We start from the raw sequence: 72,089 nt of genomic DNA, 5'->3' as shown, positions 1-72,089 counted from the left end.
TAACGGTTCTATAAAGCCTATATCTAAAGCTCCTAAAGGAGCAGATGGCTACCTTTTGAATATATGATGTGGAACCACTCACCATCATACATATTTCATTTTGAAGCAGCTAGTGTATTCTCCCTTGAAGATATGCTCATATTCAACTCCTAAGAAACTTAGAGTGCCAAAGCTCGAAATCGTCATGTATGTATTTCACATGCTCTGAATGCGGTTTCTGGCAAATGGGCTTACTCCTGATAGAGTATCGTCCCACCATCAAACCTTTTCCTTTCGGATGAAATTTGAGTGTTGACTTTCAAGAAATGCACAGTTTGAAAAACTTTGTTTCTGAATGCGGGAAAAGGTAACGGTTTTATAAAGCCTATATCTAAAGCTCCTAAAGGAGCAGATGGCTACCTTTTGAATATATGATATGGAACCACTCACCATAATACATATTTCATTTGAAAGCAGCTAGTCTATTCTCTCTTGAAGATATGCTCATATTCAACTCCTAAGAAACTTAGAGTGCCAAAGCTCGAAATCGTCATATATCTATTTCACAGGTTCTGAATGCGGTTTCTGGCAAATGGGCTTACTCCTGATAGAGTATCGGCCCACCATCAAACCTTTTCCTTTCGGATGAAATTTGAGTGTTGACTTTCAAGAAACGCACAGTTTGAAAAACTTTGTTTCTGAATGCGGGAAAGGGTAAAGGTTTTATAAAGCCTATATCTAAAGCTCCTAAAGGAGCAGATGGCTACCTTTTGAATATATGATATGGAACCACTCACCATCATAAATATTTCATTTGGAAGCAGCTAGTGTATGCTCTGAATGCGGTTTCTGGCAAATGGGCTTACTCCTGATAGAGTATCGTCCCACCATCAAACCTTTTCCTTTCGGATGAAATTTGATTGTTGACTTTCAAGAAATGCACAGTTTGAAAAACTTTGTTTCTGAATGGGGGAAAAGTTATAGGTTTTATAAAGCTTATATCTAAAGCTCCTAAAAGAGCAGATGGCTACCTTTTGAATATGTGATATGGAACCACTCACCATCATACATATTTCATTTTGAAGCAGCTAGTGTATTCTCTTTTCAAGATATGCTCATTTTCAACTCCTAAGAAACTTAGAGTTCCAAAGCTTGAAATCGTCATATATCTATTTCACAGGTTCTGAATGCGGTTTCTGGCAAATGGGCTTACTCCTGATAGAGTATCGGCCCACCATCAAACCTTTTCCTTTTTGATGAAATTTGAGTGTTGACTTTCAAGAAACGCACAGTTTGAAAAACTTTGTTTCTGAATGCGGGAAAAGGTAACGGTTTTATAAAGCCTATATCTAAAGCTCCTAAAGGAGCAGATGGCTACCTTTTGAATATATGATGTGGAACCACTCACCATCATACATATTTCATTTTGAAGCAGCTAGTGTATTCTCCCTTGAAAATATGCTCATATTCAACTCCTAAGAAACTTAGAGTGCCAAAGCTCGAAATCGTCATATATCTATTTCACAGGTTCTGAATGCGGTTTCTGGCAAATGGGCTTACTCCTGATAGAGTATCGTCCCACCATCAAACCTTTTCCTTTCGGATGAAATTTGAGTGTTGACTTTCAAGAAATGCACAGTTTGAAAAACTTTGTTTCAGAATGCGGGAAAAGTTATAGGTTTTATAAAGCCTATATCTAAAGCTCCTAATGGAGCAGATGGCTACCTTTTGAATATATGATATGGAACCACTCACCATCATACATATTTCATTTTGAAGCAGCTAGTGTATTCTCTTTTCAAGATATGCTCATTTTCATCTCCTAAGAAACTTAGAGTTCCAAAGCTTGAAATCGTCATATATCAATTTCACAGGTTCTGAATGCGGTTTCTGGCAAATGGGCTTACTCCTGATAGAGTATCGGCCCACCATCAAACCTTTTCCTTTCGGATGAAATTTGAGTGTTGACTTTCAAGAAAGGCACAGTTTGAAAAACTTTGTTTCTGAATGCGGGAAAAGGTAACGGTTTTATAAAGCCTATATCTAATGCTCCTAAAGGAGCAGATGGCTACCTTTTGAATATATGATATGGAACCACTCACCATCATACATATTTCATTTGGAAGCAGCTAGTGTATTCTCCCTTGAAGATATGCTCACATTCAACTCCTAAGAAACTTAGAGTGCCAAAGCTCGAAATCGTCATGTATGTATTTCACATGCTCTGAATGCGGTTTCTGGCAAATGGGCTTACTCCTGATAGAGTATCGTCCCACCATCAAACCTTTTCCTTTCGGATGAAATTTGAGTGTTGACTTTCAAGAAATGCACAGTTTGAAAAACTTTGTTTCTGAATGGGGGAAAAGTTATAGGTTTTATAAAGCTTATATCTAAAGCTCCTAAAGGAGCAGATGGCTACCTTTTGAATATGTGATATGGAACCACTCACCATCATACATATTTCATTTTGAAACAGCTAGTGTATTCTCTTTTCACGATATGCTCATTTTCAACTCCTAAGAAACTTAGAGTTCCAAAGCTTGAAATCGTCATATATCTATTTCACAGGTTCTGAATGCGGTTTCTGGCAAATGGGCTTACTCCTGATAGAGTATCGGCCCACCATCAAACCTTTTCCTTTTTGATGAAATTTGAGTGTTGACTTTCAAGAAACGCACAGTTTGAAAAACTTTGTTTCTGAATGCGGGAAAAGGTAACGGTTTTATAAAGCCTATATCTAAAGCTCCTAAAGGAGCAGATGGCTACCTTTTGAATATATGATATGGAACCACTCACCATCATACATATTTCATTTTAAAGCAGCTAGTGTATTCTCCCTTGAAGATATGCTCATATTCAACTCCTAAGAAACTTAGAGTTCCAAAGCTTGAAATCGTCATATATCTATTTCACAGGTTCTGAATGCGGTTTCTGGTAAATGGGCTTACTCCTGATAGAGTATCGGCCCACCATCAAACCTTTTCCTTTCGGATGAAATTTGAGTGTTGACTTTCAAGAAACGCACAGTTTGAAAAACTTTGTTTCTGAATGCGGGAAAAGGTAAAGGTTTTATAAAGCCTATATCTAAAGCTCCTAAAGGAGCAGATGGCTACCTTTTGAATATATGATATGGAACCACTCACCATCATACATATTTCATTTTGAAGCAGCTAGTGTCTTCTCTTTTCAAGATATGCTCATTTTCAACTCCTAAGAAACTTAGAGTTCCAAAGCTTGAAATCGTCATATATCAATTTCACAAGCTCTGAATGCGGTTTCTGGCAAATGGGCATACCCCTGATAGAGAATTGGCCCCCCATCACACCTTTTCCTTTTGGATGAAATTTGATTGTTGACTTTCAAGAAATGCACAGTTTGAAAAACTTTGTTTCTGAATGGGGAAAAAGTTAAATGTTTTATAAAGCCTATATCTAAAGCTCCTAAGGAGCAGATGGCTACCTTTTGAATATGTGATATGGAACCACTCACCATCATACATATTTCATTTTGAAGCAGCTAGTGTATTCTCTTTTCAAGATATGCTCATTTTCAACTCCTAAGAAACTTAGAGTTCCAAAGCTTGAAATCGTCATATATCTATTTCACAGGTTCTGAATGCGGTTTCTGGTAAATGGGCTTACTCCTGATAGAGTATCGGCCCACCATCAAACCTTTTCCTTTCGGATGAAATTTGAGTGTTGACTTTCAAGAAACGCACAGTTTGAAAAACTTTGTTTCTGAATGCGGGAAAAGGTAAAGGTTTTATAAAGCCTATATCTAAAGCTCCTAAAGGAGCAGATGGCTACCTTTTGAATATATGATATGGAACCACTCACCATCATACATATTTCATTTTGAAGCAGCTAGTGTATTCTCTTTTCAAGATATGCTCATTTTCAACTCCTAAGAAACTTAGAGTTCCAAAGCTTGAAATCGTCATATATCAATTTCACAAGCTCTGAATGCGGTTTCTGGCAAATGGGCATACCCCTGATAGAGTATTGGCCCCCCATCACACCTTTTCCTTTTGGATGAAATTTGAGTGTTGACTTTCAAGAAACGCACAGTTTGAAAAACTTTGTTTCAGAATGCGGGAAAAGTTATAGGTTTTATAAAGCCTATATCTAAAGCTCCTAAAGGAGCAGATGGCTACCTTTTGAATATGTGATATGGAACCACTCACCATCATACATATTTCATTTGGAAGCAGCTAGTGTATTCTCCCTTGAAGATATGCTCATATTCAACTCCTAAGAAACTTAGAGTGCCAAAGCTCGAAATCGTCATATATCTATTTCACAGGTTCTGAATGCGGTTTCTGGCAAATGGGCTTACTCCTGATAGAGTATCGGCCCACCATCTAACCTTTTCCTTTTTGATGAAATTTGAGTGTTGACTTTCAAGAAACGCACAGTTTGAAAAACTTTGTTTCAGAATGCGGGAAAAGTTATAGGTTTTATAAAGCCTATATCTAAAGCTCCTAAAGGAGCAGATGGCTACCTTTTGAATATGTGATATGGAACCACTCACCATCATACATATTTCATTTTGAAGCAGCTAGTGTATTCTCTTTTCAAGATATGCTCATTTTCAACTCCTAAGAAACTTAGAGTTCCAAAGCTTGAAATCGTCATATATCTATTTCACAGGTTCTGAATGCGGTTTCTGGTAAATGGGCTTACTCCTGATAGAGTATCGGCCCACCATCAAACCTTTTCCTTTCGGATGAAATTTGAGTGTTGACTTTCAAGAAACGCACAGTTTGAAAAACTTTGTTTCTGAATGCGGGAAAAGGTAAAGGTTTTATAAAGCCTATATCTAAAGCTCCTAAAGGAGCAGATGGCTACCTTTTGAATATATGATATGGAACCACTCACCATCATACATATTTCATTTTGAAGCAGCTAGTGTATTCTCTTTTCAAGATATGCTCATTTTCAACTCCTAAGAAACTTAGAGTTCCAAAGCTTGAAATCGTCATATATCAATTTCACAAGCTCTGAATGCGGTTTCTGGCAAATGGGCATACCCCTGATAGAGTATTGGCCCCCCATCACACCTTTTCCTTTTGGATGAAATTTGAGTGTTGACTTTCAAGAAACGCACAGTTTGAAAAACTTTGTTTCAGAATGCGGGAAAAGTTATAGGTTTTATAAAGCCTATATCTAAAGCTCCTAAAGGAGCAGATGGCTACCTTTTGAATATGTGATATGGAACCACTCACCATCATACATATTTCATTTTGAAGCAGCTAGTGTATTCTCTTTTCAAGATATGCTCATTTTCAACTCCTAAGAAACTTAGAGTTCCAAAGCTTGAAATCGTCATATATCTATTTCACAGGTTCTGAATGCGGTTTCTGGTAAATGGGCTTACTCCTGATAGAGTATCGGCCCACCATCAAACCTTTTCCTTTCGGATGAAATTTGAGTGTTGACTTTCAAGAAACGCACAGTTTGAAAAACTTTGTTTCTGAATGCGGGAAAAGGTAAAGGTTTTATAAAGCCTATATCTAAAGCTCCTAAAGGAGCAGATGGCTACCTTTTGAATATATGATATGGAACCACTCACCATCATACATATTTCATTTTGAAGCAGCTAGTGTATTCTCTTTTCAAGATATGCTCATTTTCAACTCCTAAGAAACTTAGAGTTCCAAAGCTTGAAATCGTCATATATCAATTTCACAAGCTCTGAATGCGGTTTCTGGCAAATGGGCATACCCCTGATAGAGTATTGGCCCCCCATCACACCTTTTCCTTTTGGATGAAATTTGAGTGTTGACTTTCAAGAAACGCACAGTTTGAAAAACTTTGTTTCAGAATGCGGGAAAAGTTATAGGTTTTATAAAGCTTATATCTAAAGCTCCTAAAGGAGCAGATGGCTACCTTTTGAATATGTGATATGGAACCACTCACCATCATACATATTTCATTTGGAAGCAGCTAGTGTATTCTCCCTTGAAGATATGCTCATATTCAACTCCTAAGAAACTTAGAGTGCCAAAGCTCGAAATCGTCATGTATGTATTTCACATGCTCTGAATGCGGTTTCTGGCAAATGGGCTTACTCCTGATAGAGTATCGTCCCACCATCAAACCTTTTCCTTTCGGATGAAATTTGAGTGTTGACTTTCAAGAAATGCACAGTTTGAAAAACTTTGTTTCTGAATGGGGGAAAAGTTATAGGTTTTATAAAGCTTATATCTAAAGCTCCTAAAGGAGCAGATGGCTACCTTTTGAATATGTGATATGGAACCACTCACCATCATCCATATTTCATTTTGAAGCAGCTAGTGTATTCTCTTTTCAAGATATGCTCATTTTCAACTCCTAAAAAACTTAGAGTGCCAAAGCTCGAAATCGTCATATATCTATTTCACAGGTTCTGAATGCGGTTTCTGGCAAATGGGCTTACTCCTGATAGAATATCGGCCCACCATCTAACCTTTTCCTTTTTGATGAAATTTGAGTGTTGACTTTCAAGAAACGCACAGTTTGAAAAACTTTGTTTCAGAATGCGGGAAAAGTTATAGGTTTTATAAAGCCTATATCTAAAGCTCCTAAAGGAGCAGATGGCTACCTTTTGAATATGTGATATGGAACCACTCACCATCATACATATTTCATTTTGAAGCAGCTAGTGTATTCTCTTTTCAAGATATGCTCATTTTCAATTCCTAAGAAACTTAGAGTTCCAAAGCTTGAAATCGTCATATATCTATTTCACAGGTTCTGAATGCGGTTTCTGGTAAATGCGCTTACTCCTGATAGAGTATCGGCCCACCATCAAACCTTTTCCTTTCGGATGAAATTTGAGTGTTGACTTTCAAGAAACGCACAGTTTGAAAAACTTTGTTTCTGAATGCGGGAAAAGGTAAAGGTTTTATAAAGCCTATATCTAAAGCTCCTAAAGGAGCAGATGGCTACCTTTTGAATATATGATATGGAACCACTCACCATCATACATATTTCATTTTGAAGCAGCTAGTGTATTCTCTTTTCAAGATATGCTCATTTTCAACTCCTAAGAAACTTAGAGTTCCAAAGCTTGAAATCGTCATATATCAATTTCACAAGCTCTGAATGCGGTTTCTGGCAAATGGGCATACCCCTGATAGAGTATTGGCCCCCCATCACACCTTTTCCTTTTGGATGAAATTTGAGTGTTGACTTTCAAGAAACGCACAGTTTGAAAAACTTTGTTTCAGAATGCGGGAAAAGTTATAGGTTTTATAAAGCCTATATCTAAAGCTCCTAAAGGAGCAGATGGCTACCTTTTGAATATGTGATATGGAACCACTCACCATCATACATATTTCATTTGGAAGCAGCTAGTGTATTCTCCCTTGAAGATATGCTCATATTCGACTCCTAAGAAACTTAGAGTGCCAAAGCTCGAAATCGTCATATATCTATTTCACAGGTTCTGAATGCGGTTTCTGGCAAATGGGCTTACTCCTGATAGAGTATCGGCCCACCATCAAACCTTTTCCTTTTTGATGAAATTTAAGTGTTGACTTTCAAGAAACGCACATTTAAAAAAATTTTGTTTCTGAATGCGGGAAAAGGTAAAGGTTTTATAAAGCCTATATCTAAAGCTCCTAAAAGAGCAGATGGCTACCTTTTGAATATATGATATGGAACCACTCACCATCATACATATTTCATTTTGAAGCAGCTAGTGTATTCTCTTTTCAAGATATGCTCATTTTCAACTCCTAAGAAACTTAGAGTTCCAAAGCTTGAAATCGTCATATATCAATTTCACAAGCTCTGAATGCGGTTTCTGGCAAATGGGCATACCCCTGATAGAGTATTGGCCCCCCATCACACCTTTTCCTTTTGGATGAAATTTGAGTGTTGACTTTCAAGAAACGCACAGTTTGAAAAACTTTGTTTCAGAATGCGGGAAAAGTTATAGGTTTTATAAAGCCTATATCTAAAGCTCCTAAAGGAGCAGATGGCTACCTTTTGAATATGTGATATGGAACCACTCACCATCATACATATTTCATTTGGAAGCAGCTAGTGTATTCTCCCTTGAAGATATGCTCATATTCAACTCCTAAGAAACTTAGAGTGCCAAAGCTCGAAATCGTCATGTATGTATTTCACATGCTCTGAATGCAGTTTCTGGCAAATGGGCTTACTCCTGATAGAGTATCGTCCCACCATCAAACCTTTTCCTTTCGGATGAAATTTGAGTGTTGACTTTCAAGAAATGCACAGTTTGAAAAACTTTGTTTCTGAATGGGGGAAAAGTTATAGGTTTTATAAAGCTTATATCTAAAGCTCCTAAAGGAGCAGATGGCTACCTTTTGAATATGTGATATGGAACCACTCACCATCATCCATATTTCATTTTGAAGCAGCTAGTGTATTCTCTTTTCAAGATATGCTCATTTTCAACTCCTAAAAAACTTAGAGTTCCAAAGCTTGAAATCGTCATATATCTATTTCACAGGTTCTGAATGCGGTTTCTGGCAAATGGGCTTTCTCCTGATAGAGTATCCGCCCACCATCAAACCTTTTCCTTTTTGATGAAATTTGAGTGTTGACTTTCAAGAAACGCACAGTTTGAAAAACTTTGTTTCTGAATGCGGGAAAAGGTAACGGTTTTATAAAGCCTATATCTAAAGCTCCTAAAGGAGCAGATGGCTACCTTTTGAATATATGATATGGAACCACTCACCATCATACATATTTCATTTTGAAGCAGCTAGTGTATTCTCCCTTGAAGATATGCTCATATTCAACTCCTAAGAAACTTAGAGTGCCAAAGCTCGAAATCGTCATGTTTGTATTTCACATGCTCTGAATGCGGTTTCTGGCAAATGGGCTTACTCCTGATAGAGTATCGTCCCACCATCAAACCTTTTCCTTTCGGATGAAATTTGAGTGTTGACTTTCAAGAAATGCACAGTTTGAAAAACTTTGTTTCTGAATGCGGGAAAATTAATAGGTTTTATAAAGCCTATATCTAAAGCTCCTAAAGGAGCAGATGGCTACCTTTTGAATATGTGATATGGAACCACTCACCATCATACATATTTCATTTGGAAGCAGCTAGTGTATTCTCCCTTGAAGATATGCTCATATTCAACTCCTAAGAAACTTAGAGTGCCAAAGCTCGAAATCGTCATATATCTATTTCACAGGTTCTGAATGCGGTTTCTGGCAAATGGGCTTACTCCTGATAGAATATCGGCCCACCATCTAACCTTTTCCTTTTTGATGAAATTTGAGTGTTGACTTTCAAGAAACGCACAGTTTGAAAAACTTTGTTTCAGAATGCGGGAAAAGTTATAGGTTTTATAAAGCCTATATCTAAAGCTCCTAAAGGAGCAGATGGCTACCTTTTGAATATATGATATGGAACCACTCACCATCATACATATTTCATTTTGAAGCAGCTAGTGTATTCTCTTTTCAAGATATGCTCATTTTCAACTCCTAAGAAACTTAGAGTTCCAAAGCTTGAAATCGTCATATATCAATTTCACAAGATCTGAATGCGGTTTCTGGCAAATGGGCATACCCCTGATAGAGTATTGGCCCCCCATCACACCTTTTCCTTTTGGATGAAATTTGAGTGTTGACTTTCAAGAAACGCACAGTTTGAAAAACTTTGTTTCAGAATGCGGGAAAAGTTATAGGTTTTATAAAGCCTATATCTAAAGCTCCTAAAGGAGCAGATGGCTACCTTTTGAATATGTGATATGGAACCACTCACCATCATACATATTTCATTTGGAAGCAGCTAGTGTATTCTCCCTTGAAGATATGCTCATATTCAACTCCTAAGAAACTTAGAGTGCCAAAGCTCGAAATCGTCATGTATGTATTTCACATGCTCTGAATGCGGTTTCTGGCAAATGGGCTTACTCCTGATAGAGTATCGTCCCACCATCAAACCTTTTCCTTTCGGATGAAATTCGAGTGTTGACTTTCAAGAAATGCACAGTTTGAAAAACTTTGTTTCTGAATGCGGGAAAATTAATAGGTTTTATAAAGCTTATATCTAAAGCTCCTAAAGGAGCAGATGGCTACCTTTTGAATATGTGATATGGATCCACTCACCATCATACATATTTCATTCTGAAGCAGCTAGTGTATTCTCTCTTGAAGATATGCTCATATTCAACTCCTAAGAAACTTAGAGTGCCAAAGCTCGAAATCGTCATATATCTATTTCACAGGTTCTGAATGCGGTTTCTGGCAAATGGGCTTACTCCTGATAGAGTATCGGCCCACCATCTAACCTTTTCCTTTTTGATGAAATTTGAGTGTTGACTTTCAAGAAACGCACAGTTTGAAAAACTTTGTTTCAGAATGCGGGAAAAGTTATAGGTTTTATAAAGCCTATATCTAAAGCTCCTAAAGGAGCAGATGGCTACCTTTTGAATATATGATATGGAACCACTCACCATCATACATATTTTATTTTGAAGCAGCTAGTGTATTCTCTTTTCAAGATATGCTCATTTTCATCTCCTAAGAAACTTAGAGTTCCAAAGCTTGAAATCGTCATATATCTATTTCACAGGTTCTGAATTCGGTTTCTGGCAAATGGGCTTACTCCTGATAGAGTATCGGCCCACCATCAAACCTTTTCCTTTTTGATGAAATTTGAGTGTAATTTCAAGAAACGCACAGTTTGAAAAACTTTGTTTCTGAATGCGGGAAAAGGTAACGGTTTTATAAAGCCTATATCTAAAGCTCCTAAAGGAGCAGATGGCTACCTTTTGAATATATGATATGGAACCACTCACCATCATACATATTTCATTTTGAAGCAGCTAGTGTATTCTCTTTTCAAGATATGCTCATTTTCAACTCCTAAGAAACTTAGAGTTCCAAAGCTTGAAATCGTCATATATCTATTTCACAGGTTCTGAATGCGGTTTCTGGCAAATGGGCTTACTCCTGATAGAGTATCGGCCCACCATAAAACCTTTTCCTTTCGGATGAAATTTGAGTGTTGACTTTCAAGAAACCACAGTTTGAAAAACTTTGTTTCTGAATGCGGGAAAAGGTAAAGGTTTTATAAAGCCTATATCTAAAGCTCCTAAAGGAGCAGATGGCTACCTTTTGAATATATGATATGGAACCACTCACCATCATACATATTTCATTTGGAAGCAGCTAGTGTATTCTCCCTTGAAGATATGCTCATATTCAACTCCTAAGAAACTTAGAGTGCCAAAGCTCGAAATCGTCATGTATGTATTTCACATGCTCTGAATGCGGTTTCTGGCAAATGGGCTTACTCCTGATAGAGTATCGTCCCACCATCAAACCTTTTCCTTTCGGATGAAATTTGAGTGTTGACTTTCAAGAAATGCACAGTTTGAAAAACTTTGTTTCTGAATGGGGGAAAAGTTATAGGTTTTATAAAGCCTATATCTAAAGCTCCTAAAGGAGCAGATGGCTACCTTTTGAATATGTGATATGGAACCACTCACCATCATACATATTTCATTTTGAAGCAGCTAGTGTATTCTCTTTTCAAGATATGCTCATTTTCAACTCCTAAGAAACTTAGAGTTCCAAAGCTTGAAATCGTCATATATCTATTTCACAGGTTCTGAATGCGGTTTCTGGCAAATGGGCTTACTCCTGATAGAGTATCGGCCCACCATCAAACCTTTTCCTTTTTGATGAAATTTGAGTGTTGACATTCAAGAAACGCACAGTTTGAAAAAATTTGTTTCTGAATGCGGGAAAATTAATAGGTTTTATAAAGCTTATATCTAAAGCTCCTAACGGAGCAGATGGCTACCTTTTGAATATGTGATATGGAACCACTCACCATCATACATATTTCATTTTGAAGCAGCTAGTGTATTCTCTCTTGAAGATATGCTCATATTCAACTCCTAAGAAACTTAGAGTGCCAAAGCTCGAAATCGTCATATATCTATTTCACAGGTTCTGAATGCGGTTTCTGGCAAATGGGCTTACTCCTGATAGAGTATCGGCCCACCATCAAACCTTTTCCTTTTTGATGAAATTTGAGTGTTGACTTTCAAGAAACGCACAGTTTGAAAAACTTTGTTTCAGAATGCGGGAAAAGTTATAGGTTTTATAAAGCCTATATCTAAAGCTCCTAAAGGAGCAGATGGCTACCTTTTGAATATATGATATGGAACCACTCACCATCATACATATTTTATTTTGAAGCAGCTAGTGTATTCTCTTTTCAAGATATGCTCATTTTCAACTCCTAAGAAACTTAGAGTTCCAAAGCTTGAAATCGTCATATATCTATTTCACAGGTTCTGAATGCGGTTTCTGGCAAATGGGCTTACTCCTGATAGAGTATCGGCCCACCATAAAACCTTTTCCTTTCGGATGAAATTTGAGTGTTGACTTTCAAGAAACGCACAGTTTGAAAAACTTTTTTTCTGAATGCGGGAAAAGGTAAAGGTTTTATAAAGCCTATATCTAAAGCTCCTAAAAAAGCAGATGGCTACCTTTTGAATATATGATATGGAACCACTCACCATCATACATATTTCATTTGGAAGCAGCTAGTGTATTCTCCCTTGAAGATATGCTCATATTCAACTCCTAAGAAACTTAGAGTGCCAAAGCTCGAAATCGTCATGTATGTATTTCACATGCTCTGAATGCGGTTTCTGGCAAATGGGCTTACTCCTGATAGAGTATCGTCCCACCATCAAACCTTTTCCTTTCGGATGAAATTTGAGTGTTGACTTTCAAGAAATGCACAGTTTGAAAAACTTTGTTTCTGAATGGGGGAAAAGTTATAGGTTTTATAAAGCTTATATCTAAAGCTCCTAAAGGAGCAGATGGCTACCTTTTGAATATGTGATATGGAACCACTCACCATCATACATATTTCATTTCGAAGCAGCTAGTGTATTCTCTTTTCAAGATATGCTCATTTTCAACTCCTAAGAAACTTAGAGTTCCAAAGCTTGAAATCGTCATATATCTATTTCACAGGTTCTGAATGCGGTTTCTGGCAAATGGGCTTACTCCTGATAGAGTATCGGCCCACCATCAAACCTTTTCCTTTTTGATGAAATTTGAGTGTTGACTTTCAAGAAACGCACAGTTTGAAAAAATTTGTTTCTGAATGCGGGAAAAGGTAACGGTTTTATAAAGCCTATATCTAAAGCTCCTAAAGGAGCAGATGGCTACCTTTTGAATATATGATGTGGAACCACTCACCATCATACATATTTCATTTGGAAGCAGCTAGTGTATTCTCTCTTGAAGATATGCTCATATTCAACTCCTAAGAAACTTAGAGTGCCAAAGCTCGAAATCGTCATATATCTATTTCACAGGTTCTGAATGCGGTTTCTGGCAAATGGGCTTACTCCTGATAGAGTATCGTCTCACCATCAAACCTTTTCCTTTCGGATGAAATTTGAGTGTTGACTTTCAAGAAACGCACAGTTTGAAAAACTTTGTTTCAGAATGCGAGAAAAGTTATAGGTTTTATAAAGCCTATATCTAAAGCTCCTAAAGGAGCAGATGGCTACCTTTTGAATATATGATATGGAACCACTCACCATCATACATATTTCATTTCGAAGCAGCTAGTGTATTCTCTTTTCAAGATATGCTCATTTTCAACTCCTAAGAAACTTAGAGTTCCAAAGCTTGAAATCGTCATATATCTATTTCACAGGTTCTGAATGCGGTTTCTGGCAAATGGGCTTACTCCTGATAGAGTATCGGCCCACCATCAAACCTTTTCCTTTTTGATGAAATTTGAGTGTTGACTTTCAAGAAACGCACAGTTTGAAAAAATTTGTTTCTGAATGCGGGAAAAGGTAACGGTTTTATAAAGCCTATATCTAAAGCTCCTAAAGGAGCAGATGGCTACCTTTTGAATATATGATGTGGAACCACTCACCATCATACATATTTCATTTTGAAGCAGCTAGTGTATTCTCCCTTGAAGATATGCTCATATTCAACTCCTAAGAAACTTAGAGTGCCAAAGCTCGAAATCGTCATATATCTATTTCACAGGTTCTGAATGCGGTTTCTGGCAAATGGGCTTACTCCTGATAGAGTATCGTCTCACCATCAAACCTTTTCCTTTCGGATGAAATTTGAGTGTTGACTTTCAAGAAATGCACAGTTTGAAAAACTTTGTTTCTGAATGGGGGAAAAGTTATAGGTTTTATAAAGCTTATATCTAAAGCTCCTAAAGGAGCAGATGGCTACCTTTTGAATATGTGATATGGAACCACTCACCATCATACATATTTCATTTGGAAGCAGCTAGTGTATTCTCTCTTGAAGATATGCTCATATTCAACTCCTAAGAAACTTAGAGTGCCAAAGCTCGAAATCGTCATATATCTATTTCACAGGTTCTGAATGCGGTTTCTGGCAAATGGGCTTACTCCTGATAGAGTATCGTCTCACCATCAAACCTTTTCCTTTCGGATGAAATTTGAGTGTTGACTTTCAAGAAATGCACAGTTTGAAAAACTTTGTTTCTGAATGGGGGAAAAGTTATAGGTTTTATAAAGCTTATATCTAAAGCTCCTAAAGGAGCACATGGCTACCTTTTGAATATGTGATATGGAACCACTCACCATCATACATATTTCATTTGGAAGCAGCTAGTGTATTCTCTCTTGAAGATATGCTCATATTCAACTCCTAAGAAACTTAGAGTGCCAATGCTCGAAATCGTCATATATCTATTTCACAGGTTCTGAATGCGGTTTCTGGCAAATGGGCTTACTCCTGATAGAGTATCGGCCCACCATCTAACCTTTTCCTTTTTGATGAAATTTGAGTGTTGACTTTCAAGAAACGCACAGTTTGAAAAACTTTGTTTCAGAATGCGAGAAAAGTTATAGGTTTTATAAAGCCTATATCTAAAGCTCCTAAAGGAGCAGATGGCTACCTTTTGAATATATGATATGGAACCACTCACCATCATACATATTTCATTTTGAAGCAGCTAGTGTATTCTCTTTTCAAGATATGCTCATTTTCAACTCCTAAGAAACTTAGAGTTCCAAAGCTTGAAATCGTCATATATCTATTTCACAGGTTCTGAATGCGGTTTCTGGCAAATGGGCTTACTCCTGATAGAGTATCGGCCCACCATCTAACCTTTTCCTTTTTGATGAAATTTGAGTGTTGACTTTCAAGAAACGCACAGTTTGAAAAACTTTGTTTCAGAATGCGGGAAAAGTTATAGGTTTTATAAAGCCTATATCTAAAGCTCCTAAAGGAGCAGATGGCTACCTTTTGAATATATGATATGGAACCACTCACCATCATACATATTTCATTTTGAAGCAGCTAGTGTATTCTCTTTTCAAGATATGCTCATTTTCATCTCCTAAGAAACTTAGAGTTCCAAAGCTTGAAATCGTCATATATCTATTTCACAGGTTCTGAATGCGGTTTCTGGCAAATGGGCTTACTCCTGATAGAGTATCGGCCCACCATCAAACCTTTTCCTTTTTGATGAAATTTGAGTGTTGACTTTCAAGAAACGCACAGTTTGAAAAACTTTGTTTCTGAATGCGGGAAAAGGTAACGGTTTTATAAAGCCTATATCTAAAGCTCCTAAAGGAGCAGATGGCTACCTTTTGAATATATGATATGGAACCACTCGCCATCATACATATTTCATTTTGAAGCAGCTAGTGTATTCTCTTTTCAAGATATGCTCATTTTCAACTCCTAAGAAACTTAGAGTTCCAAAGCTTGAAATCGTCATATATCTATTTCACAGGTTCTGACTGCGGTTTCTGGCAAATGGGCTTACTCCTGATAGAGTATCGGCCCACCATAAAACCTTTTCTTTTCGGATGAAATTTGAGTGTTGACTTTCAAGAAATGCACAGTTTGAAAAACTTTGTTTCTGAATGGGGGAAAAGTTATAGGTTTTATAAAGCCTATATCTAAAGCTCCTAAAGGAGCAGATGGCTACCTTTTGAATATATGATATGGAACCACTCACCATCATACATATTTCATTTTGAAGCAGCTAGTGTATTCTCTTTTCAAGATATGCTCATTTTCAACTCCTAAGAAACTTAGAGTTCCAAAGCTTGAAATCGTCATATATCTATTTCACAGGTTCTGAATGCGGTTTCTGGCAAATGGGCTTACTCCTGATAGAGTATCGGCCCACCATAAAACCTTTTCCTTTCGGATGAAATTTGAGTGTTGACTTTCAAGAAACGCACAGTTTGAAAAACTTTGTTTCTGAATGCGGGAAAAGGTAAAGGTTTTATAAAGCCTATATCTAAAGCTCCTAAAGGAGCAGATGGCTACCTTTTGAATATATGATGTGGAACCACTCACCATCATACATATTTCATTTTGAAGCAGCTAGTGTATTCTCCCTTGAAGATATGCTCATATTCAACTCCTAAGAAACTTAGAGTGCCAAAGCTCGAAATCGTCATGTATGTATTTCACATGCTCTGAATGCGGTTTCTGGCAAATGGGCTTACTCCTGATAGAGTATCGTCCCACCATCAAACCTTTTCCTTTCGGATGAAATTTGAGTGTTGACTTTCAAGAAATGCACAGTTTGAAAAACTTTGTTTCTGAATGCGGGAAAATTAATAGGTTTTATAAAGCTTATATCTAAAGCTCCTAAAGGAGCAGATGGCTACCTTTTGAATATGTGATATGGAACCACTCACCATCATACATATTTCATTTTGAAGCAGCTAGTGTATTCTCTCTTGAAGATATGCTCATATTCAACTCCTAAGAAACTTAGAGTGCCAAAGCTCGAAATCGTCATATATCTATTTCACAGGTTCTGAATGCGGTTTCTGGCAAATGGGCTTACTCCTGATAGAGTATCGGCCCACCATCTAACCTTTTCCTTTTTGATGAAATTTGAGTGTTGACTTTCAAGAAACGCACAGTTTGAAAAACTTTGTTTCAGAATGCGGGAAAAGTTATAGGTTTTATAAAGCCTATATCTAAAGCTCCTAAAGGAGCAGATGGCTACCTTTTGAATATATGATATGGAACCACTCACCATCATACATATTTTATTTTGAAACAGCTAGTGTATTCTCTTTTCAAGATATGCTCATTTTCATCTCCTAAGAAACTTAGAGTTCCAAAGCTTGAAATCGTCATATATCTATTTCACAGGTTCTGAATGCGGTTTCTGGCAAATGGGCTTACTCCTGATAGAGTATCGGCCCACCATCAAACCTTTTCCTTTTTGATGAAATTTGAGTGTTGACTTTCAAGAAACGCACAGTTTGAAAAACTTTGTTTCTGAATGCGGGAAAAGGTAACGGTTTTATAAAGCCTATATCTAAAGCTCCTAAAGGAGCAGATGGCTACCTTTTGAATATATGATATGGAACCACTCACCATCATACATATTTCATTTGGAAGCAGCTAGTGTATTCTCCCTTGAAGATATGCTCATATTCAACTCCTAAGAAACTTAGAGTGCCAAAGCTCGAAATCGTCATGTATGTATTTCACATGCTCTGAATGCGGTTTCTGGCAAATGGGCTTACTCCTGATAGAGTATCGTCCCACCATCAAACCTTTTCCTTTCGGATGAAATTTGAGTGTTGACTTTCAAGAAATGCACAGTTTGAAAAACTTTGTTTCTGAATGGGGGAAAAGTTATAGGTTTTATAAAGCTTATATCTAAAGCTCCTAAAGGAGCAGATGGCTACCTTTTGAATATGTGATATGGAACCACTCACCATCATACATATTTCATTTTGAAGCAGCTAGTGTATTCTCTTTTCAAGATATGCTCATTTTCAACTCCTAAGAAACTTAGAGTTCCAAAGCTTGAAATCGTCATATATCTATTTCACAGGTTCTGAATGCGGTTTCTGGCAAATGGGCTTACTCCTGATAGAGTATCGGCCCACCATCAAACCTTTTCCTTTTTGATGAAATTTGAGTGTTGACTTTCAAGAAACGCACAGTTTGAAAAAATTTGTTTCTGAATGCGGGAAAAGGTAACGGTTTTATAAAGCCTATATCTAAAGCTCCTAAAGGAGCAGATGGCTACCTTTTGAATATATGATGTGGAACCACTCACCATCATACATATTTCATTTTGAAGCAGCTAGTGTATTCTCCCTTGAAGATATGCTCATATTCAACTCCTAAGAAACTTAGAGTGCCAAAGCTCGAAATCGTCATATATCTATTTCACAGGTTCTGAATGCGGTTTCTGGCAAATGGGCTTACTCCTGATAGAGTATCGTCTCACCATCAAACCTTTTCCTTTCGGATGAAATTTGAGTGTTGACTTTCAAGAAATGCACAGTTTGAAAAACTTTGTTTCTGAATGGGGGAAAAGTTATAGGTTTTATAAAGCTTATATCTAAAGCTCCTAAAGGAGCAGATGGCTACCTTTTGAATATGTGATATGGAACCACTCACCATCATACATATTTCATTTGGAAGCACCTAGTGTTTTCTCTCTTGAAGATATGCTCATATTCAACTCCTAAGAAACTTAGAGTGCCAAAGCTCGAAATCGTCATATATCTATTTCACAGGATCTGAATGCGGTTTCTGGTAAATGGGCTTACTCCTGATAGAGTATCGGCCCACCATCTAACCTTTTCCTTTTTGATGAAATTTGAGTGTTGACTTTCAAGAAACGCACAGTTTGAAAAACTTTGTTTCAGAATGCGAGAAAAGTTATAGGTTTTATAAAGCCTATATCTAAAGCTCCTAAAGGAGCAGATGGCTACCTTTTGAATATATGATATGGAACCACTCACCATCATACATATTTCATTTGGAAGCAGCTAGTGTATTCTCCCTTGAAGATATGCTCATATTCAACTCCTAAGAAACTTAGAGTGCCAAAGCTCGAAATCGTCATGTATGTATTTCACATGCTCTGAATGCGGTTTCTGGCAAATGGGCTTACTCCTGATAGAGTATCGTCCCACCATCAAACCTTTTCCTTTCGGATGAAATTTGAGTGTTGACTTTCAAGAAATGCACAGTTTGAAAAACTTTGTTTCTGAATGGGGGAAAAGTTATAGGTTTTATAAAGCTTATATCTAAAGCTCCTAAAGGAGCAGATGGCTACCTTTTGAATATGTGATATGGAACCACTCACCATCATACATATTTCATTTTGAAGCAGCTAGTGTATTCTCTTTTCAAGATATGCTCATTTTCAACTCCTAAGAAACTTAGAGTTCCAAAGCTTGAAATCGTCATATATCTATTTCACAGGTTCTGAATGCGGTTTCTGGCAAATGGGCTTACTCCTGATAGAGTATCGGCCCACCATAAAACCTTTTCCTTTTTGATGAAATTTGAGTGTTGACTTTCAAGAAACGCACAGTTTGAAAAACTTTGTTTCTGAATGCGGGAAAAGGTCAAGGTTTTATAAAGCCTATATCTAAAGCTCCTAAAGGAGCAGATGGCTACCTTTTGAATATATGATATGGAACCACTCACCATCATACATATTTCATTTTGAAGCAGCTAGTGTATTCTCTTTTCAAGATATGCTCATTTTCAACTCCTAAGAAACTTAGAGTTCCAAAGCTTGAAATCGTCATATATCTATTTCACAAGCTCTGAATGCGGTTTCTGGCAAATGGGCATACCCCTGATAGAGTATTGGCCCCCCATCAAACCTTTTCCTTTTGGATGAAATTTGAGTGTTGACTTTCAAGAAATGCACAGTTTGAAAAACTTTGTTTCTGAATGGGGAAAAAGTTAAAGGTTTTATAAAGCCTATATCTAAAGCTCCTAAAGGAGCAGATGGCTACCTTTTGAATATATGATATGGAACCACTCACCATCATACATATTTCATTTGGAAGCAGCTAGTGTATTCTCTTTTCAAGATATGCTCATTTTCAACTCCTAAGAAACTTAGAGTTCCAAAGCTTGAAATCGTCATATATCTATTTCACAGGTTCTGAATGCGGTTTCTGGCAAATGGGCTTACTCCTGATAGAGTATCGGCCCACTATCAAACCTTTTTTTTTTGGATGAAATTTGAGTGTTGACTTTCAAGAAACGCACAGTTTGAAAAACTTTGTTTCAGAATGCGGGAAAAGTTATAGGTTTTATAAAGCCTATATCTAAAGCTCCTAAAGGAGCAGATGGCTACCTTTTGAATATATGATATGGAACCACTCACCATAATACATATTTCATTTGGAAGCAGCTAGTGTATTCTCTCTTGAAGATATGCTCATATTCAACTCCTAAGAAACTTAGAGTGCCAAAGCTCGAAATCGTCATATATATATTTCACAGGTTCTGAATGCGGTTTCTGGCAAATGGGCTTACTCCTGATAGAGTATCGGCCCACCATCAAACCTTTTCCTTTTTGATGAAATTTGAGTGTTGACTTTCAAGAAACGCACAGTTTGAAAAACTTTGTTTCTGAATGCGGGAAAAGGTAAAGGTTTTATAAAGCCTATATCTAAAGCTCCTAAAGGAGCAGATGGCTACCTTTTGAATATATGATATGGAACCACTCACCATCATACATATTTCATTTTGAAGCAGCTAGTGTATTCTCTTTTCAAGATATGCTCATTTTCAACTCCTAAGAAACTTAGAGTTCCAAAGCTTGAAATCGTCATATATCTATTTCACAAGCTCTGAATGCGGTTTCTGGCAAATGGGCATACCCCTGATAGAGTATTGGCCCCCCATCAAACCTTTTCCTTTTGGATGAAATTTGAGTGTTGACTTTAGAGAAATGCACAGTTTGAAAAACTTTGTTTCTGAATGGGGAAAAAGTTAAAGGTTTTATAAAGCCTATATCTAAAGCTCCTAAAGGAGCAGATGGCTACCTTTTGAATATATGATATGGAACCACTCACCATCATACATATTTCATTTGGAAGCAGCTAGTGTATTCTCTTTTCAAGATATGCTCATTTTCAACTCCTAAGAAACTTAGAGTTCCAAAGCTTGAAATCGTCATATATCTATTTCACTGTTTCTGAATGCGGTTTCTGGCAAATGGGCTTACTCCTGATAGAGTATCGGCCCACCATCAAACCTTTGAGTGCCAAAGCTTGAAATCGTCATGTATGTATTTCACATGCTCTGAATGCGGTTTCTGGCAAATGGGCTTACTCCTGATAGAGTATCGGCCCACTATCAAACCTTTTCCTTTTGGATGAAATTTGAGTGTTGACTTTCAAGAAATGCACAGTTTGAAAAACTTTGTTTCTGAATGGGGAAAAAGTTAAAGGTTTCATAAAGCCTATATCTAAAGCTCCTAAAGAAGCAGATGGCTACCTTTTGAATATATGATATGGAACCACTAACCATCATACATATTTCATTTGGAAGCAGCTAGTGTATTCTCTCTTGAAGATATGCTCATTTTCAACTCCTAAGAAACTTAGAGTTCCAAAGCTTGAAATCGTCATATATCTATTTCACAAGCTCTGAATGCGGTTTCTGGCAAATGGGCATACCCCTGATAGAGTATTGGCCCCCCATCACACCTTTTCCTTTTGGATGAAATTTGAGTGTTGACTTTCAAGAAATGCACAGTTTGAAAAACTTTGTTTCTGAATGGGGAAAAAGTTAAAGGTTTTATAAAGCCTATATCTAAAGCTCCTAAAGGAGCAGATGGCTACCTTTTGAATATATGATATGGAACCACTCACCATAATACATATTTCATTTGGAAGCAGCTAGTGTATTCTCTCTTGAAGATATGCTCATATTCAACTCCTAAGAACTTAGAGTGCCAAAGCTCGAAATCGTCATATATCTATTTCACAGGTTCTGAATGCGGTTTCTGGCAAATGGGCTTGCTCCTGATAGAGTATCGGCCCACCATCAAACCTTTTCCTTTTTGATGAAATTTGAGTGTTGACTTTCAAGAAACGCACAGTTTGAAAAACTTTGTTTCTGAATGCGGGAAAAGGTAAAGGTTTTATAAAGCCTATATCTAAAGCTCCTAAAGGAGCAGATGGCTACCTTTTGAATATATGATATGGAACCACTCACCATCATACATATTTCATTTTGAAGCAGCTAGTGTATTCTCTTTTCAAGATATGCTCATATTCAACTCCTAAGAAACTTAGAGTGCCAAAGCTCGAAATCGTCATATATCTATTTCACAAGCTCTGAATGCGGTTTCTGGCAAATGGGCATACCCCTGATAGAGTATTGGCCCCCCATCAAACCTTTTCCTTTTGGATGAAATTTGAGTGTTGACTTTCAAGAAATGCACAGTTTGAAAAACTTTGTATCTGAATGGGGAAAAAGTTAAAGGTTTTATAAAGCCTATATCTAAAGCTCCTAAAGGAGCAGATGGCTACCTTTTGAATATATGATATGGAACTACTCACCATCATACATATTTCATTTGGAAGCAGCTAGTGTATTCTCTCTTGAAGATATGCTCATATTCAACTCCTAAGAAACTTAGTGCCAAAGCTCGAAATCGTCATATATCTATTTCACAGGTTCTGAATGCGGTTTCTGGCAAATGGGCTTACTCCTGATAGAGTATCGGCCCACCATCAAACCTTTTCCTTTTTGATGAAATTTGAGTGTTGACTTTCAAGAAACGCACAGTTTGAAAAACTTTGTTTCTGAATGCGGGAAAAGGTAAAGGTTTTATAAAGCCTATATCTAAAGCTCCTAAAGGAGCAGATGGCTACCTTTTGAATATATGATATGGAACCACTCACCATCATACATATTTCATTTTGAAGCAGCTAGTGTATTCTCTTTTCAAGATATGCTCATTTTCAACTCTTAAGAAACTTAGAGTTCCAAAGCTTGAAATCGTCATATATCTATTTCACAAGCTCTGAATGCGGTTTCTGGCAAATGGGCATACCCCTGATAGAGTATTGGCCCCCCATCAAACCTTTTCCTTTTGGATGAAATTTGAGTGTTGACTTTCAAGAAATGCACAGTTTGAAAAACTTTGTTTCTGAATGGGGAAAAAGTTAAAGGTTTTATAAAGCCTATATCTAAAGCTCCTAAAGGAGCAGATGGCTACCTTTTGAATATATGATATGGAACCACTCACCATCATACATATTTCATTTGGAAGCAGCTAGTGTATTCTCTTTTCAAGATATGCTCATTTTCAACTCCTAAGAAACTTAGAGTTCCAAAGCTTGAAATCGTCATATATCTATTTCACAGGTTCTGAATGCGGTTTCTGGCAAATGGGCTTACTCCTGATAGAGTATCGGCCCACTATCAAACCTTTTTTTTTTGGATGAAATTTGAGTGTTGACTTTCAAGAAACGCACAGTTTGAAAAACTTTGTTTCAGAATGCGGGAAAAGTTATAGGTTTTATAAAGCCTATATCTAAAGCTCCTAAAGGAGCAGATGGCTACCTTTTGAATATATGATATGGAACCACTCACCATAATACATATTTCATTTGGAAGCAGCTAGTGTATTCTCTCTTGAAGATATGCTCATATTCAACTCCTAAGAAACTTAGAGTGCCAAAGCTCGAAATCGTCATATATCTATTTCACAGGTTCTGAATGCGGTTTCTAGCAAATGGGCTTACTCCTGATAGAGTATCGGCCCACCATCAAACCTTTTCCTTTTTGATGAAATTTGAGTGTTGACTTTCAAGAAACGCACAGTTTGAAAAACTTTGTTTCTGAATGCGGGAAAAGGTAAAGGTTTTATAAAGCCTATATCTAAAGCTCCTAAAGGAGCAGATGGCTACCTTTTGAATATATGATATGGAACCACTCACCATAATACATATTTCATTTGGAAGCAGCTAGTGTATTCTCTCTTGAAGATATGCTCATATTCAACTCCTAAGAAACTTAGAGTGGCAAAGCTTGAAATCGTCATGTATGTATTTCACATGCTCTGAATGCGGATTCTGGCAAATGGGCTTACTCCTGATAGAGTATCGGCCCACTATCAAACCTTTTCCTTTTGGATGAAATTTGAGTGTTGACTTTCAAGAAACGCACAGTTTGAAAAACTTTGTTTCAGAATGCGGGAAAAGTTATAGGTTTTATAAAGCCTATATCTAAAGCTCCTAAAGGAGCAGATGGCTACCTTTTGAATATATGATATGGAACCACTCACCATAATACATATTTCATTTGGAAGCAGCTAGTTTATTCTCTCTTGAAGATATGCTCATATTCAACTCCTAAGAAACATAGAGTGCCAAAGCTCGAAATCGTCATATATCTATTTCACAGGTTCTGAATGCGGTTTCTGGCAAATGGGCTTACTCCTGATAGAGTATCGGCCCACCATCAAACCTTTTCCTTTTTGATGAAATTTGAGTTTTGACTTTCAAGAAACGCACAGTTTGAAAAACTTTGTTTCTGAAAGCGGGAAAAGGTAAAGGTTTTATAAAGCCTATATCTAAAGCTCCTAAAGGAGCAGATGGCTACCTTTTGAATATATGATATGGAACCATTCACCATCATACATATTTCATTTTGAAGCAGCTAGTGTATTCTCTTTTCAAGATATGCTCATTTTCAACTCCTAAGAAACTTAGAGTTCCAAAGCTTGAAATCGTCATATATCTATTTCACAAGCTCTGAATGCGGTTTCTGGCAAATGGGCATACCCCTGATAGAGTATTGGCCCCCCATCAAACCTTTTCCTTTTGGATGAAATTTGAGTGTTGACTTTCAAGAAATGCACAGTTTGAAAAACTTTGTTTCTGAATGGGGAAAAAGTTAAAGGTTTCATGAAGCCTATATCTAAAGCTCCTAAAGGAGCAGATGGCTACCTTTTGAATATATGATATGGAACCAATCACCATAATACATATTTCATTTGGAAGCAGCTAGTGTATTCTCCCTTGAAGATATGCTCATATTCAACTCCTAAGAAACTTAGAGTTCCAAAGCTTGAAATCGTCATATATCTATTTCACTGGTTCTGAATGCGGTTTCTGGCAAATGGGCTTACTCCTGATAGAGTATCGGCCCCCCATCAAACCTTTTCCTTTTGGATGAAATTTGAGTGTTGACTTTCAAGAAATGCACAGTTTGAAAAACTTTGTTTCTGAATGGGGAAAAAGTTAAAGGTTTCATAAAGCCTATATCTAAAGCTCCTAAAGAAGCAGATGGCTACCGTTTGAATATATGATATGGAACCACTAACCATCATACATATTTCATTTGGAAGCAGCTAGTGTATTCTCTCTTGAAGATATGCTCATTTTCAACTCCTAAGAAACTTAGAGTTCCAAAGCTTGAAATCGTCATATATCTATTTCTCAAGCTCTGAATGCGGTTTCTGGCAAATGGGCATACCCCTGATAGAGTATTGGCCCCCCATCACACCTTTTCCTTTTGGATGAAATTTGAGTGTTGACTTTCAAGAAATGCACAGTTTGAAAAACTTTGTTTCTGAATGGGGAAACAGTTAAAGGTTTTATAAAGCCCTTATCTAAAGCTCCTAAAGGAGCAGATGGCTACCTTTTGAATATATGATATGGAACCACTCACCATAATACATATTTCATTTGGAAGCAGCTAGTGTATTCTCTCTTGAAGATATGCTCATATTCAACTCCTAAGAACTTAGAGTGCCAAAGCTCGAAATCGTCATATATCTATTTCACAGGTTCTGAATGCGGTTTCTGGCAAATGGGCTTGCTCCTGATAGAGTATCGGCCCACCATCAAACCTTTTCCTTTTTGATGAAATTTGAGTGTTGACTTTCAAGAAACGCACAGTTTGAAAAACTTTGTTTCTGAATGCGGGAATAGGTAAAAGTTTTATAAAGCCTATATCTAAAGCTCCTAAAGGAGCAGATGGCTACCTTTTGAATATATGATATGGAACCACTCACCATCATACATATTTCATTTTGAAGCAGCTAGTGTATTCTCTTTTCAAGATATGCTCATTTTCAACTCCTAAGAAACTTAGAGTTCCAAAGCTTGAAATCGTCATATATCTATTTCACAAGCTCTGAATGCGGTTTCTGGCAAATGGGCATACCCCTGATAGAGTATTGGCCCCCCATCAAACCTTTTCCTTTTGAATGAAATTTGAGTTTTGACTTTCAAGAAATGCACAGTTTGAAAAACTTTGTTTCTGAATGGGGAAAAAGTTAAAGGTTTCATAAAGCCTATATCTAAAGCTCCTAAAGGAGCAGATGGCTACCTTTTGAATATATGATATGGAACCACTCACCATCATACATATTTCATTTGGAAGCAGCTAGTGTATTCTCTTTTCAAGATATGCTCATATTCAACTCCTAAGAAACTTAGAGTTCCAAAGCTTGAAATCGTCATATATCTATTTCACTGTTTCTGAATGCGGTTTCTGGCAAATGGGCTTACTCCTGATAGAGTATCGGCCCACCATCAAACCTTTTCCTTTCGGATGAAATTTGAGTGTTGACTTTCAAGAAATGCACAGTTTGAAAAACTTTGTTTCTGAATGCGGGAAAAGGTAAAGGTTTTATAAAGCCTATATCTAAAGCTCCTAAAGGAGCAGATGGCTACCTTTTGAATATGTGATATGGAACCACTCACCATCATACATATTTCATTTGGAAGCAGCTAGTGTATTCTCCCTTGAAGATATGCTCATATTCAACTCCTAAGAAACTTAGAGTGCCAAAGCTCGAAATCGTCATATATCTATTTCACAAGCTCTGAATGCGGTTTCTGGCAAATGGGCATACCCCTGATAGAGTATTGGCCCCCCATCAAACCTTTTCCTTTTGGATGAAATTTGAGTGTTGACTTTCAAGAAATGCACAGTTTGAAAAACTTTGTTTCTGAATGGGGAAAAAGTTAAAGGTTTTATAAAGCCTATATCTAAAGCTCTTAAAGGAGCAGATGGCTACCTTTTGAATATATGATATGGAACTACTCACCATCATACATATTTCATTTGGAAGCAGCTAGTGTATTCTCTCTTGAAGATATGCTCATATTCAACTCCTAAGAAACTTAGTGCCAAAGCTCGAAATCGTCATATATCTATTTCACAGGTTCTGAATGCGGTTGCTGGCAAATGGGCTTACTCCTGATAGAGTATCGGCCCACCATCAAACCTTTTCCTTTTTGATGAAATTTGAGTGTTGACTTTCAAGAAACGCACAGTTTGAAAAACTTTGTTTCTGAATGCGGGAAAAGGTAAAGGTTTTATAAAGCCTATATCTAAAGCTCCTAAAGGAGCAGATGGCTACCTTTTGAATATATGATATGGAACCACTCACCATCATACATATTTCATTTTGAAGCAGCTAGTGTATTCTCTTTTCAAGATATGCTCATTTTCAACTCCTAAGAAACTTAGAGTTCCAAAGCTTGAAATCGTCATATATCTATTTCACAGGTTCTGAATGCGGTTTCTGGCAAATGGGCTTACTCCTGATAGAGTATCGGCCCACCATCAAACCTTTTCCTTTTTGATGAAATTTGAGTGTTGACTTTCAAGAAACGCACAGTTTGAAAAACTTTGTTTCTGAATGCGGGAAAAGGTAAAGGTTTTATAAAGCCTATATCTAAAGCTCCTAAAGGAGCAGATGGCTACCTTTTGAATATATGATATGGAACCACTCACCATCATACATATTTCATTTTGAAGCAGCTAGTGTATTCTCTTTTCAAGATATGCTCATTTTCAACTCTTAAGAAACTTAGAGTTCCAAAGCTTGAAATCGTCATATATCTATTTCACAAGCTCTGAATGCGGTTTCTGGCAAATGGGCATACCCCTGATAGAGTATTGGCCCCCCATCAAACCTTTTCCTTTTGGATGAAATTTGAGTGTTGACTTTCAAGAAATGCACAGTTTGAAAAACTTTGTTTCTGAATGGGGAAAAAGTTAAAGGTTTTATAAAGCCTATATCTAAAGCTCCTAAAGGAGCAGATGGCTACCTTTTGAATATATGATATGGAACCACTCACCATCATACATATTTCATTTGGAAGCAGCTAGTGTATTCTCTTTTCAAGATATGCTCATTTTCAACTCCTAAGAAACTTAGAGTTCCAAAGCTTGAAATCGTCATATATCTATTTCACAGGTTCTGAATGCGGTTTCTGGCAAATGGGCTTACTCCTGATAGAGAATCGGCCCACTATCAAAGCTTTTTTTTTTGGATGAAATTTGAGTGTTGACTTTCAAGAAACGCACAGTTTGAAAAACTTTGTTTCAGAATGCGGGAAAAGTTATAGGTTTTATAAAGCCTATATCTAAAGCTCCTAAAGGAGCAGATGGCTACCTTTTGAATATATGATATGGAACCACTCACCATAATACATATTTCATTTGGAAGCAGCTAGTGTATTCTCTCTTGAAGATATGCTCATATTCAACTCCTAAGAAACTTAGAGTGCCAAAGCTCGAAATCGTCATATATCTATTTCACAGGTTCTGAATGCGGTTTCTAGCAATTGGGCTTACTCCTGATAGAGTATCGGCCCACCATCAAACCTTTTCCTTTTTGATGAAATTTGAGTGTTGACTTTCAAGAAACGCACAGTTTGAAAAACTTTGTTTCTGAATGCGGGAAAAGGTAAAGGTTTTATAAAGCCTATATCTAAAGCTCCTAAAGGAGCAGATGGCTACCTTTTGAATATATGATATGGAACCACTCACCAAAATACATATTTCATTTGGAAGCAGCTAGTGTATTCTCTCTTGAAGATATGCTCATATTCAACTCCTAAGAAACATAGAGTGCCAAAGCTCGAAATCGTCATATATCTATTTCACAGGTTCTGAATGCGGTTTCTGGCAAATGGGCTTACTCCTGATAGAGTATCGGCCCACCATCAAACCTTTTCCTTTTTGATGAAATTTGAGTTTTGACTTTCAAGAAACGCACAGTTTGAAAAACTTTGTTTCTGAAAGCGGGAAAAGGTAAAGGTTTTATAAAGCCTATATCTAAAGCTCCTAAAGGAGCAGATGGCTACCTTTTGAATATATGATATGGAACCATTCACCATCATACATATTTCATTTTGAAGCAGCTAGTGTATTCTCTTTTCAAGATATGCTCATTTTCAACTCCTAAGAAACTTAGAGTTCCAAAGCTTGAAATCGTCATATATCTATTTCACAAGCTCTGAATGCGGTTTCTGGCAAATGGGCATACCCCTGATAGAGTATTGGCCCCCCATCAAACCTTTTCCTTTTGGATGAAATTTGAGTGTTGACTTTCAAGAAATGCACAGTTTGAAAAACTTTGTTTCTGAATGGGGAAAAAGTTAAAGGTTTCATGAAGCCTATATCTAAAGCTCCTAAAGGAGCAGATGGCTACCTTTTGAATATATGATATGGAACCAATCACCATAATACATATTTCATTTGGAAGCAGCTAGTGTATTCTCCCTTGAAGATATGCTCATATTCAACTCCTAAGAAACTTAGAGTTCCAAAGCTTGAAATCGTCATATATCTATTTCACTGGTTCTGAATGCGGTTTCTGGCAAATGGGCTTACTCCTGATAGAGTATCGGCCCCCCATCAAACCTTTTCCTTTTGGATGAAATTTGAGTGTTGACTTTCAAGAAATGCACAGTTTGAAAAACTTTGTTTCTGAATGGGGAAAAAGTTAAAGGTTTCATAAAGCCTATATCTAAAGCTCCTAAAGAAGCAGATGGCTACCGTTTGAATATATGATATGGAACCACTAACCATCATACATATTTCATTTGGAAGCAGCTAGTGTATTCTCTCTTGAAGATATGCTCATTTTCAACTCCTAAGAAACTTAGAGTTCCAAAGCTTGAAATCGTCATATATCTATTTCTCAAGCTCTGAATGCGGTTTCTGGCAAATGGGCATACCCCTGATAGAGTATTGGCCCCCCATCACACCTTTTCCTTTTGGATGAAATTTGAGTGTTGACTTTCAAGAAATGCACAGTTTGAAAAACTTTGTTTCTGAATGGGGAAACAGTTAAAGGTTTTATAAAGCCCTTATCTAAAGCTCCTAAAGGAGCAGATGGCTACCTTTTGAATATATGATATGGAACCACTCACCATAATACATATTTCATTTGGAAGCAGCTAGTGTATTCTCTCTTGAAGATATGCTCATATTCAACTCCTAAGAACTTAGAGTGCCAAAGCTCGAAATCGTCATATATCTATTTCACAGGTTCTGAATGCGGTTTCTGGCAAATGGGCTTGCTCCTGATAGAGTATCGGCCCACCATCAAACCTTTTCCTTTCGGATGAAATTTGAGTGTTGACTTTCAAGAAATGCACAGTTTGAAAAACTTTGTTTCTGAATGCGGGAAAAGGTAAAGGTTTTATAAAGCCTATATCTAAAGCTCCTAAAGGAGCAGATGGCTACCTTTTGAATATGTGATATGGAACCACTCACCATCATACATATTTCATTTGGAAGCAGCTAGTGTATTCTCCCTTGAAGATATGCTCATATTCAACTCCTAAGAAACTTAGAGTGCCAAAGCTCGAAATCGTCATATATCTATTTCACAAGCTCTGAATGCGGTTTCTGGCAAATGGGCATACCCCTGATAGAGTATTGGCCCCCCATCAAACCTTTTCCTTTTGGATGAAATTTGAGTGTTGACTTTCAAGAAATGCACAGTTTGAAAAACTTTGTTTCTGAATGGGGAAAAAGTTAAAGGTTTTATAAAGCCTATATCTAAAGCTCTTAAAGGAGCAGATGGCTACCTTTTGAATATATGATATGGAACTACTCACCATCATACATATTTCATTTGGAAGCAGCTAGTGTATTCTCTCTTGAAGATATGCTCATATTCAACTCCTAAGAAACTTAGTGCCAAAGCTCGAAATCGTCATATATCTATTTCACAGGTTCTGAATGCGGTTGCTGGCAAATGGGCTTACTCCTGATAGAGTATCGGCCCACCATCAAACCTTTTCCTTTTTGATGAAATTTGAGTGTTGACTTTCAAGAAACGCACAGTTTGAAAAACTTTGTTTCTGAATGCGGGAAAAGGTAAAGGTTTTATAAAGCCTATATCTAAAGCTCCTAAAGGAGCAGATGGCTACCTTTTGAATATATGATATGGAACCACTCACCATCATACATATTTCATTTTGAAGCAGCTAGTGTATTCTCTTTTCAAGATATGCTCATTTTCAACTCCTAAGAAACTTAGAGTTCCAAAGCTTGAAATCGTCATATATCTATTTCACAGGATCTGAATGCGGTTTCTGGCAAATGGGCTTACTCCTGATAGAGTATCGGCCCACCATCAAACCTTTGAGTGCCAAAGCTTGAAATCGTCATGTATGTATTTCACATGCTCTGAATGCGGATTCTGGCAAATGGGCTTACTCCTGATAGAGTATCGGCCCACTATCAAACCTTTTCCTTTTGGATGAAATTTGAGTGTTGACTTTCAAGAAACGAACAGTTTGAAAAACTTTGTTTCAGAATGCGGGAAAAGTTATAGGTTTTATAAAGCCTATATCTAAAGCTCCTAAAGGAGCAGATGGCTACCTTTTGAATATATGATATGGAACCACTCACCATAATACATATTTCATTTGGAAGCAGCTAGTGTATTCTCTCTTGAAGATATGCTCATATTCAACTCCTAAGAAACATAGAGTGCCAAAGCTCGAAATCGTCATATATCTATTTCACAGGTTCTGAATGCGGTTTCTGGCAAATGGGCTTACTCCTGATAGAGTATCGGCCCACCATCAAACCATTTCCTTTTTGATGAAATTTGAGTTTTGACTTTCAAGAAACGCACAGTTTGAAAAACTTTGTTTCTGAATGCGGGAAAAGGTAAAGGTTTTATAAAGCCTATATCTAAAGCTCCTAAAGGAGCAGATGGCTACCTTTTGAATATATGATATGGAACTACTCACCATCATACATATTTCATTTTGAAGCAGCTAGTGTATTCTCTTTTCAAGATATGCTCATTTTCAACTCCTAAGAAACTTAGAGTTCCAAAGCTTGAAATCGTCATATATCTATTTCACAAGCTCTGAATGCGGTTTCTGGCAAATGGGCATACCCCTGATAGAGTATTGGCCCCCCATCACACCTTTTCCTTTTGGATGAAATTTGAGTGTTGACTTTCAAGAAATGCACAGTTTGAAAAACTTTGTTTCTGAATGGGGAAGAAGTTAAAGGTTTTATAAAGCCTATATCTAAAGCTCCTAAAGGAGCAGATGGCTACCTTTTGAATATATGATATGGAACCACTCACCATAATACATATTTCATTTGGAAGCAGCTAGTGTATTCTCTCTTGAAGATATGCTCATATTCAACTCCTAAGAAACATAGAGTGCCAAAGCTCGAAATCGTCATATATCTATTTCACAGGTTCTGAATGCGGTTTCTGGCAAATGGGCTTACTCCTGATAGAGTATCGGCCCACCATCAAACCTTTTCCTTTTTGATGAAATTTGAGTTTTGACTTTCAAGAAACGCACAGTTTGAAAAACTTTGTTTCTGAATGCGGGAAAAGGTAAAGGTTTTATAAAGCCTATATCTAAAGCTCCTAAAGGAGCAGATGGCTACCTTTTGAATATATGATATGGAACCATTCACCATCATACATATTTCATTTTGAAGCAGCTAGTGTATTCTCTTTTCAAGATATGCTCATTTTCAACTCCTAAGAAACTTAGAGTTCCAAAGCTTGAAATCGTCATATATCTATTTCACAAGCTCTGAATGCGGTTTCTGGCAAATGGGCATACCCCTGATAGAGTATTGGCCCCCCATCAAACCTTTTCCTTTTGGATGAAATTTGAGTGTTGACTTTCAAGAAATGCACAGTTTGAAAAACTTTGTTTCTGAATGGGGAAAAAGTTAAAGGTTTCATGAAGCCTATATCTAAAGCTCCTAAAGGAGCAGATGGCTACCTTTTGAATATATGATATGGAACCAATCACCATAATACATATTTCATTTGGAAGCAGCTAGTGTATTCTCCCTTGAAGATATGCTCATATTCAACTCCTAAGAAACTTAGAGTTCCAAAGCTTGAAATCGTCATATATCTATTTCACTGGTTCTGAATGCGGTTTCTGGCAAATGGGCTTACTCCTGATAGAGTATCGGCCCCCCATCAAACCTTTTCCTTTTGGATGAAATTTGAGTGTTGACTTTCAAGAAATGCACAGTTTGAAAAACTTTGTTTCTGAATGGGGAAAAAGTTAAAGGTTTCATAAAGCCTATATCTAAAGCTCCTAAAGAAGCAGATGGCTACCGTTTGAATATATGATATGGAACCACTAACCATCATACATATTTCATTTGGAAGCAGCTAGTGTATTCTCTCTTGAAGATATGCTCATTTTCAACTCCTAAGAAACTTAGAGTTCCAAAGCTTGAAATCGTCATATATCTATTTCTCAAGCTCTGAATGCGGTTTCTGGCAAATGGGCATACCCCTGATAGAGTATTGGCCCCCCATCACATCTTTTCCTTTTGGATGAAATTTGAGTGTTGACTTTCAAGAAATGCACAGTTTGAAAAACTTTGTTTCTGAATGGGGAAACAGTTAAAGGTTTTATAAAGCCCTTATCTAAAGCTCCTAAAGGAGCAGATGGCTACCTTTTGAATATATGATATGGAACCACTCACCATAATACATATTTCATTTGGAAGCAGCTAGTGTATTCTCTCTTGAAGATATGCTCATATTCAACTCCTAAGAACTTAGAGTGCCAAAGCTCGAAATCGTCATATATCTATTTCACAGGTTCTGAATGCGGTTTCTGGCAAATGGGCTTGCTCCTGATAGAGTATCGGCCCACCATCAAACCTTTTCCTTTTTGATGAAATTTCAGTGTTGACTTTCAAGAAACGCACAGTTTGAAAAACTTTGTTTCTGAATGCGGGAATAGGTAAAAGTTTTATAAAGCCTATATCTAAAGCTCCTAAAGGAGCAGATGGCTACCTTTTGAATATATGATATGGAACCACTCACCATCATACATATTTCATTTTGAAGCAGCTAGTGTATTCTCTTTTCAAGATATGCTCATTTTCAACTCCTAAGAAACTTAGAGTTCCAAAGCTTGAAATCGTCATATATCTATTTCACAAGCTCTGAATGCGGTTTCTGGCAAATGGGCATACCCCTGATAGAGTATTGGCCCCCCATCAAACCTTTTCCTTTTGAATGAAATTTGAGTGTTGACTTTCAAGAAATGCACAGTTTGAAAAACTTTGTTTCTGAATGGGGAAAAAGTTAAAGGTTTCATAAAGCCTATATCTAAAGCTCCTAAAGGAGCAGATGGCTACCTTTTGAATATATGATATGGAACCACTCACCATCATACATATTTCATTTGGAAGCAGCTAGTGTATTCTCTTTTCAAGATATGCTCATATTCAACTCCTAAGAAACTTAGAGTTCCAAAGCTTGAAATCGTCATATATCTATTTCACTGTTTCTGAATGCGGTTTCTGGCAAATGGGCTTACTCCTGATAGAGTATCGGCCCACCATCAAACCTTTTCCTTTCGGATGAAATTTGAGTGTTGACTTTCAAGAAATGCACAGTTTGAAAAACTTTGTTTCTGAATGCGGGAAAAGGTAAAGGTTTTATAAAGCCTATATCTAAAGCTCCTAAAGGAGCAGATGGCTACCTTTTGAATATGTGATATGGAACCACTCACCATCATACATATTTCATTTGGAAGCAGCTAGTGTATTCTCCCTTGAAGATATGCTCATATTCAACTCCTAAGAAACTTAGAGTGCCAAAGCTCGAAATCGTCATATATCTATTTCACAAGCTCTGAATGCGGTTTCTGGCAAATGGGCATACCCCTGATAGAGTATTGGCCCCCCATCAAACCTTTTCCTTTTGGATGAAATTTGAGTGTTGACTTTCAAGAAATGCACAGTTTGAAAAACTTTGTTTCTGAATGGGGAAAAAGTTAAAGGTTTTATAAAGCCTATATCTAAAGCTCTTAAAGGAGCAGATGGCTACCTTTTGAATATATGATATGGAACTACTCACCATCATACATATTTCATTTGGAAGCAGCTAGTGTATTCTCTCTTGAAGATATGCTCATATTCAACTCCTAAGAAACTTAGTGCCAAAGCTCGAAATCGTCATATATCTATTTCACAGGTTCTGAATGCGGTTGCTGGCAAATGGGCTTACTCCTGATAGAGTATCGGCCCACCATCAAACCTTTTCCTTTTTGATGAAATTTGAGTGTTGACTTTCAAGAAACGCACAGTTTGAAAAACTTTGTTTCTGAATGCGGGAAAAGGTAAAGGTTTTATAAAGCCTATATCTAAAGCTCCTAAAGGAGCAGATGGCTACCTTTTGAATATATGATATGGAACCACTCACCATCATACATATTTCATTTTGAAGCAGCTAGTGTATTCTCTTTTCAAGATATGCTCATTTTCAACTCCTAAGAAACTTAGAGTTCCAAAGCTTGAAATCGTCATATATCTATTTCACAGGTTCTGAATGCGGTTTCTGGCAAATGGGCTTACTCCTGATAGAGTATCGGCCCACCATCAAACCTTTGAGTGCCAAAGCTTGAAATCGTCATGTATGTATTTCACATGCTCTGAATGCGGATTCTGGCAAATGGGCTTACTCCTGATAGAGTATCGGCCCACTATCAAACCTTTTCCTTTTGGATGAAATTTGAGTGTTGACTTTCAAGAAACGAACAGTTTGAAAAACTTTGTTTCAGAATGCGGGAAAAGTTATAGGTTTTATAAAGCCTATATCTAAAGCTCCTAAAGGAGCAGATGGCTACCTTTTGAATATATGATATGGAACCACTCACCATAATACATATTTCATTTGGAAGCAGCTAGTGTATTCTCTCTTGAAGATATGCTCATATTCAACTCCTAAGAAACATAGAGTGCCAAAGCTCGAAATCGTCATATATCTATTTCACAGGTTCTGAATGCGGTTTCTGGCAAATGGGCTTACTCCTGATAGAGTATCGGCCCACCATCAAACCATTTCCTTTTTGATGAAATTTGAGTTTTGACTTTCAAGAAACGCACAGTTTGAAAAACTTTGTTTCTGAATGCGGGAAAAGGTAAAGGTTTTATAAAGCCTATATCTAAAGCTCCTAAAGGAGCAGATGGCTACCTTTTGAATATATGATATGGAACTACTCACCATCATACATATTTCATTTTGAAGCAGCTAGTGTATTCTCTTTTCAAGATATGCTCATTTTCAACTCCTAAGAAACTTAGAGTTCCAAAGCTTGAAATCGTCATATATCTATTTCACAAGCTCTGAATGCGGTTTCTGGCAAATGGGCATACCCCTGATAGAGTATTGGCCCCCCATCACACCTTTTCCTTTTGGATGAAATTTGAGTGTTGACTTTCAAGAAATGCACAGTTTGAAAAACTTTGTTTCTGAATGGGGAAGAAGTTAAAGGTTTTATAAAGCCTATATCTAAAGCTCCTAAAGGAGCAGATGGCTACCTTTTGAATATGTGATATGGAACCACTCACCATCATACATATTTCATTTGGAAGCAGCTAGTGTATTCTCTCTTGAAGATATGCTCATATTCAACTCCTAAGAAACTTAGAGTGGCAAAGCTTGAAATCGTCATGTATGTATTTCACATGCTCTGAATGCGGATTCTGGCAAATGGGCTTACTCCAGATAGAGTATCGGCCCACCATCAAACCTTTTCCTTTTTGATGAAATTTGAGTGTTGACTTTCAAGAAACGCACAGTTTGAAAAACTTTGTTTCTGAATGCCGGAAAAGGTAAAGGTTTTATAAAGCCTATATCTAAAGCTCCTAAAGGAGCAGATGGCTACCTTTTGAATATATGATATGGAACCACTCACCATCATACATATTTCATTTGGAAGCAGCTAGTGTATTCTCTTTTCAAGATATGCTCATTTTCAACTCCTAAGAAACTTAGAGTTCGAAAGCTTGAAATCGTCATATATCTATTTCACAAGCTCTGAATGCGGTTTCTGGCAAATGGGCATACCACTGATAGAGTATTGGCCCCCCATCAAACCTTTTCCTTTTGGATGAAATTTGAGTGTTGACTTTCAAGAAACAAACAGTTTGAAAAACTTTGTTTCTGAATGCGGGAAAAGGTAAAGGTTTTATAAAGCCTATATCTAAAGCTCCTAAAGGAGCAGATGGCTACCTTTTGAATATATGATATGGAACCACTCACCATCATACATATTTCATTTGGAAGCAGCTAGTTTATTCTCTCTTGAAGATATGCTCATATTCAACTCCTAAGAAACTTAGAGTGCCAAAGCTCGAAATCGTCATATATCTATTTCACAGGTTCTGAATGCGGTTTCTGGCAAATGGGCTTACTCCTGATAGAGTATCGGCCCACCATCAAACCTTTTCCTTTCGGATGAAATTTGAGTGTTGACTTTCAAGAAATGCACAGTTTGAAAAACTTTGTTTCTGAATGGGGGAAAAGTTATAGGTTTTATAAAGCCTATATCTAAAGCTCCTAAAGGAGCAGATGGCTACCTTTTGAATATGTGATATGGAACCACTCACCATCATACATATTTCATTTTGAAGCAGCTAGTGTATTCTCTTTTCAAGATATGCTCATTTTCAACTCCTAAGAAACTTAGAGTTCCAAAGCTTGAAATCGTCATATATCTATTTCACAAGCTCTGAATGCGGTTTCTGGCAAATGGGCATACCCCTGATAGAGTATTGGCCCCCCATCAAACCTTTTCCTTTTGGATGAAATTTGAGTGTTGACTTTCAAGAAATGCACAGTTTGAAAAACTTTGTTTCTGAATGGGGAAAAAGTTAAAGGTTTCATAAAGCCTATATCTAAAGCTCCTAAAGGAGCAGATGGCTACCTTTTGAATATATGATATGGAACCACTCACCATCATACATATTTCATTTGGAAGCAGCTAGTGTATTCTCCCTTGAAGATATGCTCATGTTCAACTCCTAAGAAACTTGGAGTGGCAAAGCTAAAAATCGTCATGTATGTATTTCACATGCTCTGAATGCGGTTTCTGGCAAATGGGCTTACTCCTGATAGAGTATCGGCCCACTATCAAACCTTTTCCTTTTGGATGAAATTTGAGTGTTGACTTTCAAGAAACACACAGTTTGAAAAACTTTGTTTCTGAATGCGGGAAAAGTTATAGGTTTTATAAAGCCTATATCTAAAGCTCCTAAAGGAGCAGATGGCTACCTTTTGAATATATGATATGGAACCACTCACCATCATACATATTTCATTTTGAAGCAGCTAGTGTATTCTCTCTTGAAGATATGCTCATATTCAACTCCTAAGAAACTTAGTGCCAAAGCTCGAAATCGTCATATATCTATTTCACAGGTTCTGAATGCGGTTTCTGGCAAATGGGCTTACTCCTGATAGAGTATCGGCCCACCATCAAACCTTTTCCTTTTTGATGAAATTTGAGTGTTGACTTTCAAGAAACGCACAGTTTGAAAAACTTTGTTTCTGAATGCGGGAAAAGGTAAAGGTTTTATAAAGCCTATATCTAAAGCTCCTAAAGGAGCAGATGGCTACCTTTTGAATATATGATATGGAACCACTCACCATCATACATATTTCATTTGGAAGCAGCTAGTGTATTCTCTTTTCAAGATATGCTCATTTTCAACTCCTAAGAAACTTAGAGTTCGAAAGCTTGAAATCGTCATATATCTATTTCACAAGCTCTGAATGCGGTTTCTGGCAAATGGGCATACCACTGATAGAGTATTGGCCCCCCATCAAACCTTTTCCTTTTGGATGAAATTTGAGTGTTGACTTTCAAGAAACAAACAGTTTGAAAAACTTTGTTTCTGAATGCGGGAAAAGGTAAAGGTTTTATAAAGCCTATATCTAAAGCTCCTAAAGGAGCAGATGGCTACCTTTTGAATATATGATATGGAACCACTCACCATCATACATATTTCATTTGGAAGCAGCTAGTTTATTCTCTCTTGAAGATATGCTCATATTCAACTCGTAAGAAACTTAGAGTGGCAAAGCTTGAAATCGTCATGTATGTATTTCACATGCTCTGAATGCGGATTCTGGCAAATGGGCTTACTCCAGATAGAGTATCGGCCCACCATCAAACCTTTTCCTTTTTGATGAAATTTGAGTGTTGACTTTCAAGAAACGCACAGTTTGAAAAACTTTGTTTCTGAATGCGGGAAAAGGTAAAGGTTTTATAAAGCCTATATCTAAAGCTCCTAAAGGAGCAGATGGCTACCTTTTGAATATATGATATGGAACCACTCACCATCATACATATTTCATTTGGAAGCAGCTAGTGTATTCTCTTTTCAAGATATGCTCATTTTCAACTCCTAAGAAACTTAGAGTTCGAAAGCTTGAAATCGTCATATATCTATTTCACAAGCTCTGAATGCGGTTTCTGGCAAATGGGCATACCACTGATAGAGTATTGGCCCCCCATCAAACCTTTTCCTTTTGGATGAAATTTGAGTGTTGACTTTCAAGAAACGAACAGTTTGAAAAACTTTGTTTCTGAATGCGGGAAAAGGTAAAGGTTTTATAAAGCCTATATCTAAAGCTCCTAAAGGAGCAGATGGCTACCTTTTGAATATATGATATGGAACCACTCACCATCATACATATTTCATTTGGAAGCAGCTAGTTTATTCTCTCTTGAAGATATGCTCATATTCAACTCCTAAGAAACTTAGAGTGCCAAAGCTCGAAATCGTCATATATCTATTTCACAGGTTCTGAATGCGGTTTCTGGCAAATGGGCTTACTCCTGATAGAGTATCGGCCCACCATCAAACCTTTTCCTTTCGGATGAAATTTGAGTGTTGACTTTCAAGAAATGCACAGTTTGAAAAACTTTGTTTCTGAATGGGGGAAAAGTTATAGGTTTTATAAAGCCTATATCTAAAGCTCCTAAAGGAGCAGATGGCTACCTTTTGAATATGTGATATGGAACCACTCACCATCATACATATTTCATTTTGAAGCAGCTAGTGTATTCTCTTTTCAAGATATGCTCATTTTCAACTCCTAAGAAACTTAGAGTTCCAAAGCTTGAAATCGTCATATATCTATTTCACAAGCTCTGAATGCGGTTTCTGGCAAATGGGCATACCCCTGATAGAGTATTGGCCCCCCATCAAACCTTTTCCTTTTGGATGAAATTTGAGTGTTGACTTTCAAGAAATGCACAGTTTGAAAAACTTTGTTTCTGAATGGGGAAAAAGTTAAAGGTTTCATAAAGCCTATATCTAAAGCTCCTAAAGGAGCAGATGGCTACCTTTTGAATATATGATATGGAACCACTCACCATCATACATATTTCATTTGGAAGCAGCTAGTGTATTCTCCCTTGAAGATATGCTCATGTTCAACTCCTAAGAAACTTGGAGTGGCAAAGCTAAAAATCGTCATGTATGTATTTCACATGCTCTGAATGCGGTTTCTGGCAAATGGGCTTACTACTGATAGAGTATCGGCCCACTATCAAACCTTTTCCTTTTGGATGAAATTTGAGTGTTGACTTTCAAGAAACACACAGTTTGAAAAACTTTGTTTCTGAATGCGGGAAAAGTTATAGGTTTTATAAAGCCTATATCTAAAGCTCCTAAAGGAGCAGATGGCTACCTTTTGAATATATGATATGGAACCACTCACCATCATACATATTTCATTTTGAAGCAGCTAGTGTATTCTCTCTTGAAGATATGCTCATATTCAACTCCTAAGAAACTTAGTGCCAAAGCTCGAAATCGTCATATATCTATTTCACAGGTTCTGAATGCGGTTTCTGGCAAATGGGCTTACTCCTGATAGAGTATCGGCCCACCATCAAACCTTTTCCTTTTTGATGAAATTTGAGTGTTGACTTTCAAGAAACGCACAGTTTGAAAAACTTTGTTTCTGAATGCGGGAAAAGGTAAAGGTTTTATAAAGCCTATATCTAAAGCTCCTAAAGGAGCAGATGGCTACCTTTTGAATATATGATATGGAACCACTCACCATCATACATATTTCATTTGGAAGCAGCTAGTGTATTCTCTTTTCAAGATATGCTCATTTTCAACTCCTAAGAAACTTAGAGTTCCAAAGCTTGAAATCGTCATATATCTATTTCACAAGCTCTGAATGCGGTTTCTGGCAAATGGGCATACCACTGATAGAGTATTGGCCCCCCATCAAACCTTTTCCTTTTGGATGAAATTTGAGTGTTGACTTTCAAGAAATGCACAGTTTGAAAAACTTTGTTTCTGAATGGGGAAAAAGTTAAAGGTTTCATAAAGCCTATATCTAAAGCTCCTAAAGGAGCAGATGGCTACCTTTTGAATATATGATATGGAACCACTCACCATCATACATATTTCATTTGGAAGCAGCTAGTGTATTCTCCCTTGAAGATATGCTCATGTTCAACTCCTAAGAAACTTAGAGTTCCAAAGCTTGAAATCGTCATATATCTATTTCACAAGCTCTGAATGCGGTTTCTGGCAAATGGGCATACCCCTGATAGAGTATTGGCCCCCCATCAAACCTTTTCCTTTTGGATGAAATTTGAGTGTTGACTTTCAAGAAATGCACAGTTTGAAAAACTTTGTTTCTGAATGGGGAAAAAGTTAAAGGTTTCATAAAGCCTATATCTAAAGCTCCTAAAGGAGCAGATGGCTACCTTTTGAATATATGATATGGAACCACTCACCATCATACATATTTCATTTGGAAGCAGCTAGTGTATTCTCCCTTGAAGATATGCTCATGTTCAACTCCTAAGAAACTTGGAGTGGCAAAGCTAAAAATCGTCATGTATGTATTTCACATGCTCTGAATGCGGTTTCTGGCAAATGGGCTTACTACTGATAGAGTATCGGCCCACTATCAAACCTTTTCCTTTTGGATGAAATTTGAGTGTTGACTTTCAAGAAACACACAGTTTGAAAAACTTTGTTTCTGAATGCGGGAAAAGTTATAGGTTTTATAAAGCCTATATCTAAAGCTCCTAAAGGAGCAGATGGCTACCTTTTGAATATATGATATGGAACCACTCACCATCATACATATTTCATTTTGAAGCAGCTAGTGTATTCTCTCTTGAAGATATGCTCATATTCAACTCCTAAGAAACTTAGTGCCAAAGCTCGAAATCGTCATATATCTATTTCACAGGTTCTGAATGCGGTTTCTGGCAAATGGGCTTACTCCTGATAGAGTATCGGCCCACCATCAAACCTTTTCCTTTTTGATGAAATTTGAGTGTTGACTTTCAAGAAACGCACAGTTTGAAAAACTTTGTTTCTGAATGCGGGAAAAGGTAAAGGTTTTATAAAGCCTATATCTAAAGCTCCTAAAGGAGCAGATGGCTACCTTTTGAATATATGATATGGAACCACTCACCATCATACATATTTCATTTGGAAGCAGCTAGTGTATTCTCTTTTCAAGATATGCTCATTTTCAACTCCTAAGAAACTTAGAGTTCCAAAGCTTGAAATCGTCATATATCTATTTCACAAGCTCTGAATGCGGTTTCTGGCAAATGGGCATACCACTGATAGAGTATTGGCCCCCCATCAAACCTTTTCCTTTTGGATGAAATTTGAGTGTTGACTTTCAAGAAATGCACAGTTTGAAAAACTTTGTTTCTGAATGGGGAAAAAGTTAAAGGTTTCATAAAGCCTATATCTAAAGCTCCTAAAGGAGCAGATGGCTACCTTTTGAATATATGATATGGAACCACTCACCATCATACATATTTCATTTGGAAGCAGCTAGTGTATTCTCCCTTGAAGATATGCTCATGTTCAACTCCTAAGAAACTTGGAGTGGCAAAGCTAAAAATCGTCATGTATGTATTTCACATGCTCTGAATGCGGTTTCTGGCAAATGGGCTTACTCCTGATAGAGTATCGGCCCACTATCAAACCTTTTCCTTTTGGATGAAATTTGAGTGTTGACTTTCAAGAAACACACAGTTTGAAAAACTTTGTTTCTGAATGCGGGAAAAGTTATAGGTTTTATAAAGCCTATATCTAAAGCTCCTAAAGGAGCAGATGGCTACCTTTTGAATATATGATATGGAACCACTCACCATCATACATATTTCATTTTGAAGCAGCTAGTGTATTCTCTCTTGAAGATATGCTCATATTCAACTCCTAAGAAACTTAGAGTGGCAAAGCTTGAAACCGTCATGTATGTATTTCACAGGTTCTGAATGCGGTTTCTGGCAAATGGGCTTACTCCTGATAGAGTATCGGCCCACCATCAAACCTTTTCCTTTCGGATGAAATTTGAGTGTTGACTTTCAAGAAATGCACAGTTTGAAAAACTTTGTTTCTGAATGGGGGAAAAGTTATAGGTTTTATAAAGCCTATATCTAAAGCTCCTAAAGGAGCAGATGGCTACCCTTTGAATATGTGATATGGAACCACTCACCATCATACATATTTCATTTTGAAGCAGATAGTGTATTCTCTTTTCAAGATATGCTCATTTTCAACTCCTAAGAAACTTAGAGTTCCAAAGCTTGAAATCGTCATATATCTATTTCACAAGCTCTGAATGCGGTTTCTGGCAAATGGGCATACCCCTGATAGAGTATTGGCCCCCCATCAAACCTTTTCCTTTTGGATGAAATTTGAGTGTTGACTTTCAAGAAATGCACAGTTTGAAAAACTTTGTTTCTGAATGGGGAAAAAGTTAAAGGTTTCATAAAGCCTATATCTAAAGCTCCTAAAGGAGCAGATGGCTACCTTTTGAATATATGATATGGAACCACTCACCATCATACATCTTTCATTTGGAAGCAGCTAGTGTATTCTCCCTTGAAGATATGCTCATGTTCAACTCCTAAGAAACTTGGAGTTCCAAAGCTTGATATCGTCATATATCTATTTCACAAGCTCTGAATGCGGTTTCTGGCAAATGGGCATACCCCTGATAGAGTATCGGCCCACCATCAAACCTTTGAGTGCCAAAGCTTGAAATCGTCATGTATGTATTTCACATGCTCTGAATGCGGTTTCTGGCAAATGGGCTTACTCCTGATAGAGTATCGGCCCACCATCAAACCTTTTCCTTTCGGATGAAATTTGAGTGTTGACTTTCAAGAAATGCACAGTTTGAAAAACTTTGTTTCTGAATGGGGGAAAAGTTATAGGTTTTATAAAGCCTATATCTAAAGCTCCTAAAGGAGCAGATGGCTACCTTTTGAATATGTGATATGGAACCACTCACCATCATACATATTTCATTTTGAAGCAGATAGTGTATTCTCTTTTCAAGATATGCTCATTTTCAACTCCTAAGAAACTTAGAGTTCCAAAGCTTGAAATCGTCATATATCTATTTCACAAGCTCTGAATGCGGTTTCTGGCAAATGGGCATACCCCTGATAGAGTATTGGCCCCCCATCAAACCTTTTCCTTTTGGATGAAATTTGAGTGTTGACTTTCAAGAAATGCACAGTTTGAAAAACTTTGTTTCTGAATGGGGAAAAAGTTAAAGGTTTCATAAAGCCTATATCTAAAGCTCCTAAAGGAGCAGATGGCTACCTTTTGAATATATGATATGGAACCACTCACCATCATACATATTTCATTTGGAAGCAGCTAGTGTATTCTCCCTTGAAGATATGCTCATGTTCAACTCCTAAGAAACTTGGAGTGGCAAAGCTAAAAATCGTCATGTATGTATTTCACATGCTCTGAATGCGGTTTCTGGCAAATGGGCTTACTCCTGATAGAGTATCGGCCCACTATCAAACCTTTTCCTTTTGGATGAAATTTGAGTGTTGACTTTCAAGAAACACACGGTTTGAAAAACTTTGTTTCTGAATGCGGGAAAAGTTATAGGTTTTATAAAGCCTATATCTAAAGCTCCTAAAGGAGCAGATGGCTACCTTTTGAATATATGATATGGAACCACTCACCATCATACATATTTCATTTTGAAGCAGCTAGTGTATTCTCTCTTGAAGATATGCTAATATTCAACTCCTAAGAAACTTAGAGTGGCAAAGCTTGAAACCGTCATGTATGTATTTCACAGGTTCTGAATGCGGTTTCTGGCAAATGGGCTTACTCCTGATAGAGTATCGGCCCACCATCAAACCTTTTCCTTTTGGATGAAATTTGAGTGTTGACTTTCAAGAAACGCACAGTTTGAAAAACTTTGTTTCTGAATGCGGGAAAAGGTAAAGGTTTTATAAAGCCTATATCTAAAGCTCCTAAAGGAGCAGATGGCTACCTTTTGAATATGTGATATGGAACCACTCACCATCATACATATTTCATTTGGAAGCAGCTAGTGTATTCTCTTTTCAAGATATGCTCATTTTCAACTCCTAAGAAACTTAGAGTTCCAAAGCTTGAAATCGTCATATATCTATTTCACAAGCTCTGAATGCGGTTTCTGGCAAATGGGCATACCCCTGATAGAGTATTGGCCCCCCATCAAACCTTTTCCTTTTGGATGAAATTTGAGTGTTGACTTTCAAGAAACGAACAGTTTGAAAAACTTTGTTTCTGAATGCGGGAAAAGGTAAAGGTTTTATAAAGCCTATATCTAAAGCTCCTAAAGAAGCAGATGGTTACCTTTTGAATATATGATATGGAACCACTCACCATCATACATATTTCATTTTGAAGCAGCTAGTGTATTCTCTTTTCAAGATATGCTCATTTTCAACTCCTAAGAAACTTAGAGTTCCAAAGCTTGAAATCGTCATATATCTATTTCACAAGCTCTGAATGCGGTTTCTGGCAAATGGGCTTACTCCTGATAGAGTATTGGCCCCCCATCAAACCTTTTCCTTTTGGATGAAATTTGAGTGTTGACTTTCAAGAAATGCACAGTTTGAAAAACTTTGTTTCTGAATGGGGAAAAAGTTTATGGTTTTATAAAGCCTATATCTAAAGCTCCTAAAGAAGCAGATGGCTACCTTTTGAATATATGATATGGAACCACTCACCATCATACATATATCATTTGGAAGCAGCTAGTGTATTCTCCCTTGAAGATATGCTCATATTCAACTCCTAAGAAACTTAGAGTGCCAAAGCTCGAAATCGTCATGTATGTATTTCACAGGTTCTGAATGCGGTTTCTGGCAAATGGGCTTACTCCTCATAGAGTATCGGCCCACCATCAAACCTTTGAGTGCCAAAGCTTGAAATCGTCATGTATGTATTTCACATGCTCTGAATGCGGTTTCTGGCAAATGGGCTTACTCCTGATAGAGTATCGGCCCACCATCAAAACTTTTCCTTTCGGATGAAATTTGAGTGTTGACTTTCAAGAAATGCACAGTTTGAAAAACTTTGTTTCTGAATGGGGGAAAAGTTATAGGTTTTATAAAGCCTATATCTAAAGCTCCTAAAGGAGCAGATGGCTACCTTTTGAATATGTGATATGGAACCACTCACCATCATACATATTTCATTTTGAAGCAGCTAGTGTATTCTCCCTTGAAGATATGCTCATGTTCAACTCCTAAGAAACTTGGAGTGGCAAACCTAAAAATCGTCATGTATGTATTTCACATGCTCTGAATGCGGTTTCTGGCAAATGGGCTTACTCCTGATAGAGTATCGGCCCACTATCAAACCTTTTCCTTTTGGATGAAATTTGAGTGTTGACTTTCAAGAAACACACAGTTTGAAAAACTTTGTTTCTGAATGCGGGAAAAGTTATAGGTTTTATAAAGCCTATATCTAAAGCTCCTAAAGGAGCAGATGGCTACCTTTTGAATATATGATATGGAACCACTCACCATCATACATATTTCATTTTGAAGCAGCTAGTGTATTCTCTTTTCAAGATATGCTCATTTTCAACTCCTAAGAAACTTAGAGTTCCAAAGCTTGAAATCGTCATATATCTATTTCACTGGTTCTGAATGCGGTTTCTGGCAAATGGGCTTAAACCTGATAGAGTATCGGCACACCATCAAACCTTTTCCTTTCGGATGAAATTTGAGTGTTGACTTTCAAGAAATGCACAGTTTGAAAAACTTTGTTTCTGAATGCGGGAAAAGGTAAAGGTTTTATAAAGCCTATATCTAAAGCTCCTAAAGGAGCAGATGGCTACCTTTTGAATATGTGATATGGAACCACTCACCATCATACATATTTCATTTGGAAGCAGCTAGTGTATTCTCTTTTCAAGATATGCTCATTTTCAACTCCTAAGAAACTTAGAGTTCCAAAGCTTGAAATCGTCATATATCTATTTCACAAGCTCTGAATGCGGTTTCTGGCAAATGGGCATACCCCTGATAGAGTATTGGCCCCCCATCAAACCTTTTCCTTTTGGATGAAATTTGAGTGTTGACTTTCAAGAAATGCACAGTTTGAAAAACTTTGTTTCTGAATGGGGAAAAAGTTAAAGGTTTCATAAAGCCTATATCTAAAGCTCCTAAAGGAGCAGATGGCTTCCTTTTGAATATATGATATGGAACCACTCACCATCATACATATTTCATTTGGAAGCAGCTAGTGTATTCTCCCTTGAAGATATGCTCATGTTCAACTCCTAAGAAACTTAGAGTGCCAAAGCTCGAAATCGTCATGTATGTATTTCACATGCTCTGAATGCGGTTTCTGGCAAATGGGCTTACTCCTGATAGAGTATCGGCCCACTATCAAACCTTTTCCTTTTGGATGAAATTTGAGTGTTGACTTTCAAGAAACACACAGTTTGAAAAACTTTGTTTCAGAATGCGGGAAAAGTTATAGGTTTTATAAAGCCTATATCTAAAGCTCCTAAAGGAGCAGATGGCTACCTTTTGAATATATGATATGGAACCACTCACCATAATACATATTTCATTTGGAAGCAGCTAGTGTATTCTCTTTTCAAGATATGCTCATTTTCAACTCCTAAGAAACTTAGAGTTCCAAAGCTTGAAATCGTCATATATCTATTTCACAAGCTCTGAATGCGGTTTCTGGCAAATGGGCATACCCCTGATAGAGTATTGGCCCCCCATCAAACCTTTTCCTTTTGGATGAAATTTGAGTGTTGACTTTCAAGAAACGAACAGTTTGAAAAACTTTGTTTCTGAAGGCGGGAAAAGGTAAAGGTTTTATAATGCCTATATCTAAAGCTCCTAAAGGAGCAGATGGCTACCTTTTGAATATATGATATGGAACCACTCACCATCATACATATTTCATTTTGAAGCAGCTAGTGTATTCCCTTTTCAAGATATGCTCATTTTCAACTCCTAAGAAACTTAGAGTTCCAAAGCTTGAAATCGTCATATATCTATTTCACAAGCTCTGAATGCGGTTTCTGGCAAATGGGCTTACTCCTGATAGAGTATTGGCCCCCCATCAAACCTTTTCCTTTTGGATGAAATTTGAGTGTTGACTTTCAAGAAATGCACAGTTTGAAAAACTTTGTTTCTGAATGGGGAAAAAGTTTAAGGTTTTATAAAGCCTATATCTAAAGCTCCTAAAGAAGCAGATGGCTACCTTTTGAATATATGATATGGAACCACTCACCATCATACATATTTCATTTGGAAGCAGCTAGTGTATTCTCCCTTGAAGATATGCTCATATTCAACTCCTAAGAAACTTAGAGTGCCAAAGCTCGAAATCGTCATGTATGTATTTCACAGGTTCTGAATGCGGTTTCTGTCAAATGGGCTTACTCCTCATAGAGTATCGGCCCACCATCAAACCTTTGAGTGCCAAAGCTTGAAATCGTCATGTATGTATTTCACATTCTCTGAATGCGGTTTCTGGCAAATGGGCATACCCCTGATAGAGTATTGGCCCCCCATCAAACCTTTTCCTTTTGGATGAAATTTGAGTGTTGACTTTCAAGAAATGCACAGTTTGAAAAACTTTGTTTCTGAATGGGGAAAAAGTTAAAGGTTTCATAAAGCCTATATCTAAAGCTCCTAAAGGAGCAGATGGCTTCCTTTTGAATATATGATATGGAACCACTCACCATCATACATATTTCATTTGGAAGCAGCTAGTGTATTCTCCCTTGAAGATATGCTCATGTTCAACTCCTAAGAAACTTAGAGTGCCAAAGCTCGAAATCGTCATGTATGTATTTCACATGCTCTGAATGCGGTTTCTGGCAAATGGGCTTACTCCTGATAGAGTATCGGCCCACTATCAAACCTTTTCCTTTTGGATGAAATTTGAGTGTTGACTTTCAAGAAACACACAGTTTGAAAAACTTTGTTTCAGAATGCGGGAAAAGTTATAGGTTTTATAAAGCCTATATCTAAAGCTCCTAAAGGAGCAGATGGCTACCTTTTGAATATATGATATGGAACCACTCACCATAATACATATTTCATTTGGAAGCAGCTAGTGTATTCTCTTTTCAAGATATGCTCATTTTCAACTCCTAAGAAACTTAGAGTTCCAAAGCTTGAAATCGTCATATATCTATTTCACAAGCTCTGAATGCGGTTTCTGGCAAATGGGCATACCCCTGATAGAGTATTGGCCCCCCATCAAACCTTTTCCTTTTGGATGAAATTTGAGTGTTGACTTTCAAGAAACGAACAGTTTGAAAAACTTTGTTTCTGAATGCGGGAAAAGGTAAAGGTTTTATAAAGCCTATATCTAAAGCTCCTAAAGGAGCAGATGGCTACCTTTTGAATATATGATATGGAACCACTCACCATCATACATATTTCATTTTGAAGCAGCTAGTGTATTCCCTTTTCAAGATATGCTCATTTTCAACTCCTAAGAAACTTAGAGTTCCAAAGCTTGAAATCGTCATATATCTATTTCACAAGCTCTGAATGCGGTTTCTGGCAAATGGGCTTACTCCTGATAGAGTATTGGCCCCCCATCAAACCTTTTCCTTTTGGATGAAATTTGAGTGTTGACTTTCAAGAAATGCACAGTTTGAAAAACTTTGTTTCTGAATGGGGAAAAAGTTTAAGGTTTTATAAAGCCTATATCTAAAGCTCCTAAAGAAGCAGATGGCTACCTTTTGAATATATGATATGGAACCACTCACCATCATACATATTTCATTTGGAAGCAGCTAGTGTATTCTCCCTTGAAGATATGCTCATATTCAACTCCTAAGAAACTTAGAGTGCCAAAGCTCGAAATCGTCATGTATGTATTTCACAGGTTCTGAATGCGGTTTCTGTCAAATGGGCTTACTCCTCATAGAGTATCGGCCCACCATCAAACCTTTGAGTGCCAAAGCTTGAAATCGTCATGTATGTATTTCACATTCTCTGAATGCGGTTTCTGACAAATGGGCTTACTCCTGATAGAGTATCGGCCCACCATCAAAACTTTTCCTTTCGGATGAAATTTGAGTGTTGACTTTCAAGAAATGCACAGTTTGAAAAACTTTGTTTCTGAATGGGGGAAAAGTTATAGGTTTTATAAAGCCTATATCTAAAGCTCCTAAAGGAGCAGATGGCTACCTTTTGAATATGTGATATGGAACCACTCACCATCATACATATTTCATTTTGAAGCAGCTAGTGTATTCTCTTTTCAAGATATGCTCATTTTCAACTCCTAAGAAACTTAGAGTTCCAAAGCTTGAAATCGTCATATAACTATTTCACAAGCTCTGAATGCGGTTTCTGGCAAATGGGCATACCCCTGATAGAGTATTGGCCCCCCATCAAACCTTTTCCTTTTGGATGAAATTTGAGTGTTGACTTTCAAGAAATGCACAGTTTGAAAAACTTTGTTTCTGAATGGGGAAAAAGTTAAAGGTTTCATAAAGCCTATATCTAAAGCTCCTAAAGGAGCAGATGGCTACCTTTTGAATATATGATATGGAACCACTCACCATCATACATATTTCATTTGGAAGCAGCTAGTGTATTCTCCCTTGAAGATATGCTCATGTTCAACTCCTAAGAAACTTGGAGTGGCAAAGCTAAAAATCGTCATGTATGTATTTCACATGCTCTGAATGCGGTTTCTGGCAAATGGGCTTACTCCTGATAGAGTATCGGCCCACTATCAAACCTTTTCCTTTTGGATGAAATTTGAGTGTTGACTTTCAAGAAACACACAGTTTGAAAAACTTTGTTTCTGAATGCGGAAAAAGTTATAGGTTTTATAAAGCCTATATCTAAAGCTCCTAAAGGAGCAGATGGCTACCTTTTGAATATATGATATGGAACCACTCACCATCATACATATTTCATTTTGAAGCAGCTAGTGTATTCTCTCTTGAAGATATGCTCATATTCAACTCCTAAGAAACTTAGAGTGGCAAAGCTTGAAACCGTCATGTATGTATTTCACAGGTTCTGAATGCGGTTTCTGGCAAATGCGCTTACTCCTGATAGAGTATCGGCCCCCCATCAAACCTTTTCCTTTTGGATGAAATTTGAGTGTTGACTTTCAAGAAACGCACAGTTTGAAAAACTTTGTTTCTGAATGCGGGAAAAGGTAAAGGTTTTATAAAGCCTATATCTAAAGCTCCTAAAGGAGCAGATGGCTACCTTTTGAATATATGATATGGAACCACTCACCATCATACATATTTCATTTTGAAGCAGCTAGTGTATTCTCTTTTCAAGATATGCTCATTTTCAACTCCTAAGAAACTTAGAGTTCCAAAGCTTGAAATCGTCATATATCTATTTCACTGGTTCTGAATGCGGTTTCTGGCAAATGGGCTTACTCCTGATAGAGTATCGGCCCACCATCAAACCTTTTCCTTTCGGATGAAATTTGAGTGTTGACTTTCAAGAAATGCACAGTTTGAAAAACTTTGTTTCTGAATGCGGGTAAAGGTAAAGGTTTTATAAAGCCTATATCTAAAGCTCCTAAAGGAGCAGATGGCTACCTTTTGAATATGTGATATGGAACCACTCACCATCATACATATTTCATTTGGAAGCAGCTAGTGTATTCTCTTTTCAAGATATGCTCATTTTCAACTCCTAAGAAACTTGGAGTGGCAAAGCTAAAAATCGTCATGTATGTATTTCACATGCTCTGAATGCGGTTTCTGGCAAATGGGCTTACTCCTGATAGAATATCGGCCCACTATCAAACCTTTTCCTTTTGGATGAAATTTGAGTGTTGACTTTCAAGAAACACACAGTTTGAAAAACTTTGTTTCTGAATGCGGGAAAAGTTATAGGTTTTATAAAGCCTATATCTAAAGCTCCTAAAGGAGCAGATGGCTACCTTTTGAATATATGATATGGAACCACTCACCATCATACATATTTCATTTTGAAGCAGCTAGTGTATTCTCTCTTGAAGATATGCTCATATTCAACTCCTAAGAAACTTAGAGTGGCAAAGCTTGAAACCGTCATGTATGTATTTCACAGGTTCTGAATGCGGTTTCTGGCAAATGCGCTTACTCCTGATAGAGTATCGGCCCCCCATCAAACCTTTTCCTTTTGGATGAAATTTGAGTGTTGACTTTCAAGAAACGCACAGTTTGAAAAACTTTGTTTCTGAATGCGGGAAAAGGTAAAGGTTTTATAAAGCCTATATCTAAAGCTCCTAAAGGAGCAGATGGCTACCTTTTGAATATATGATATGGAACCACTCACCATCATACATATTTCATTTTGAAGCAGCTAGTGTATTCTCTTTTCAAGATATGCTCATTTTCAACTCCTAAGAAACTTAGAGTTCCAAAGCTTGAAATCGTCATATATCTATTTCACTGGTTCTGAATGCGGTTTCTGGCAAATGGGCTTACTCCTGATAGAGTATCGGCCCACCATCAAACCTTTTCCTTTCGGATGAAATTTGAGTGTTGACTTTCAAGAAATGCACAGTTTGAAAAACTTTGTTTCTGAATGCGGGTAAAGGTAAAGGTTTTATAAAGCCTATATCTAAAGCTCCTAAAGGAGCAGATGGCTACCTTTTGAATATGTGATATGGAACCACTCACCATCATACATATTTCATTTGGAAGCAGCTAGTGTATTCTCTTTTCAAGATATGCTCATTTTCAACTCCTAAGAAACTTAGAGTTCCAAAGCTTGAAATCGTCATATATCTATTTCACAAGCTCTGAATGCGGTTTCTGGCAAATGGGCATACCCCTGATAGAGTATTGGCCCCCCATCAAACCTTTTCCTTTTGGATGAAATTTGAGTGTTGACTTTCAAGAAATGCACAATTTGAAAAACTTTGTTTCTGAATGGGGAAAAAGTTAAAGGTTTCATAAAGCCTATATCTAAAGCTCCTAAAGGAGCAGATGGCTACCTTTTGAATATATGATATGGAACCACTCACCATCATACATATTTCATTTGGAAGCAGCTAGTGTATTCTCTCTTGAAGATATGCTCATATTCAACTCCTAAGAAACTTAGAGTGGCAAAGCTTGAAACCGTCATGTATGTATTTCACAGGTTCTGAATGCGGTTTCTGGCAAATGGGCTTACTCCTGATAGAGTATCGGCACCCCATCAAACCTTTTCCTTTTGGATGAAATTTGAGTGTTGACTTTCAAGAAACGCACAGTTTGAAAAACTTTGTTTCTGAATGCGGGAAAAGGTAAAGGTTTTATAAAGCCTATATCTGAAGCTCCTAAAGGAGCAGATGGCTACCTTTTGAATATATGATATGGAACCACTCACCATCATACATATTTCATTTTGAAGCAGCTAGTGTATTCTCTTTTCAAGATATGCTCATTTTCAACTCCTAAGAAACTTAGAGTTCCAAAGCTTGAAATCGTCATATATCTATTTCACTGGTTCTGAATGCGGTTTCTGGCAAATGGGCTTACTCCTGATAGAGTATCGGCCCACCATCAAACCTTTTCCTTTCGGATGAAATTTGAGTGTTGACTTTCAAGAAATGCACAGTTTGAAAAACTTTGTTTCTGAATGCGGGAAAAGGTAAAGGTTTTATAAAGCCTATATCTAAAGCTCGTAAAGGAGCAGATGGCTACCTTTTGAATATGTGATATGGAACCACTCACCATCATACATATTTCATTTGGAAGCAGCTAGTGTATTCTCTTTTCAAGATATGCTCATTTTCAACTCCTAAGAAACTTAGAGTTCCAAAGCTTGAAATCGTCATATATCTATTTCACAAGCTCTGAATGCGGTTTCTGGCAAATGGGCATACCCCTGATAGAGTATTGGCCCCCCATCAAACCTTTTCCTTTTGGATGAAATTTGAGTGTTGACTTTCAAGAAATGCACAGTTTGAAAAACTTTGTTTCTGAATGGGGAAAAAGTTAAAGGTTTCATAAAGCCTATATCTAAAGCTCCTAAAGGAGCAGATGGCTACCTTTTGAATATATGATATGGAACCACTCACCATCATACATATTTCATTTTGAAGCAGCTAGTGTATTCTCTCTTGAAGATATGCTCATATTCAACTCCTAAGAAACTTAGAGTGGCAAAGCTTGAAACCGTCATGTATGTATTTCACAGGTTCTGAATGCGGTTTCTGGCAAATGGGCTTACTCCTGATAGAGTATCGGCCCACCATCAAACCTTTTCCTTTTGGATGAAATTTGAGTGTTGACTTTCAAGAAACGCACAGTTTGAAAAACTTTGTTTCTGAATGCGGGAAAAGGTAAAGGTTTTATAAAGCCTATATCTAAAGCTCCTAAAGGAGCAGATGGCTACCTTTTGAATATATGATATGGAACCACTCACCATCATACATATTTCATTTTGAAGCAGCTAGTGTATTCTCTTTTCAAGATATGCTCATATTCAACTCCTAAGAAACTTAGAGTTCAAAGGCTTGAAATCGTCATATATCTATTTCACTGGTTCTGAATGCGGTTTCTGGCAAATGGGCTTACTCCTGATAGAGTATCGGCCCACCATCAAACCTTTTCCTTTCGGATGAAATTTGAGTGTTGACTTTCAAGAAATGCACAGTTTGAAAAACTTTGTTTCAGAATGCGTGAAAAGGTAAAGGTTTTATAAAGCCTATATCTAAAGCTCCTAAAGGAGCAGATGGCTACCTTTTGAATATATGATATGGAACCACTCACCATCATACATAATTCATTTTGAAGCAGCTAGTGTATTCTCTTTTCAAGATATGCTCATATTCAACTCCTAAGAAACTTAGAGTTCCAAAGCTTGAAATCGTCATATATCTATTTCACTGGTTCTGAATGCGGTTTCTGGCAAATGGGCTTACTCCTGATAGAGTATCGGCCCACAGTCGAACCTTTTCCTTTCGGATGAAATTTGAGTGCTGACTTTCAAGAAATGCACAGTTTGAAAAACTTTGTTTCTGAATGGGGAAAAAGTTAAAGGTTTCATAAAGCCTATATCTAAAGCTCCTAAAGGAGCAGATGGCTACCTTTTGAATATATGATATGGAACCACTCACCATCATACATATTTCATTTGGAAGCAGCTAGTGTATTCTCCCTTGAAGATATGCTCATGTTCAACTCCTAAGAAACTTAGAGTGGCAAAGCTAAAAATCGTCATGTATGTATTTCACATGCTCTGAATGCGGTTTCTGGCAAATGGGCTTACTCCTGATAGAGTATCGGCCCACTATCAAACCTTTTCCTTTTGGATGAAATTTGAGTGTTGACTTTCAAGAAACGCACAGTTTGAAAAACTTTGTTTCAGAATGCGGGAAAAGTTATAGGTTTTATAAAGCCTATATCTAAAGCTCCTAAAGGAGCAGATGGCTACCTTTTGAATATATGATATGGAACCACTCACCATCATACATATTTCATTTTGAAGCAGCTAGTGTATTCTCTTTTCAAGATATGCTCATATTCAACTCCTAAGAAACTTAGAGTTCCAAAGCTTGAAATCGTCATATATCTATTTCACTGGTTCTGAATGCGGTTTCTGGCAAATGGGCTTACTCCTGATAGAGTATCGGCCCACCATCAAACCTTTTCCTTTCGGATGAAATTTGAGTGTTGACTTTCATGAAATGCACAGTTTGAAAAACTTTGTTTCTGAATGCGGGAAAAGGTAAAGGTTTTATAAAGCCTATATCTAAAGCTCCTAAAGGAGCAGATGGCTACCTTTTCAATATGTGATATGGAACCACTCACCATCATACATATTTCATTTGGAAGCAGCTAGTGTATTCTCCCTTGAAGATATGCTCATATTCAACTCCTAAGAAACTTAGAGTGCCAAAGCTCGAAATCGTCATGTATGTATTTCACATGCTCTGAATGCGGTTTCTGGCAAATGGGCTTACTCCTGATAGAGTATCGGCCCACCATCAAACCTTTTCCTTTCGGATGAAATTTGAGTGTTGACTTTCAAGAAATGCACAGTTTGAAAAACTTTGTTTCTGAATGCGGGAAAAGGTAAAGGTTTTATAAAGCCTATATCTAAAGCTCCTAAAGGAGCAGATGGCTACCTTTTCAATATGTGATATGGAACCACTCACCATCATACATATTTCATTTGGAAGCAGCTAGTGTATTCTCCCTTGAAGATATGCTCATATTCAACTCCTAAGAAACTTAGAGTTCCAAAGCTTGAAATCGTCATATATCTATTTCACAAGCTCTGAATGCGGTATCTGGCAAATGGGCATACCCCTGATAGAGTATTGGCCCCCCATCAAACCTTTTCCTTTTGGATGAAATTTGAGTGTTGACTTTCAAGAAATGCACAGTTTGAAAAACTTTGTTTCTGAATGCGGGAAAAGGTAAAGGTTTTATAAAGCCTATATCTAAAGCTCCTAAAGGAGCAGATGGCTACCTTTTGAATATATGATATGGAACCACTCACCATCATACATATTTCATTTGGAAGCAGCTAGTGTATTCTCCCTTGAAGAAATGCTCATATTCAACTCCTAAGAAACTTAGAGTTCCAAAGCTTGAAATCGTCATATATCTATTTCACAAGCTCTGAATGCGGTATCTGGCAAATGGGCATACCCCTGATAGAGTATTGGCCCCCCATCAAACCTTTTCCTTTTGGATGAAATTTGAGTGTTGACTTTCAAGAAATGCACAGTTTGAAAAACTTTGTTTCTGAATGGGGAAAAAGTTAAAGGTTTCATAAAGCCTATATCTAAAGCTCCTAAAGGAGCAGATGGCTACCTTTTGAATATATGATATGGAACCACTCACCATCATACATATTTCATTTGGAAGCAGCTAGTGTATTCTCCCTTGAAGAAATGCTCATATTCAACTCCTAAGAAACTTAGAGTTCCAAAGCTTGAAATCGTCATATATCTATTTCACTGGTTCTGAATGCGGTTTCTGGCAAATGGGCTTACTCCTGATAGAGTATCGGCCCACCATCAAACCTTTTCCTTTTTGATGAAATTTAAGTGTTGACTTTCAAGAAACGCACAGTTTGAAAAACTTTGTTTCTGAATGCGGGAAAAGGTAAAGGTTTTATAAAGCCTATATCTAAAGCTCCTAAAGAAGCAGATGGCTACCTTTTGAATATATGATATGGAACCACTCACCATCATACATATTTCATTTTGAAGCAGCTAGTGTATTTTCTTTTCAAGATATGCTCATTTTCAACTCCTAAGAAACTTAGAGTTCCAAAGCGTGAAATCGTCATATATCTATTTCACAAGCTCTGAATGCGGTTTCTGGCAAATGGGCATACCCCTGATAGAGTATTGGCCCCCCATCAAACCTTTTCCTTTTGGATGAAATTTGAGTGTTGACTTTCAAGAAATGCACAGTTTGAAAAACTTTGTTTCTGAATGGGGAAAAAGTTAAAGGTTTCATAAAGCCTATATCTAAAGCTCCTAAAGGAGCAGATGGCTACCTTTTGAATATATGATTTGGAACCACTCACTATCATACATATTTCATTTGGAAGCAGGTAGTGTATTCTCTCTTGAAGATATGCTCATTTTCAACTCCTAAGAAACTTAGAGTTCCAAAGCTTGAAATCGTCATATATCTATTTCACAAGCTCTGAATGCGGTTTCTGGCAAATGGGCATACCCCTGATAGAGTATTGGCCCCCCATCAAACCTTTTCCTTTTGGATGAAATTTGAGTGTTGACTTTCAAGAAATGCACAGTTTGAAAAACTTTGTTTCTGAATGCGGGAAAAGTTATAGGTTTTATAAAGCCTATATCTAAGGTCCTAAAGGAGCAGATGGCTACCTTTTGAATATGTGATATGGAACCACTCACCATCATACATATTTCATTTTGAAGCAGCTAGTGTATTCTCTTTTCAAGATATGCTCATATTCAACTCCTAAGAAACTTAGAGTTCCAAAGCTTGAAATCGTCATATATCTATTTCACTGGTTCTGAATGCGGTTTCTGGCAAATGGGCTTACTCCTGATAGAGTATCGGCCCACCATCAAACCTTTTCCTTTCGGATGAAATTTGAGTGTTGACTTTCATGAAATGCACAGTTTGAAAAACTTTGTTTCTGAATGCGGGAAAAGGTAAAGGTTTTATAAAGCCTATATCTAAAGCTCCTAAAGGAGCAGATGGCTACCTTTTCAATATGTGATATGGAACCACTCACCATCATACATATTTCATTTGGAAGCAGCTAGTGTATTCTCCCTTGAAGATATGCTCATATTCAACTCCTAAGAAACTTAGAGTGCCAAAGCTCGAAATCGTCATGTATGTATTTCACATGCTCTGAATGCGGTTTCTGGCAAATGGGCTTACTCCTGATAGAGTATCGGCCCACCATCAAACCTTTTCCTTTCGGATGAAATTTGAGTGTTGACTTTCAAGAAATGCACAGTTTGAAAAACTTTGTTTCTGAATGCGGGAAAAGGTAAAGGTTTTATAAAGCCTATATCTAAAGCTCCTAAAGGAGCAGATGGCTACCTTTTCAATATGTGATATGGAACCACTCACCATCATACATATTTCATTTGGAAGCAGCTAGTGTATTCTCCCTTGAAGATATGCTCATATTCAACTCCTAAGAAACTTAGAGTTCCAAAGCTTGAAATCGTCATATATCTATTTCACAAGCTCTGAATGCGGTATCTGGCAAATGGGCATACCCCTGATAGAGTATTGGCCCCCCATCAAACCTTTTCCTTTTGGATGAAATTTGAGTGTTGACTTTCAAGAAATGCACAGTTTGAAAAACTTTGTTTCTGAATGCGGGAAAAGGTAAAGGTTTTATAAAGCCTATATCTAAAGCTCCTAAAGGAGCAGATGGCTACCTTTTGAATATATGATATGGAACCACTCACCATCATACATATTTCATTTGGAAGCAGCTAGTGTATTCTCCCTTGAAGAAATGCTCATATTCAACTCCTAAGAAACTTAGAGTTCCAAAGCTTGAAATCGTCATATATCTATTTCACAAGCTCTGAATGCGGTATCTGGCAAATGGGCATACCCCTGATAGAGTATTGGCCCCCCATCAAACCTTTTCCTTTTGGATGAAATTTGAGTGTTGACTTTCAAGAAATGCACAGTTTGAAAAACTTTGTTTCTGAATGGGGAAAAAGTTAAAGGTTTCATAAAGCCTATATCTAAAGCTCCTAAAGGAGCAGATGGCTACCTTTTGAATATATGATATGGAACCACTCACCATCATACAGATTTCATTTGGAAGCAGCTAGTGTATTCTCCCTTGAAGAAATGCTCATATTCAACTCCTAAGAAACTTAGAGTTCCAAAGCTTGAAATCGTCATATATCTATTTCACTGGTTCTGAATGCGGTTTCTGGCAAATGGGCTTACTCCTGATAGAGTATCGGCCCACCATCAAACCTTTTCCTTTTTGATGAAATTTAAGTGTTGACTTTCAAGAAACGCACAGTTTGAAAAACTTTGTTTCTGAATGCGGGAAAAGGTAAAGGTTTTATAAAGCCTATATCTAAAGCTCCTAAAGAAGCAGATGGCTACCTTTTGAATATATGATATGGAACCACTCACCATCATACATATTTCATTTTGAAGCAGCTAGTGTATTTTCTTTTCAAGATATGCTCATTTTCAACTCCTAAGAAACTTAGAGTTCCAAAGCGTGAAATCGTCATATATCTATTTCACAAGCTCTGAATGCGGTTTCTGGCAAATGGGCATACCCCTGATAGAGTATTGGCCCCCCATCAAACCTTTTCCTTTTGGATGAAATTTGAGTGTTGACTTTCAAGAAATGCACAGTTTGAAAAACTTTGTTTCTGAATGGGGAAAAAGTTAAAGGTTTCATAAAGCCTATATCTAAAGCTCCTAAAGGAGCAGATGGCTACCTTTTGAATATATGATTTGGAACCACTCACTATCATACATATTTCATTTGGAAGCAGGTAGTGTATTCTCTCTTGAAGATATGCTCATTTTCAACTCCTAAGAAACTTAGAGTTCCAAAGCTTGAAATCGTCATATATCTATTTCACAAGCTCTGAATGCGGTTTCTGGCAAATGGGCATACCCCTGATAGAGTATTGGCCCCCCATCAAACCTTTTCCTTTTGGATGAAATTTGAGTGTTGACTTTCAAGAAATGCACAGTTTGAAAAACTTTGTTTCTGAATGGGGAAAAAGTTAAAGGTTTCATAAAGCCTATATCTAAAGCTCCTAAAGGAGCAGATGGCTACCTTTTGAATATATGATTTGGAACCACTCACTATCATACATATTTCATTTGGAAGCAGGTAGTGTATTCTCTCTTGAAGATATGCTCATTTTCAACTCCTAAGAAACTTAGAGTTCCAAAGCTTGAAATCGTCATATATCTATTTCACAAGCTCTGAATGCGGTTTCTGGCAAATGGGCATACCCCTGATAGAGTATTGGCCCCCCATCAAACCTTTTCCTTTTGGATGAAATTTGAGTGTTGACTTTCAAGAAATGCACAGTTTGAAAAACTTTGTTTCTGAATGCGGGAAAAGTTATAGGTTTTATAAAGCCTATATCTAAGGTCCTAAAGGAGCAGATGGCTACCTTTTGAATATGTGATATGGAACCACTCACCATCATACATATTTCATTTTGAAGCAGCTAGTGTATTCTCTTTTCAAGATATGCTCATATTCAACTCCTAAGAAACTTAGAGTTCCAAAGCTTGAAATCGTCATATATCTATTTCACTGGTTCTGAATGCGGTTTCTGGCAAATGGGCTTACTCCTGATAGAGTATCGGCCCACCATCAAACCTTTTCCTTTCGGATGAAATTTGAGTGTTGACTTTCATGAAATGCACAGTTTGAAAAACTTTGTTTCTGAATGCGGGAAAAGGTAAAGGTTTTATAAAGCCTATATCTAAAGCTCCTAAAGGAGCAGATGGCTACCTTTTCAATATGTGATATGGAACCACTCACCATCATACATATTTCATTTGGAAGCAGCTAGTGTATTCTCCCTTGAAGATATGCTCATATTCAACTCCTAAGAAACTTAGAGTGCCAAAGCTCGAAATCGTCATGTATGTATTTCACATGCTCTGAATGCGGTTTCTGGCAAATGGGCTTACTCCTGATAGAGTATCGGCCCACCATCAAACCTTTTCCTTTCGGATGAAATTTGAGTGTTGACTTTCAAGAAATGCACAGTTTGAAAAACTTTGTTTCTGAATGGGGAAAAAGTTAAAGGTTTCATAAAGCCTATATCTAAAGCTCCTAAAGGAGCAGATGGCTACCTTTTGAATATATGATATGGAACCACTCACCATCATACAGATTTCATTTGGAAGCAGCTAGTGTATTCTCCCTTGAAGAAATGCTCATATTCAACTCCTAAGAAACTTAGAGTTCCAAAGCTTGAAATCGTCATATATCTATTTCACTGGTTCTGAATGCGGTTTCTGGCAAATGGGCTTACTCCTGATAGAGTATCGGCCCACCATCAAACCTTTTCCTTTTTGATGAAATTTAAGTGTTGACTTTCAAGAAACGCACAGTTTGAAAAACTTTGTTTCTGAATGCGGGAAAAGGTAAAGGTTTTATAAAGCCTATATCTAAAGCTCCTAAAGAAGCAGATGGCTACCTTTTGAATATATGATATGGAACCACTCACCATCATACATATTTCATTTTGAAGCAGCTAGTGTATTTTCTTTTCAAGATATGCTCATTTTCAACTCCTAAGAAACTTAGAGTTCCAAAGCGTGAAATCGTCATATATCTATTTCACAAGCTCTGAATGCGGTTTCTGGCAAATGGGCATACCCCTGATAGAGTATTGGCCCCCCATCAAACCTTTTCCTTTTGGATGAAATTTGAGTGTTGACTTTCAAGAAATGCACAGTTTGAAAAACTTTGTTTCTGAATGGGGAAAAAGTTAAAGGTTTCATAAAGCCTATATCTAAAGCTCCTAAAGGAGCAGATGGCTACCTTTTGAATATATGATTTGGAACCACTCACTATCATACATATTTCATTTGGAAGCAGGTAGTGTATTCTCTCTTGAAGATATGCTCATTTTCAACTCCTAAGAAACTTAGAGTTCCAAAGCTTGAAATCGTCATATATCTATTTCACAAGCTCTGAATGCGGTTTCTGGCAAATGGGCATACCCCTGATAGAGTATTGGCCCCCCATCAAACCTTTTCCTTTTGGATGAAATTTGAGTGTTGACTTTCAAGAAATGCACAGTTTGAAAAACTTTGTTTCTGAATGGGGAAAAAGTTAAAGGTTTCATAAAGCCTATATCTAAAGCTCCTAAAGGAGCAGATGGCTACCTTTTGAATATATGATTTGGAACCACTCACTATCATACATATTTCATTTGGAAGCAGGTAGTGTATTCTCTCTTGAAGATATGCTCATTTTCAACTCCTAAGAAACTTAGAGTTCCAAAGCTTGAAATCGTCATATATCTATTTCACAAGCTCTGAATGCGGTTTCTGGCAAATGGGCATACCCCTGATAGAGTATTGGCCCCCCATCAAACCTTTTCCTTTTGGATGAAATTTGAGTGTTGACTTTCAAGAAATGCACAGTTTGAAAAACTTTGTTTCTGAATGCGGGAAAAGTTATAGGTTTTATAAAGCCTATATCTAAGGTCCTAAAGGAGCAGATGGCTACCTTTTGAATATGTGATATGGAACCACTCACCATCATACATATTTCATTTTGAAGCAGCTAGTGTATTCTCTTTTCAAGATATGCTCATATTCAACTCCTAAGAAACTTAGAGTTCCAAAGCTTGAAATCGTCATATATCTATTTCACTGGTTCTGAATGCGGTTTCTGGCAAATGGGCTTACTCCTGATAGAGTATCGGCCCACCATCAAACCTTTTCCTTTCGGATGAAATTTGAGTGTTGACTTTCATGAAATGCACAGTTTGAAAAACTTTGTTTCTGAATGCGGGAAAAGGTAAAGGTTTTATAAAGCCTATATCTAAAGCTCCTAAAGGAGCAGATGGCTACCTTTTCAATATGTGATATGGAACCACTCACCATCATACATATTTCATTTGGAAGCAGCTAGTGTATTCTCCCTTGAAGATATGCTCATATTCAACTCCTAAGAAACTTAGAGTGCCAAAGCTCGAAATCGTCATGTATGTATTTCACATGCTCTGAATGCGGTTTCTGGCAAATGGGCTTACTCCTGATAGAGTATCGGCCCACCATCAAACCTTTTCCTTTCGGATGAAATTTGAGTGTTGACTTTCAAGAAATGCACAGTTTGAAAAACTTTGTTTCTGAATGCGGGAAAAGGTAAAGGTTTTATAAAGCCTATATCTAAAGCTCCTAAAGGAGCAGATGGCTACCTTTTGAATATATGATATGGAACCACTCACCATCATACATATTTCATTTGGAAGCAGCTAGTGTATTCTCCCTTGAAGAAATGCTCATATTCAACTCCTAAGAAACTTAGAGTTCCAAAGCTTGAAATCGTCATATATCTATTTCACAAGCTCTGAATGCGGTATCTGGCAAATGGGCATACCCCTGATAGAGTATTGGCCCCCCATCAAACCTTTTCCTTTTGGATGAAATTTGAGTGTTGACTTTCAAGAAATGCACAGTTTGAAAAACTTTGTTTCTGAATGGGGAAAAAGTTAAAGGTTTCATAAAGCCTATATCTAAAGCTCCTAAAGGAGCAGATGGCTACCTTTTGAATATATGATATGGAACCACTCACCATCATACATATTTCATTTGGAAGCAGCTAGTGTATTCTCCCTTGAAGAAATGCTCATATTCAACTCCTAAGAAACTTAGAGTTCCAAAGCTTGAAATCGTCATATATCTATTTCACTGGTTCTGAATGCGGTTTCTGGCAAATGGGCTTACTCCTGATAGAGTATCGGCCCACCATCAAACCTTTTCCTTTTTGATGAAATTTAAGTGTTGACTTTCAAGAAACGCACAGTTTGAAAAACTTTGTTTCTGAATGCGGGAAAAGGTAAAGGTTTTATAAAGCCTATATCTAAAGCTCCTAAAGAAGCAGATGGCTACCTTTTGAATATATGATATGGAACCACTCACCATCATACATATTTCATTTTGAAGCAGCTAGTGTATTTTCTTTTCAAGATATGCTCATTTTCAACTCCTAAGAAACTTAGAGTTCCAAAGCGTGAAATCGTCATATATCTATTTCACAAGCTCTGAATGCGGTTTCTGGCAAATGGGCATACCCCTGATAGAGTATTGGCCCCCCATCAAACCTTTTCCTTTTGGATGAAATTTGAGTGTTGACTTTCAAGAAATGCACAGTTTGAAAAACTTTGTTTCTGAATGGGGAAAAAGTTAAAGGTTTCATAAAGCCTATATCTAAAGCTCCTAAAGGAGCAGATGGCTACCTTTTGAATATATGATTTGGAACCACTCACTATCATACATATTTCATTTGGAAGCAGGTAGTGTATTCTCTCTTGAAGATATGCTCATTTTCAACTCCTAAGAAACTTAGAGTTCCAAAGCTTGAAATCGTCATATATCTATTTCACAAGCTCTGAATGCGGTTTCTGGCAAATGGGCATACCCCTGATAGAGTATTGGCCCCCCATCAAACCTTTTCCTTTTGGATGAAATTTGAGTGTTGACTTTCAAGAAATGCACAGTTTGAAAAACTTTGTTTCTGAATGCGGGAAAAGTTATAGGTTTTATAAAGCCTATATCTAAGGTCCTAAAGGAGCAGATGGCTACCTTTTGAATATGTGATATGGAACCACTCACCATCATACATATTTCATTTTGAAGCAGCTAGTGTATTCTCTTTTCAAGATATGCTCATATTCAACTCCTAAGAAACTTAGAGTTCCAAAGCTTGAAATCGTCATATATCTATTTCACTGGTTCTGAATGCGGTTTCTGGCAAATGGGCTTACTCCTGATAGAGTATCGGCCCACCATCAAACCTTTTCCTTTCGGATGAAATTTGAGTGTTGACTTTCATGAAATGCACAGTTTGAAAAACTTTGTTTCTGAATGCGGGAAAAGGTAAAGGTTTTATAAAGCCTATATCTAAAGCTCCTAAAGGAGCAGATGGCTACCTTTTCAATATGTGATATGGAACCACTCACCATCATACATATTTCATTTGGAAGCAGCTAGTGTATTCTCCCTTGAAGATATGCTCATATTCAACTCCTAAGAAACTTAGAGTGCCAAAGCTCGAAATCGTCATGTATGTATTTCACATGCTCTGAATGCGGTTTCTGGCAAATGGGCTTACTCCTGATAGAGTATCGGCCCACCATCAAACCTTTTCCTTTCGGATGAAATTTGAGTGTTGACTTTCAAGAAATGCACAGTTTGAAAAACTTTGTTTCTGAATGCGGGAAAAGGTAAAGGTTTTATAAAGCCTATATCTAAAGCTCCTAAAGGAGCAGATGGCTACCTTTTCAATATGTGATATGGAACCACTCACCATCATACATATTTCATTTGGAAGCAGCTAGTGTATTCTCCCTTGAAGATATGCTCATATTCAACTCCTAAGAAACTTAGAGTTCCAAAGCTTGAAATCGTCATATATCTATTTCACAAGCTCTGAATGCGGTATCTGGCAAATGGGCATACCCCTGATAGAGTATTGGCCCCCCATCAAACCTTTTCCTTTTGGATGAAATTTGAGTGTTGACTTTCAAGAAATGCACAGTTTGAAAAACTTTGTTTCTGAATGCGGGAAAAGGTAAAGGTTTTATAAAGCCTATATCTAAAGCTCCTAAAGGAGCAGATGGCTACCTTTTGAATATATGATATGGAACCACTCACCATCATACATATTTCATTTGGAAGCAGCTAGTGTATTCTCCCTTGAAGAAATGCTCATATTCAACTCCTAAGAAACTTAGAGTTCCAAAGCTTGAAATCGTCATATATCTATTTCACAAGCTCTGAATGCGGTATCTGGCAAATGGGCATACCCCTGATAGAGTATTGGCCCCCCATCAAACCTTTTCCTTTTGGATGAAATTTGAGTGTTGACTTTCAAGAAATGCACAGTTTGAAAAACTTTGTTTCTGAATGGGGAAAAAGTTAAAGGTTTCATAAAGCCTATATCTAAAGCTCCTAAAGGAGCAGATGGCTACCTTTTGAATATATGATATGGAACCACTCACCATCATACAGATTTCATTTGGAAGCAGCTAGTGTATTCTCCCTTGAAGAAATGCTCATATTCAACTCCTAAGAAACTTAGAGTTCCAAAGCTTGAAATCGTCATATATCTATTTCACTGGTTCTGAATGCGGTTTCTGGCAAATGGGCTTACTCCTGATAGAGTATCGGCCCACCATCAAACCTTTTCCTTTTTGATGAAATTTAAGTGTTGACTTTCAAGAAACGCACAGTTTGAAAAACTTTGTTTCTGAATGCGGGAAAAGGTAAAGGTTTTATAAAGCCTATATCTAAAGCTCCTAAAGAAGCAGATGGCTACCTTTTGAATATATGATATGGAACCACTCACCATCATACATATTTCATTTTGAAGCAGCTAGTGTATTTTCTTTTCAAGATATGCTCATTTTCAACTCCTAAGAAACTTAGAGTTCCAAAGCGTGAAATCGTCATATATCTATTTCACAAGCTCTGAATGCGGTTTCTGGCAAATGGGCATACCCCTGATAGAGTATTGGCCCCCCATCAAACCTTTTCCTTTTGGATGAAATTTGAGTGTTGACTTTCAAGAAATGCACAGTTTGAAAAACTTTGTTTCTGAATGGGGAAAAAGTTAAAGGTTTCATAAAGCCTATATCTAAAGCTCCTAAAGGAGCAGATGGCTACCTTTTGAATATATGATTTGGAACCACTCACTATCATACATATTTCATTTGGAAGCAGGTAGTGTATTCTCTCTTGAAGATATGCTCATTTTCAACTCCTAAGAAACTTAGAGTTCCAAAGCTTGAAATCGTCATATATCTATTTCACAAGCTCTGAATGCGGTTTCTGGCAAATGGGCATACCCCTGATAGAGTATTGGCCCCCCATCAAACCTTTTCCTTTTGGATGAAATTTGAGTGTTGACTTTCAAGAAATGCACAGTTTGAAAAACTTTGTTTCTGAATGGGGAAAAAGTTAAAGGTTTCATAAAGCCTATATCTAAAGCTCCTAAAGGAGCAGATGGCTACCTTTTGAATATATGATTTGGAACCACTCACTATCATACATATTTCATTTGGAAGCAGGTAGTGTATTCTCTCTTGAAGATATGCTCATTTTCAACTCCTAAGAAACTTAGAGTTCCAAAGCTTGAAATCGTCATATATCTATTTCACAAGCTCTGAATGCGGTTTCTGGCAAATGGGCATACCCCTGATAGAGTATTGGCCCCCCATCAAACCTTTTCCTTTTGGATGAAATTTGAGTGTTGACTTTCAAGAAATGCACAGTTTGAAAAACTTTGTTTCTGAATGCGGGAAAAGTTATAGGTTTTATAAAGCCTATATCTAAGGTCCTAAAGGAGCAGATGGCTACCTTTTGAATATGTGATATGGAACCACTCACCATCATACATATTTCATTTTGAAGCAGCTAGTGTATTCTCTTTTCAAGATATGCTCATATTCAACTCCTAAGAAACTTAGAGTTCCAAAGCTTGAAATCGTCATATATCTATTTCACTGGTTCTGAATGCGGTTTCTGGCAAATGGGCTTACTCCTGATAGAGTATCGGCCCACCATCAAACCTTTTCCTTTCGGATGAAATTTGAGTGTTGACTTTCATGAAATGCACAGTTTGAAAAACTTTGTTTCTGAATGCGGGAAAAGGTAAAGGTTTTATAAAGCCTATATCTAAAGCTCCTAAAGGAGCAGATGGCTACCTTTTCAATATGTGATATGGAACCACTCACCATCATACATATTTCATTTGGAAGCAGCTAGTGTATTCTCCCTTGAAGATATGCTCATATTCAACTCCTAAGAAACTTAGAGTGCCAAAGCTCGAAATCGTCATGTATGTATTTCACATGCTCTGAATGCGGTTTCTGGCAAATGGGCTTACTCCTGATAGAGTATCGGCCCACCATCAAACCTTTTCCTTTCGGATGAAATTTGAGTGTTGACTTTCAAGAAATGCACAGTTTGAAAAACTTTGTTTCTGAATGCGGGAAAAGGTAAAGGTTTTATAAAGCCTATATCTAAAGCTCCTAAAGGAGCAGATGGCTACCTTTTCAATATGTGATATGGAACCACTCACCATCATACATATTTCATTTGGAAGCAGCTAGTGTATTCTCCCTTGAAGATATGCTCATATTCAACTCCTAAGAAACTTAGAGTTCCAAAGCTTGAAATCGTCATATATCTATTTCACAAGCTCTGAATGCGGTATCTGGCAAATGGGCATACCCCTGATAGAGTATTGGCCCCCCATCAAACCTTTTCCTTTTGGATGAAATTTGAGTGTTGACTTTCAAGAAATGCACAGTTTGAAAAACTTTGTTTCTGAATGCGGGAAAAGGTAAAGGTTTTATAAAGCCTATATCTAAAGCTCCTAAAGGAGCAGATGGCTACCTTTTGAATATATGATATGGAACCACTCACCATCATACATATTTCATTTGGAAGCAGCTAGTGTATTCTCCCTTGAAGAAATGCTCATATTCAACTCCTAAGAAACTTAGAGTTCCAAAGCTTGAAATCGTCATATATCTATTTCACAAGCTCTGAATGCGGTATCTGGCAAATGGGCATACCCCTGATAGAGTATTGGCCCCCCATCAAACCTTTTCCTTTTGGATGAAATTTGAGTGTTGACTTTCAAGAAATGCACAGTTTGAAAAACTTTGTTTCTGAATGGGGAAAAAGTTAAAGGTTTCATAAAGCCTATATCTAAAGCTCCTAAAGGAGCAGATGGCTACCTTTTGAATATATGATATGGAACCACTCACCATCATACATATTTCATTTGGAAGCAGCTAGTGTATTCTCCCTTGAAGAAATGCTCATATTCAACTCCTAAGAAACTTAGAGTTCCAAAGCTTGAAATCGTCATATATCTATTTCACTGGTTCTGAATGCGGTTTCTGGCAAATGGGCTTACTCCTGATAGAGTATCGGCCCACCATCAAACCTTTTCCTTTTTGATGAAATTTAAGTGTTGACTTTCAAGAAACGCACAGTTTGAAAAACTTTGTTTCTGAATGCGGGAAAAGGTAAAGGTTTTATAAAGCCTATATCTAAAGCTCCTAAAGAAGCAGATGGCTACCTTTTGAATATATGATATGGAACCACTCACCATCATACATATTTCATTTTGAAGCAGCTAGTGTATTTTCTTTTCAAGATATGCTCATTTTCAACTCCTAAGAAACTTAGAGTTCCAAAGCGTGAAATCGTCATATATCTATTTCACAAGCTCTGAATGCGGTTTCTGGCAAATGGGCATACCCCTGATAGAGTATTGGCCCCCCATCAAACCTTTTCCTTTTGGATGAAATTTGAGTGTTGACTTTCAAGAAATGCACAGTTTGAAAAACTTTGTTTCTGAATGGGGAAAAAGTTAAAGGTTTCATAAAGCCTATATCTAAAGCTCCTAAAGGAGCAGATGGCTACCTTTTGAATATATGATTTGGAACCACTCACTATCATACATATTTCATTTGGAAGCAGGTAGTGTATTCTCTCTTGAAGATATGCTCATTTTCAACTCCTAAGAAACTTAGAGTTCCAAAGCTTGAAATCGTCATATATCTATTTCACAAGCTCTGAATGCGGTTTCTGGCAAATGGGCATACCCCTGATAGAGTATTGGCCCCCCATCAAACCTTTTCCTTTTGGATGAAATTTGAGTGTTGACTTTCAAGAAATGCACAGTTTGAAAAACTTTGTTTCTGAATGCGGGAAAAGTTATAGGTTTTATAAAGCCTATATCTAAGGTCCTAAAGGAGCAGATGGCTACCTTTTGAATATGTGATATGGAACCACTCACCATCATACATATTTCATTTGCAAGCAGCTAGTGTATTCTCTCTTGAAGATATGCTCATATTCAACTCCTAAGAAACTTAGAGTGGCAAAGCTTGAAATCGTCATGTATGTATTTCACATGCTCTGAATGCGGTTTCTGGCAAATGGGCTTACTCCTGATAGAGTATCGGCTCACTATCAAACCTTTTCCTTTTGGATGAAATTTGAGTGTTGACTTTCAAGAAATGCACAGTTTGAAAAACTTTGTTTCTGAATGGGGAAAAAGGTAAAGGTTTTATAAAGCCTATATCTAAAGCTCCTAAAGAAGCAGATGGCTACCTTTTGAATATATGATATGGAACCACTCACCATCATACATATTTCATTTGCAAGCAGCTAGTGTATTCTCCCTTGAAGATATGCTCATATTCAACTCCTAAGAAACTTAGAGTGCCAAAGCTCGAAATCGTCATGTATGTATTTCACATGCTCTGATTGCGGTTTCTGGCAAATGGGCTTACTCCTGATAGAGTATCGGCCCACCATCAAACCTTTTCCTTTCGGATGAAATTTGAGTGTTGACTTTCAAGAAATGCACAGTTTGAAAAACTTTGTTTCTGAATGCGGGAAAAGGTAAAGGTTTTATAAAGCCTATATCTAAAGCTCCTAAAGGAGCAGATGGCTACCTTTTCAATATGTGATATGGAACCACTCACCATCATACATATTTCATTTGGAAGCAGCTAGTGTATTCTCCCTTGAAGATATGCTCATATTCAACTCCTAAGAAACTTAGAGTTCCAAAGCTTGAAATCGTCATATATCTATTTCACAAGCTCTGAATGCGGTATCTGGCAAATGGGCATACCCCTGATAGAGTATTGGCCCCCCATCAAACCTTTTCCTTTTGGATGAAATTTGAGTGTTGACTTTCAAGAAATGCACAGTTTGAAAAACTTTGTTTCTGAATGCGGGAAAAGGTAAAGGTTTTATAAAGCCTATATCTAAAGCTCCTAAAGGAGCAGATGGCTACCTTTTGAATATATGATATGGAACCACTCACCATCATACATATTTCATTTGGAAGCAGCTAGTGTATTCTCCCTTGAAGAAATGCTCATATTCAACTCCTAAGAAACTTAGAGTTCCAAAGCTTGAAATCGTCATATATCTATTTCACAAGCTCTGAATGCGGTATCTGGCAAATGGGCATACCCCTGATAGAGTATTGGCCCCCCATCAAACCTTTTCCTTTTGGATGAAATTTGAGTGTTGACTTTCAAGAAATGCACAGTTTGAAAAACTTTGTTTCTGAATGGGGAAAAAGTTAAAGGTTTCATAAAGCCTATATCTAAAGCTCCTAAAGGAGCAGATGGCTACCTTTTGAATATATGATATGGAACCACTCACCATCATACATATTTCATTTGGAAGCAGCTAGTGTATTCTCCCTTGAAGAAATGCTCATATTCAACTCCTAAGAAACTTAGAGTTCCAAAGCTTGAAATCGTCATATATCTATTTCACTGGTTCTGAATGCGGTTTCTGGCAAATGGGCTTACTCCTGATAGAGTATCGGCCCACCATCAAACCTTTTCCTTTTTGATGAAATTTAAGTGTTGACTTTCAAGAAACGCACAGTTTGAAAAACTTTGTTTCTGAATGCGGGAAAAGGTAAAGGTTTTATAAAGCCTATATCTAAAGCTCCTAAAGAAGCAGATGGCTACCTTTTGAATATATGATATGGAACCACTCACCATCATACATATTTCATTTTGAAGCAGCTAGTGTATTTTCTTTTCAAGATATGCTCATTTTCAACTCCTAAGAAACTTAGAGTTCCAAAGCGTGAAATCGTCATATATCTATTTCACAAGCTCTGAATGCGGTTTCTGGCAAATGGGCATACCCCTGATAGAGTATTGGCCCCCCATCAAACCTTTTCCTTTTGGATGAAATTTGAGTGTTGACTTTCAAGAAATGCACAGTTT

Source organism: Conger conger, chromosome 2 (assembly GCF_963514075.1).
Source record: "Conger conger chromosome 2, fConCon1.1, whole genome shotgun sequence".
Taxonomy (NCBI): Eukaryota; Metazoa; Chordata; class Actinopteri; order Anguilliformes; family Congridae; genus Conger; species Conger conger.
This window is presented reverse-complemented; position numbering follows the sequence as displayed.